Raw genomic sequence first — 70,744 nt, 5'->3', positions numbered from 1 at the left:
CTCGGTCCCCCTCCCTCTCGCCGGCTCCGGGCTCGGCGGCCGTGCGCGGGGGCGGGGGCGGAGGCGGAGCGCGCGGGCGGGATCCCCCCGCCTCCCCTTCCTGGTCCCCGGGAAATCCAGCCTCCGTGGCTTGGCCGCCTCCCGCTCCCGCGCCCGCAGCCGCTCGGCGCTCTCTCGGGGCTCCGCAGCCAGCGTGGCCCCTCAGCCCGGGGCTCCGCAGTGCCGGGCCCCGTCCTTGCCCGCCCGCCAGCCGCCGCAGCGCCCCCGGCCCGGGCCGCCGGCACCATGTAACCCGGCCGGAGCCCAAGCCGGGCCAGGTAAGGCGCGGAGAGGGGTGGGGACGGGGCCTCGCGCGCCGCGCCCTCTGCAGCGCCCCCCAGCCTCGGCCTGGCTGCGGCCCCGGCGCCGCCCACGCCCCGGGCTCCGGCGGCCTCGGCTCCCGGCCCCGGGATGGGGGAGGACTGGGCCTCCTCCGCCGCCCCCGCCCCGCCCCGGCCTGGCTGCCCGCGGGCCTGACCGGAGGGACGGGTGGCGGACCACGCGGAGCGCGGACCGGCTCTCGGGGTAGAGCCGCGTGGCCGCCCGCCCCGGCCCAGCCCTGGCCCGGCTGAGGCTTGGGTCTGGGAGGGAGTAGCCAGCTGGGTTGTGGAGGGCAAGTGGCGGTGTCGGGGAGATCCAGAGAGAAGTTTCCTCTGCAGGTGTGTGAGTGCGCGTGCGTGTCGCCGTGGGTCTGTGGGTGATTGTGTGTGCCAGTGAGTGTATACAGCGAGAGTGTGCGTGTGTCATTGTGGGTGAGTGTGTGCGTGTCAGTGCGTGTATGCCGTGTGAGTATGGAGGGTGTTGCTGTGTATGTGTCGGTGGACATGTGTGTGAATGAGTGTGTGTTGTCACTGTGTGTGTGCCTGTGGATGTCTCTGAGTGTGTATGCGAATGGATGTGTGTGTGTGCCGGTGCGACTGTTTCTGTGAGTGGGTCCAGGTATCTGTGGCCTGTGTGAATGTGTGTGTGTGTGTGTGTGTGTGTGTGTGTGTGTGAGAGAGAGAGAGAGAGAGAGAGAGAGAGAGAGAATGTATCCGAGCAGGGTTCACTCTGAATCACCCGCACCTGGGCTTTGTCCCCTCCTCTCCCAGGGGATTCCTGGTGGTATTGGGGATGGGACAGGGAGAGGGGACTTTTCAGAGGTCAGCTCAGACCCCCTCCCCAGGGACTCCTCACCCCTGACTCAGGCAAGAGCTGCACTGCACTTTCCACGTTAGCTCCCCCCTTTACCTACCCCAGGGGGTACCCTCTGTGATGCTACTGGTTGTGTCCTAGCTGCATGCTGAGGCCCTTGGGCCTGTGGGTGGGGGAGCTGGAGTGTATGTGCCTGTGTGTGCTTCTCCTTCTTGGGGCCTGGAACTTGTGTCACCCCAGTACTGTTTCACCAAGGGCCCTTTAGAGCCAGGAGCTCAAGAGGCCAGATGGAGGCTTCTGTCCTGTTCTTAGTCATCAGAGCAGGTGGCTGTTTCCAGACTTCCAATCCCTAAATTTCCAAGTTCTGGGTCATTGGTTCAGCCCACTGACTCTGGTGGGTCTGTGCAAAAGCTCTTTGAAGTAATAATAATTTTTAAAAATGCCCTTATGTCAGTTCAGGGCTTTTAAAAAACGCTCCCTTCTCAACACTTTTCTCATCTTCCTAACAATCCTGGGAAACAGGCAGGGCGGGTTAAGCCATATGAAATTGCCCATATTCAACTGTTTTTGTTTTTTACCTACAAAACAGCAATTTCGTGTGGTTCAACTTAATATAATGCCAATTTACAGATGAGGATGTTGAGGCTTGAGAGGTGAATTGCATTCCCCTCAATCACACACTGCTAGTCAGTGGTTCGGAAAGACTCCAACCCAAGTCTTTTGGTGACTCGAAGAGCTGGGCTGGGCCAGGGTTAGAGAGTGGTACTCCCTGGTGCGCTCTCTCTGACCCTGGTGGCACTGCCCTCCACCTCCACCCAGCATTCCCTGAGTGCTGGGGCTACTTCTACACCCAGCTGCCAAGGCCTAAAAGGGAGAGAGAGGGAGAAGAGAGGAGGGAGAGGCTTCGTGAGTTGGCAGTGAATCAGGGTCTAAAAAGGGAGCCGGGAGGGCTAGGGTGGCAGGTGTTTCTAAAAGGAACATGAACATAGGATGAACAGCCTCAGATGCAACCCCCGCATCCCCCACTCCCCCCGCCCCACTGATCTGGCAGGCAGTGCCCACTGCATTTTATGCCAGGGGGCTCACATCCAAGGAGTGCACTTGTATGTAGCTCTAGAGTGATGGCCAGGGGAGGAACCTTAGAATTGAGTTGGTCCAACCTCTTAATTACAAAGTGAGGAGACTGAAGCCCAGAGAAGGGAGGGGACTTGCCCAAGGTCACACAGCAAACTAGTTTTTGTGGCTAGTTTTAGCCTAGGAACTTTACAACCTTCCATGTTGCTTTCCATTCCTAGAAACCCCCAGTCTCACCCCACGCTCTGCTCATCAAAACTGAGCAGAGGGGATTTGGGGAGAAGAAACAAAGGCTCAGTAATGTTAAGGCTGTAGACCCTTCAACCTGGGACCCCTTTCCAAAGAGAAGGAGTTACAGATGTTCCTGGGAATGGGGATTCCTAGCCATACCCACCACTGAGGTAGGCCATTGAGCATCTCTTAATTCCTGCTGAGGGGTTGAAGCTGCTGCAGGCCAGACTCCCAGACTTTCTTCTGTGGCAGCAGCTGCTTTCAGCTGCTACCTGGCAGCTCACATCATCTCTCTCCAGTTGATGTTGGAACTTGGGCTGGCTGAGCTCCATTTTCCTTCATCCCATCCAGTTTCTGATGCATTTTGCCTCATTGGCCTGATGGTTCCTTACTTCATATGTTCCTGTTAGGTAGAGAAACTTCTGGGGCTTGTCTGATTTTGGAGGGGTCTGTGGTTACCCTTAAACTCTTTCTAATTAAGCCTTCCAGGAGCCTGGGCTAAATGATAAAGATAAGTGTTCCCGTTTTACAGATGGGAAAACCAAAATTCATAGAAGTGCCTCCTATTTGTTTGGTTTTTCTATTAATCTACTGAGATCAGTAGAAGAGGTTCTTTTGAGTGAGGGGACAAAAGAGCAAATGACAACAGGAGCTTTTGTCTAGAGGGGCTTCTACAGACCCCTTCCAGTGTCTTCCATCCCCATGGTCAGGAAAGCGTTCCAGAATCTGATTTCATTCCACTTGGTAGATTCAAAGCTTTGTCTCTCAGTGGGGGTTGGAAGAACAGCTGCGTACCCTCCACGCTACAAGCGCTACGTCTTGATTCCCTCTTTACCCACCCCCTCCCTCAGGTCTGAAGGCTGCTGGCTCAGCGGGCCTCCTGCCGTCTGGGGAGTCTGGGTTTGAGCTGGGGTGAGGTGGTGGCACCATCGTTATGGCAACGCACTGCCAGCTCATCGTTGCTAATAACTTGTCAAGTCCCTGGGCTCAAATGCAGCATGCCTTCCCATCAGTCCTTCTCCCCATGTTACAGAAAGAAAAAGTGAGGCTGTGAGGGAGGGGCCTGTGAAAAGGGAGTCTGGGGAGGTGGGTGGCCTTGTCCTTGGGGTTTTAGCTGGAGAGCTGTGAGGAGGTCGCTTGGGGACTGGTTGACACATACGATTATATAAGTTTGCATGTGATTGCATGGGCTGTTACATGTGGATGCACTCAGAACATACTTGTATAAACCTGTACATCCTAGCTGACATGTTCATGTGCTTTTACACAGCAGTCCACATGCAAACACGCCTCCAAGCATCCGAACGTGCTTGCGCATGAATACTGCCTCTACCCTGTGAACATAAGGCACCCGAGAAATCTGGGTTTGTGGGGGTGTCCAGGTATGTGGGTGGGGATCTGATCTTTTTCTGATGCTGCTTCAAAGTGTCTTGTTAACAAAGGGACAGAATGGTCCCAGGGTTCCTTTTTCCTTCCAGTCAAGAGCTCAGAATGGGAGTGGGCTGGGGATGGTGTGAGCTCCTAGCTCCCCAAGGCCCCTGCGTTTATGCCCTTTGAGCTCAGGTATCTCCTGCCCCCCTCACTCTGTTCTTTCTCATCCTCTCCTCTTCCTGTGTGTAAATATTAAAGAGCTGAGCCTGCAGGGCTGATGTAGACATGGGGAGAGAATGAAATTGAAGGATTCCCTCGCCCCCATCCCGACACCCCCCCCCCCCGCAGTCCTCTGCTCCTGCCTCCTCCCCTCTCCCTTCTCCCCTCCCCTCACTCAGTGCTTCCACATGTCTCTCCTCCCCCCAGTCCAGATGGGAGCTGGCTCCTTCGGAAAGGGGGCTCAGAACGGGGTGTGGGGAGCTACCTCTCTCTGCCTCCCCCCGCCATATCTGCTTACAGGGCTGGGGTCCCCCACGTGAGTATTTATTTTATTTTATTTGGGAGGGTTGGTTGAGGAGGGAAGTGGTTTTAGAACCAGCTGTGAGTGGCGTTGAGAGGCTCAGGGCTGAAAGGAGGTGGGTGGGGTCCTCTCTCTAGGCTCACTCGGGGAAGCCTAGAGTCTGGGTTTCTTTTCTTTCTTTGGACATAGAGGGAAGAGAGGAGTACCAGGTGCCTCCCGTGGATGGGAGCGAGTGTGGGAGGGGCAGGGGAGAGGGGCTTCTGTACTAAACCGGGGGTGTAGTGGGGTAAGCCTTTCGTTTCTGGCATCCTGGGTTTCTGTCAACAGGACCTCAGAGTGGCTGGGAGCTGTCCCAAGTGCTGAATTGGACTCGGTGGGATTTGCTCCTTTGGAACTGTCCCGGGTATTGAATGGGGCTGCGTTGGGGACCCAATGATGGAAAGGCTGCTGGGCAGTGCTGAGGGCTCACTAGAAAAATTTTCCCTGATGACCTACTTTCCAAGGACAGGGTCGCTGGACGGAAAGATAGATGTGGGGGTCCTTCCTCTGACCTTAGGCCTCACGGTTCCTAACGGTATTTGGGAAGGGGACTCTTCTTTTCCTGTTTCAGTTCCCCCTCCCCTTTTCAAAACCACCCGACTGTTGGTGTGGGGGTAGGGATGGAGGGTGATGTTGCGGTTGTGAGCTCTCTTCTCTTGGATAGTTTTTAGTGCAATGAGCTTAGGGGTACTGGCACCAGCCTTTCTCCTACTGGGTCCCAGAACTTCAGGCTCAAGGCAGATCTGGATTAAGAGACTTTAGGTTTTGCTGGTTAGGCCTGGGGTGCGTAGAGCTCAGGAGCTTAGGATAATTTGATTGACCACGTAGCATCCCCCTGCCCACCATACTTTCAAACTCAGGACAGGAGACAGTGAAATTTTCTGCAAGCCTGTCTCATGCTTTGCCCACCCCAACCAGAGCTCAGAGCAGCATTTGGGAGAGACTTTGTTGGGGAGGAAGATTTCCAAGCAAAGGACTCAAGGAGTGGGTGGGATTGTTCAGTGCCATGCAGCAGAGAAGGAGGAGGCTACTAGAGATGGGGCAGTGGGAAAAGAGAAAAATCTGGGGGAGAAAAAAATGATTCAAATCGGGGGATGGGGGTCTGGATTTCAGTTCTTAGCTCCCTTGTAAATCTTTTCCGCACTAATCTAGGGTCAGGATCATCTTAATTTTCTGGGTTCTTATGCTCCATCTTTGTAAATCTGAAGGGAATAGAGCAAGGACTTATTCTTCCAGGTCCCTTCCCTTGTCATCCCAGGGGGATGAGAGCCAAATGTCAGGACATGCAGATGAGACTGTGGGGGAACAACAGGCAGGAGTGGATGATGGCAGCTTCACCTCCCATCCCCAAGGAACAATCAAATATTCAAATGGGATCCTTCTTGAGGGGAGAGGAAGGAGAAAGTTTCTGGATGCTGGGCAAAAACTGGGTGTGGCAGGGAGTTCCAAAAAAAGGGGGAGGTATTTAGGACCCCAAACTGAACCAGTTCATCCCTTTCCAGATGTGACTTCTACTTAATAAGGAGCCCCTCACCCATCATGTTTTTGATGTAACTCATCAAGATGATTCCTCCCTTCTCTAGCTGCTTGGGAGGAGCTGAGTTTTCCTATGCTGTGGATGCTGGGAGGTGGTGGGTGTGGGTGTGGGTGCCTGTTTGGGGAGGGGAGGTGTTTGTGCTCCACTCAGCTCCCTTGGTTACATAACAGCTTTGATAAGACTTTACTTTGGAGCTGCTGCTACTGCCTGAAGCAGTCACCCCTCCACCCCCACATGGAACGTTGGATGTCCGCCCCCTTCTCCCTGGCCCATTGGAGGGTCGTGCTATTCACCATCCCGGGCTCCAGCAGCTGCCTTCCTGCTGGGCGGTGTCTTGAGCTCGCTCCCCTGCTCCCTACCCAGCTCCTCTTTTCTAAATACTTGCTTCTTTTGTTATCGTGAGCCCAGATCCCCCCCTGCCCTTTTACATTTTTAAGCCTCCAGGTCTGCCCTGTCTTTGCTGGGGTCCTTGGCTGGGGTGGGAGGGGTTCACTGAACATCATGAAGCCTCCCTCTAGGGAAGAGGAGAAGCATCCCCAAGAAGTTTTAAGGCCCAGAGATAATTTTCTTACTGTTCCTTCCTCTGCCCCAATAGCTGTTTTGGAGTCTGGGAGCCGTGGACCATACCCAGAGGTGCTGGGAGGAAGAACTCTGGCCTTGATATTTTCTCTTCATTTCCCCTTTCAGAATTAAAAAGTTGTATATATATGGGAGGTGGGGGCTGCCTGTTGGGTGGAAAAAGGTGCACCTGTTCTGAGGTGTACCTACTCCATTGTTCCCTGCCTCCCAGGTTGTCTGTGGAAATATTGGTTATTCCAGGCATGAGACAAGGGGACGACAGAGCCCTTTTTTGGAATGACTTTTATTTTCTTTGAGTGGGTAGGAATGGAGTATATCCAGGAGTGGGGCATATCCTATTGATAATAGGAATAACTTTCCAAAATGAAGTGGGAGACTGGCAAGAGGGGAGAGCAAAGGCAAACTTGCGATGTCACTTGGAGAAAATATGGACTCCAGGCTTTGTGCACATCTCTGCTCTTCCAGTGCATGTGCATGTGTATTCCTGCCTGTGAGTGTGTATGTGACTGTGTATATGTCCACATATATGTGTGAGTATGCTGTATGAATGGGTACAAACACATTTATGAGTTTGTGTATTTGTGGACATGTGTATACACGTGTAAATGTATGTATGACTCTATGTATATGTCTATGTATATATGTGACTATAAAGGCAATTACTTAAACCCGTGTGTGGGAGGGTGCTCACCCAACCATACATATATGTGAGTGTAAGTATGCATGTGAGCACGTATGTGGGGGCACGTGAGTTAACAGCATGTGAATATGTATACATAAGTTGAGTCATTCATGTGAATGAATGTGACGGAAAGAATGAGACGGAGAGATTCTGACTAAACATTGGGGCTGTCCAAAAGTTGTTTTCACACAAGCTTGAACTTGATCCACTCTCATGCCTGTGGCTCTTTTCCAAAAACCAGGCTCCTCGAGGTGTCTCAAGTTATTTTCTCATGGGGACCCAACTCTTCCCTGCCACCATCCATATGAAAGGAGCTTGCAGAGGAGAAAACTGTACAGGCCTTGGGGACAGCTGAGAAAGGGAGCTGAGCTCAAGGCTGATCAGATGCTATGGTGCTCAGGGGTGTATGTAGGGGAAAGAGTTTGGGAGCTTGAACGTTACTGCTGAAGTTTCAAGAATCAAGCAGAACAAGCTGGGCTTAGTGAATGAAAGGGGTAGAGATTTTTAGGGAGGCCCAAGTGTGTGCATCAGCTTCACACATGTGCGTGTGTACATGTGTGTGTGCATTACTTGTCTATGCCTTAATATGCATATCTGAACATAAATGCACTTTCTAAAATGTATACATACACGTGAAAAATCTACAGGAATGTACATACCAACAGAGGGATTTGTCGACACGTACATACATGCTAACACACATATGCATATAGACAGAGTAGAAGAAATATGTGGGCATGTGTTAATACTGGCCTGATTGCCACCCATGATGACATACACGTGCACCTCACTCACCCAGGTTAACAACAGCCTACAAATAGTCCCTCTTCCATCACATGTGCCTCCCCCAATTCATCCATTCATTCAGCCAGTGTTTTCCTTATGTCTGTGATGTGCCACATACCGTGCTGGACACTGGTGATGGTCCTTGACCTCAGGTAACTTACAGTCTAGAGAAGGTAAAAGACCTGGATCCAAGTAAGGAGAGTGTTCAGGAAAGTAGGAGGACTTAAGTGTTCATGGGGGAAAGTGGAGGCCTATGGAGGGCTTGGTCAGTTCTGGAGCAGGGAAGGGAGGGGTTTGGTAAAGGATCCATAGAAGAGGAGGCCTTTGAGCCAAGGCTTGAACAGGTGTTCACCAGGTGGGCAGAGGTAGGAAAAGGTGGTTTAGTGACAGGAAATGTCCCAACTGGTCTCCCTACCTCCACCCTTGCCAGCCCCTCCTCTGGAGAGTCTCCCCACAACAGCAGCCAGCTTAAGATGAGATCATGCCTTTCCAATGGCTTTCCATCTCACTCAGAGTGAAATCCTAAGTGCTTACTGGGGTCTGAGTGACATAAGTGCTGTGTGTAAAATAGCCTCAAGTGAGCTCCCTGATCTCAGATGCCACCCCTACAAGTGCCTCCCTTTGGTTCCACAAAGATGCTGAGCACAGCCTCACCTTGGGGGCCTCTGCTTTTCCCTCAGCCTGAAACGCTCTCCCCTCCAGATACCCACATGACTTGCTCCCTCGCTTGATTCAAGTCTTTGCTCAGAAGTCACTTTTTTGGAGAGGCCTCCCCCACAGTCTATCTTAAATAGCCCCTTGTCATGCTGTCCTCTCACCTCCCCTTTTTAAAAAAAATTCAGCACTTACCACTTCCATTATTTCATATATTTGTTCATCATCTCTTTGTCCATTAGGAAAGAGAATGGAGCAAGAGAATGTTTTGTTCACTACTGTACCTACTGTGTCCAGAGGAGTGCCTGGCTTGGAGGCACTCAGTATGTACCTGTTGAATAAACAGATTTTAGGAAGATCGCACTGGCAGCCAGTGAGGAGAGTGGATCGGGCTGGGCCAGGATACAGGCAGGGAGATCAGTTAGGAACCCGTTGTAAGAGCTTTAGTGAGAACTTAGGATGAGGCCAGCCTGATGGAGAACATTGGGAGTGGAGGTGGAGAAAGCGCATGTATGCACACACAGGCACACGTGTGCACATGTCATATTTTAGCCAGTGACATCTACTATCTTAGTCGCGGAAGGCTAAGAAAGTGAAAGTGTCTTTATATGTAAATCGGTACGTATGTCATGAACACCCAGTGACAAGCGGGACAGCCTCCAGCTAACCCTGGATGATGTTCTTTCCTTTGGGATCTTCTCACCACCACCCCACATACGTCTGCCCCTGTCAGCCAGGCTGCGAAGGGCTGCCAGGCAGGTTCCATTTGGTCAGTGATGCAGGGCTCCTGCCTGAGGGAATAGGGATAGGGCACAGGGTGCTGAACGGTGGAAAAGGTCTTTGGAAGTCAGAGTCACAGAGCCTTCGAGGCACACGGGGAGAGGCACGTGGACCCTGAGAGGGGTGCTCAGAGCCGGTGAGGAGCTCAGGCCTGGCCCAGACTTCCTGAGGCCGGATGTGGTGGGAGGCAGGACAGCATCCTCAGGCAGCATCCACTTTCTAGCCCTCACCTTCCCCTGCGCCCCGCCTCCTCTCCCTGTTCCACTCTGGTCCCGTTTCCTAGCCGGGTGGGTGCCTTGACCAAGTATGGGCTTAGGAGTGAGTGGTTCCCCACTAGGGTGTGTGAGTTCCGGGATGTGGGGACACCCAGGGAACTGGGACCCTATTTCTAGCGGGCAGGCTGGGGCTTCGGCGGTAGGGGAGGAATCTCTCTGAGAGGCTCAGCTTTGTCTGATTTCCTCTCTAAGGAAAGAGCATAGAGACTTGAGCTTGTGTTGCAGAATGAGGAACTGCGGTTAGACCTCAGGCAGGACCATTCAGCTTCTAGGGTGAAGTGACTGAAACTTAGTACCTGGGGAACGCTTGGAGGCGGGCTGGTGAGAAAAGGAGGAAGAGGTGGGACCTGTGGGTCAGCCCTGCTCGTGCCGCTGCCTGACCTGCGTAGGGGGCGGGCCCTGAGGCCTAAAATCCGCGTTGAGAGATCCTCCGCAACCCCTCCAAGAGCTGGGTTGCCTCATTTCCAAGAGCTAGAGCCCCTTCCAGGTTCCGGGGTGTATGATGGGGACCTTCTGCCAATCTCTCCTCTCATCTGGACCAGGGGCGGGGGCGCTGCCGCCGCTCCCCTCCCACCTGGGCTCTGAGCGTGGGGGTTGGGCCGAAAGAGCCGCCAGAGCCGCCCACCTGCCCGCGGTGTCATGGCAACGACTCTGCCCACGTGGACGACGAGGAAAGGGAGGAGAAGAGAGGAGAGGAGGCACCACAACAGACAGGAGGATGGGAGGGGGCTCCTCAGGGTCTTGCACGCGGGAGCCCCCATCCCTCCAGCTTGGCCCAGGGCCCCCAGGGCAGGGTGGGGCTTGTGCCCCCGGCCTGGCCTCAGAGAGTGCGTGTCCTTGGGTGTCCTGGGTGATGACGACCTTGGCCTCCTGGGCTGCGGGCTCCCCCAGTGGAGTCTTGGGGGAGATGGGGCTTTGGCATGTGCAGACGTCTCCTTCTCGCCCCACCCCACAAGTCCGGGACGGTGCCTGGGGTTGAGGGGATGAGAGCCCGACCTACTTCTCCATTTTCTCACTATTTTTCAAAAGGAAAATGACCCACTTTTCAGCCAATCGGACTGGGGCCTGTTCCCAGGCTCATTCCCTGAGCCCCCCTGCCCAGGCCTCTGCTCCATCCTCAGCCTGTTAGTCACGTGCTGGACCCACTTCCTGAGGGAAGCAGGTGCACCTGTGTGTGGGGTCCTTCCCTGCCATCTGCGACAGGCAGGGAAGGGGCCTATTCCAGGGGTGGCCAGGGCCTGACTGATTTTACATCAGCTCCCCTTTGGGCTGACAGTCCCCATTGACGGCCATGGTCCTGGGCACTTTGAGTGTCCTGTCCGCCATCCCCTTACACTCCTAGGACGCACACCGTGGAGGGGCAGGAAGGACTCTGGGGAGGGTGGGAGGCGGACTGTACCCCTCCCCTCACTCTGTATTAGTGGGGGGTGGTGGGCTGTCTTCCCAAGCTGCTCCATTTCCATGTGGAAAGGGAGAGCCGGTAGCACTGGAGAACCATGTCTGTCTGTCTGCCTTGCAGAGGACCCTCCTAGAGGGTTCTGTCTATGCCTCTCTTCCCAAGCCCTTCCTCCTCTCTAGGGTATTGGTCTGGGCCTCAGAGCCCCCTCCCTCCCTCAGCTATATTGGCTTGGGCTGGCTTGGGGGGGTGATTAGGGATTTAATTATTTAGTTTCTCCAGCTCAGTAGATTAATCCCATCCATCACAGGCAGGCTGAACCATCTCCCGATCTTTGGGTTGCCTGGCCAACCCCAGAGGGAGGCAGCATCATTGCTCACCTGGGCCTAGTATTGGATCTGGGAACAATGGATAAAGTTCTTGTTGGGGGAGGATTTGGTGTATGACATTGAGCAGATGTGGGTGCTTAAGTGATGTGAAATGAACATGTATGTCGGTTGTGTGGGGATAAACATGTGAACGTGTATGTGAGGTTTTGTATCTGTGCAGCTTCTGTGTGCACAGGCATCAGTGTCCATTGGATGAAAATGCACGTGCGTGTGAACCCTTGTGGGAACAAGTTTGTATATATCTGTGCACATTATGTGATGATGACTAGCTATTTGAGGACAAATGCCATGTGAGTTGCGTTGGATGAGTCTGCATGGCTGTGTAATCTGCTTCTGGAGAACACGTGTGTTGAATTGTGAATAAGCAGTCTTGGGACCGGATGCCCATGCGCAAGGGAGGGATGGCAAGGGTGGAGGTTTCCTGAGGCTGAGTGATGAATCAGGGCACACTGAGGGTCCACCTGGGGACCTCAATGGACCAGTTTGGTCAGAGAGAGATGCTCCTTTAGACCCGCCAGGGCTTGGTCTCCTAGTGGTTGAGAGTGTCAGGCCAGGACTAGATCCAGATTCAAATCCTCCACCACCTGTGTGACTTTGGGCAATTTTCTTTGCATTTCTTAGCCTCAATTTCCTCATCTGTAAACTGGGAATAATAATGGCACCTACTGCAAAGGATGGTTGCGAGGCCTACACAAAGAAGTACATCTAAAGCACTTAACACAATGCCTGTTCAGTTGTAGGCATTCAAAGAGCTGAGCCTTACACTTCAGAGTTGAAAGGTACCAGAGGGTGTATGATCTGAAATGCGTTCTGTGCTTGAATGCATCCTATACCATCCTCCAAAGTGGTCCTCCAACCTCAGCTTATATGCCTCCCTGGACAGGACACTCCCAGCTCTTGAGGAAACCCACATCACACTTTACCAGCTCTGCCTGCTGGAGAGTTCTGGTCCAGCTGCAGGGAGTCATTTCCCTCGTGCCTTCTCCCATTTCTCTCCCTGTTTCTTCTATGCACCAGCCGAAGGGGTGCTGCTTCTTGATGGCTCAGTTACTGATCTTGAACTTATTGAGCATGTACTGTAAGCCAGGTTTTGTTTATACAGAGATAGATCAGATGGATCCTGGTTTTCAAGGAGCTCACAGCCTGCAAACAACTATTTATCCTACTGTGTTGAAGTATGGGACCTTAGAGAAGGTAGCAACTGCTTTGCTCTGGGATTGATGAGGAGGGCACGCTTAGGTGAGGTTTCTCGGAAGAGAGGATACTTGAACTGCATCAGCGGCAAAGTTGGGAGGACAGGCTTTCCATACGGAAGAATCTCATAGTCTGTGCTGACTCCTCTCCCCATACTCTCTCCCGTTGTGGTCCTAGCTCCTGCTAAGCCCAGAAGTCCAGCGAGGAGAGCAGGGGTTAAGAGACCCTGGCTGCTGGGGGAGGACCAGGCAGAGCAGAGGGGAGGGAGGTGCCACCACGTCAACCTGGCAGTTAGCCAACCAACTAGCCCTCATTGGGTCCCCTGGGGGCTGGCTCTGTGCTTGACTTCCCTGTAGGAGAGGCCCAGAGAGGACAGGCCCTGGTGCAGGCAATCCTGGTCCCACCTCTCACAGAGAGCTTACAGGACAGTGTGCCAACCCACGAGGCAGGCTTCATGGGGCAGAAAGACACCTGGGCCAGAGAGTAGCACAGGCCACAGGCCTGGCCTGGCTGAGAAGCTGCTGCCCAGGGGACCCTTGCCATGGACTTGGGATTCTACCTGTTGTTTTCTAATGGCCCTAGAAGGCTCAGGTCTGGCAGCATCCTGGAGGCCACGGCAGCCTCAGCCCAAATCTCATCAAACACATACAAATAAAAGAAGGCACTAGGGTGCTTAAGTCAGGAGAAGCCAACATGTGGAAACATATGAGCCGGTTGCCTTGAACAGATCAGCTTATTTACTCATTGCCACAACCTTAGAAGGTAGGTATTGTTATCCCTATTTTACAGATGACAAAATTGAGACTCATGGTCATGCAGGTAGGCTGGGATGAAATGGTTGGAAGCAGATGATTGTCTTTTCAATACTGAGCAATAAGTTCACCGGGCTTTCCCTCCCAGATCCTTGGAGTTGGAAGAGAGACCACCAGCCCTGGCTGCGGGGATCAGTGGGGTCTACAAATCAAGGGCATCTAGTTCTCTCAGATGCCATCATCTTTGGCCACCAGAGCTGCTCTGCTGTCTTCAGCATGCTCAAGGGGTGGGAGGTCTTCAAAAGGAACCTAGGCAAACAGAAAGTCCTGGGTGAAACATGAAACAAATGAGTATTCAGAGTTTTGGGTCTCTGATCCATACCTGAGTCAGGTATGGCTACAGCCTCTGACTGAGGCTGTCTGAGAAACCCTCTCAAAGGCGCTGCTCCCAGATCGCACATGTTTTAGTGGTTTCTCCCTGGTACTCAGGAGCTAACCCTCAGCACTGTGCTATTTTACCTGCAGTACCTTAATCCTCATGACATCATGGTGAGAAAAGAGCTAGGCTTGCCCCCATTTGAAAGGTGAGGAAACTGAACTAGAGAGAGATGCAGGGACTTCCTTAAGGCCACATGTCTGGTAACTGGTGGACCTGGGACATGAACCCAAACAGTTGTCACTCGGGACCCATAACCCACGGTCTCTCTCATTAGCCGTCCCTGACCAGGGTCCTATAGGAGTCTAGTCCTGGGATCCTGCCTCTCAGCGGTTGGCTGGGATGACTTCTCCAAAGAAGACTCCTGGAGACCTTCAGGAGGGGGAGCATGGACAGGCTGAGCAACCTGAGGATTGATCAGTTGACAGAAAGGGAAGCACGGGCCAAAAGCAGTTGGCTGTGGCTGCAGCTAGCGGGTAGGAGGGATGAGGCTGATCAGGTGGAACTGTATCTCGTAGGGCATTTGGTAGCCCTGGAGAAGCCTGAACTTTGCTTCTGGCACCTCTGGGCTATATGGCCCCAGCTGGGAGAGAAGCTGGGACCCAGAGAGTCTGGAGGAAGAGACCTACTTGGGGCTGGGAGATTCCCTCCTCACGGTCTCCTCCTTCTGCTCTGCAGTGTGGGGAGTGTAAATTTCCCCGCTTCATTCCTCTTTCCCCTTGCTGCCTTCCTTGAACTCTGCAAAGGGGCACACCTAGAGAGCCCCAGACGTGGCTGGAAAAGAACCATCTTTACCTGCCAGTTGAGAGGGGCTAGATAAACAGTGACGAACACGGCTGGGTTTGGTGGCGGGATTTTGAATACCAAATCCTCTAGGGGCTCTCTAGAGCCCTTAGAGGGAAAGGGGCGGAGGTCCTTTCTGTGGGCTGCTGGGCACAGGAGTAGAGTGGAAAGTGACGACATTCATTCATGGATAGATACTTTTTGAGCACCTGTTTGTGCTAGGCATTGTTCTAGACACTCAGAATACTGCAGCACATAAGACAGGCTTAGTCCCTGCCCTCCTGGGGCTTATATTCTGCTATGGGGAAACATACTATAAACATGTAATAGATAAAGAAAATAATTTCAAAGAGCAATAGTGCTATGAAGGCAATGAAACCGGGTGATGTAGAGCGTTCCTGGGGGATGGAGTCCGACTTTAGTTAGAGAGTGGTCAGGGAAGGCCTCTCTGAGCTGAGACCTGAGAGATGAGACAGAGGAAGCCATGGGAATATCTGGGGCAGAGTGTTCCAGCAGAGAGAACATCAAGTACAAAGCCCCCTGAGGTGGGATTTTCAAAGAGATTATAGGTAGTGTGGGTTATTCACAGGCTGAGCACTGTGCAATGGGTCAGGAGATGGATTTAGACTTGGATCTTCCTGTCTCAAGTGTTTTGGAGCAGTAAGCCCATTTTCTGTAAAATTCCTACCCTAAACCCCTAGGAAGAGTTGATTAAATGAAGTAATAAAGGTGAATGAAAAAGATCCCTAACCTCCCTCCTGTTCTGTTCCCCCTCCCTTCTTTCCGCTTTCTGGGGCAGTGAGAGGAAGAGAAGGCTTTTCTAGGGTCCTAAGGGTGGGGGCTGGGCACGAGGCCTGCTGAGTCTTCAGTGACAGAGCTCGGTAGCGAGGTTGCAAGAGGCCAGGGGTGAGGAAACCAGCCCAGCTGTGGAGATCCTGCCGAAGGCAGCTGAGAAAAGCCAGTGCTGAAATGGTCAAGGGGGCTCGGACAGCCCTGGATGCAGGAAAAGGCCAGGGCTGAGGAGGAATTCCTATCAGTGGGCATGGGAGTGTGGGCTACAGGTCAGAGGCTCTGTGTTAGGGCCCGCCACTAGCTGACCCCTTCACCGTGGACAGAGCCGCAGCCTCTGAGCTGCTGTCAGGATAGGGGGTGGAGGAGGACTGGAAAGGGAAACTGAGGCAGAATCCTGGCCACTCTGGTTAGGTTGACACAGGGAAAGGGGATGGGAAGGCAATGCCTGAAACTTTGAGGTCCCAAGGGCACACGTAGCTCACCCACAGGTGTGGAGGAGCCTGGGCCTACAGCAGCAAAATGAATTCCAGGCCTCACTTGCTGTAGGTTCTGCTATGTTGGAACTGGTGAGGGGATGACCTCAGAGGCTCCAGTGTGAGGGAACTAGAGAAGGCTGATCCACAGCAAGAGAGCAACTGTACCCTTTTGCTGCCATCTGGACCATCATGTTCAGCTTGTAGCTCTTCCAGACAGCTTCTTGGGGAAAGGCATGAAGCAGTTAATATTTGATTTCTGAAATCTTTATCTTTGCCCAAAGCATCACTTTGTGTCAGCCTCTGAGACCCTGGCTTTTGTCGAAGGCACCTTGATCCTTGGCTGCCCAGGTGTGGACAATCTTGAGTAAGAACTGCTTTTTTCCGGTAGAATACCTTCGGCCTTATATAGTTGTCCCAGAGATACTAAGTGACCTACTCAAGGTCACACTGTAAACCAATGGAGGAAGTCATAAAAATGAAAATGCAAATACTGATAGCTACCTTTATTGAGTATTCACCATGTGCCAGGTGCAGTATTATATGCTTTACCTGGTTAACCATCACATCCTTCATACTTTTCTGATGGTGCTAATATTATCCCCACTGTACAGAAGAGAAAATAGGCTGAGAGAGGTGAATCACCTGCCCAAGTACACACAGCTAGTCAGTGAATGGAAAGGGACTTGAACCCTGAGAGTCTGACAACAGAGGCTATACCAATAACTGCTTTGATCCAGGGAGTTTGGGAGTCACCTAGGTCTCAAGAAAGGAAAATCAGTTGGTTTGGCTGCACAGGGTCCTGGGGGAGAGGACAAGAAACCACTGTGACTCTTTCCTCTGCAGCCCTTTTCCTTCCTCCATTTTCCATCGTTTTTCTGGAAGGCAATTGCTTGGGGGCAGTGACAACCTCCTGGCAAATTACACAGCTGGTTTCCCAGTGAGATTTGTAACAACAACTCTGCCAGCCTGGCAGCCCCCAGCAAGTTCCGGTTTAAGAAACTAATTGCTGGATTGTGTAGTTGGTGCTAAATTGGGTAATTTCTCGGTGACGGCATGTGTGCCACTTCTTCCAATCCCAGATAGATGCGAGCTGCATCAGAGACTGTGTCACACACAACACCCTCCTAGCCTCCTTCACTCCCCACTTCCTAGCCAGCTACAGGCAACTGCAAAAGCAGCTGCTTCCCTGGGCTCAGAGGTTCACCATCTGGGCAGTTCTCTGTGTGCTGGTGGCCTGGGATAGTAGATAGATGACTTGGTGCAATAAAATGGGGGAAAGTAGCACCAGCGCCCAGAGTTGTCAGAGGGTTTCAGGGAGCTTCCTTTATTCTGTACTTATCTGACCTTGGCCTTGGAACAAATTCAGTACTCACCACTCAGGGGAAAAGGCTAAACCGCACTTTGGTTACCTCTGGAGTGTGTGGTATGTGTGTGGTTCTTAGTCGTTTGTTTCCTTTTTAAAAAACAAAAAACAACTTCATTACTATGTTCCTTCAGAAGGGTGTTTAATCCGTTTGGCTTCCCTGAGCAACAGCACAGGTATGAGGAAAGCTCAGGCGTTGGAGTGAGACTACACTGGGTTTGACTTCTGGGTTTGTCACCAACTGCATGACCTTGGGACCGTCAGCCCCTCCAAGCCTCAGTTTCTTCTTCTGTAAATTGGGAGGTGGGGATAATATCTATCCCTTGGCATAGTCGTGGGAATTAAAACGTCATAAGTGAAAGAATCTTGTTCTTTGTAGGCTCACATTCACTCAACAAACACCTGCCATCTACCAAACATTGTTCTAGGAGTGGGGGGGGATAATGCCGTGAATAAGATGGATGGAATTCCTGCACTTACATGGAGCTTACGTGCTCCATGTAAGAGAGACAGACAATTTCTGAATCACACAAATTGAAAATGGTAATGATAGAAGAGCTATAGAGGTACACAGTGCCTTGAGAGCAAACAGCAGGGGGATCTGACCTAGTCAGGGAGGCCAGAGAAAGCTTCCCTGAGGAAGCAACAACGGGGCTGAGATCTGAAGGGTGTGTAGGAGTTAGCAAGGCAGAGGTGGACGGGAAAAGCTTTCTGGATGGGTCGGGGGTGGGGAATAGGCCCCGTGATGGGAGAGATCATGGGACTGCAGAAAGACTGGCCTGGCTGGAGCAGAGGAAGCAAGGGGGAGCGTGTTGTGAGCAGAGTTTGGAAGCCCAGGAAGGGCCAGAGCCTGCAGGCCTTGTTGGATGGGTTAAGGCATTTTATCCTAAGAACATCAATAAGCCAGTGAAGAGTTTTAACCACAGAAGTGACATGATCAGATTTGTGTTTCCAAATGACCATTTGGATTGGAGCCGGGTAAGAACGGAAGCAGGGAGACCATTTAGGAGGCTTTTGCAGACGTCCAGGCAGGAGATGATGTTCTGAGGTAGTTGGGTTAGTTAGCAGTGTTTTCTGCTGCAAATACAGAAAATCTAGCCAACAGTGGTTTACATAAAGAGGAGTTTATTCCTTCCTGCATTTAGGCCTGGAGGAAGGCAACTGCTTTACGTTGGTGCCATGGCTCAGTGACTCCAGGGCCAGCATTTCTGTGATTCTCTAGGCCTTTCTTTCGTGGTGGCAAGACAGCTGCCCTAGCTCCAGGCATCATGATTGTATTCAAGTTGAAAAGAAAGGGAGGAAGGATGGTACTTGCAAGCCACATCCCTTTTATTATAAAGGCAAAAATCTTTCCCAGAATCCCTCATCAAATTTTTATGTATATATCATTAGCTACAAGTGAATCATGTGGCTTCTAGGTACAAGGGAGGCTGGGAAAGGGGAAAGGAGGTTGAGAATGAGTTTTGGCTAGTCAGCCGACAGTGATTTGGTGGATATGGAAATAAGTGGGCAGATCTATTTTTAGGAAGCAGAATCCATAGGACTTGGCGATGGATTGAATTATTAGTCCCCTCCTCGCTTGTTTTTCCTGCCTGTGGATTATGTTTAGTAATGGGGTGGCAGCAGAAGGTATGTGATCATAAGTGTGATATATAGGAGGAAGTTTATGTAATTAAATCTATATCAACTAAATCTCTTTAGGAAATCCATAAATTGGATATCTTCTTCCAGTAATTTGGATTTGATTGTGTTGTTTAATATTTGGACACTGGGGATTTGGGAAGTCCAAAATGAAGGCTTCACATGTGGGATTATACTGTATAATCTTTTAGAGTTTACAGAGTGGTTTTGTATCACTTGATACTAAAATCCTTGGAGGTAGGTGAGCAGGTATCATTAGGCTTAGAGAGGGTAAGTCACTTGTCTAGTGTCACATACTTTCTGGTCTCAGGGCTTGAGCTTTTTCCACTAGCGAGTACTGCCCTGTAGGACATAGGTAAGGGAGTTGGGGATGGCTTGTCTGGAGAGGAGCAAACACAGGGACCCATCTCCTTTGAGACTAGAGCTGGGAGGACATGGATTGATGCTAAAGAGACTGATAAGATCTTGATGAAGGTTTAGGGCTGGCAGCAGCACCTGTGTGGTGGTGGAGGAAGAGGGGAAACCTGGGAATACCCACCATTGGTGTGGACATTCCCAGGTTTGATGTGGCCACAAAGAAAGCAAATGGGATGGTCTGGGTTTCTGTCAAAGTGGCCTTTTGTGCTGTGAGTCTCAGACATGGGTCCTGCCTGGGCAGGAAGAGGAGGACCATGCCATGGATGAAAGACCAAGCTATCAAAGCTTCTTTCCAAGGTGGGGAGATGCTTCTAGGTGCTTTTCCAAAGGCTGCTTGAGAGGCCATTTTGGTCTGAAGTCCCCTCTGCTTCCCCAGAGCGGGGCAAAGGAGGAGAATTGTCATCTAGAGCCAGGCAGTTAATATCTGTGAGGTCTCCCCCCAGTTCCCCTCCAGGCAAGATAACGAACATCTTCTCCAGCCCAGGCCATAGGGTGGGCCAGGGGCTGGGCATGTCCTACCTTCCCCTCTGTGGAAGATTCCCAGGAGACTTCACAATCTTCCTCATTGTCTCACATCCCTCAGGGTCAGGAAGTTCTTCTTGTTGTCTGACTGTGTCTCTTCCACTACCATTAATCATGCCCGCAAAGCTAGCTCTTCTTCCTGACATCCCTGTGTCTAATAATGGCATCATTAGTCTTCCAGTCACGGCTGCTGCAAACTTCAGAGTCGTCTTCCTTTCTGACTCTCTCCCATCTCTTCCCAGTGTTTTCCAAACCCCAGTATCTGCTGGAACTCTCTCAATCCACGCCTCAGAATTCCTTATTTGCCCACCTCTTCTGCCTTTGTGCCTGCTGTTCTCTCCACTGGGAATTCTCTCTCCCTTACACACAGCCATCTTGTTCTCCATCTTAAACACACTTTTCTCTGGGAAGTCTTCCTCAATTTCCCTCTGTTGGATCTGCTCTTGCCCTCATCTTCACTGGCCTGACATTTTGGTACCTCTTTCCAGCACAGTCATTTATTCATCTACTTAACGAACATTTATTAAGTACCACCTCTGGGCAAAGCCCCAAGTTAGTCGCTGGAGATCCAGTGATAAATAGAGTTTGGTTCCTACCCTGCAGAAGACCAGATTCTAGTTGGGGAGACAGAAACTGAAACAGACAATTTCAGTGCAGTGTGATAGCTGCTTTCATGGGAGGAACGCAGGGTGTTATAAAAACCCAACAGAGAGGCATAACCCAGAATAAGAGCACAAAAAGTATTCGAGGGAAGGTGGGCTTAATATGAATAAGTGTTAGCCAGGGGAGTTGGTTGGAAGGTGGATGAAAGGAGATTCTAGGAGGAAGGAGCAGCTTATGCAAAAATTCAGGGACCTAAAATAACCCTATCACGTGAGGGATTGTTCCCCTGTTAGACTACAAGCCTCTCGATGACAGGGGCCACACTTAAATCACCTCTATACACTTCTCATTCCAAATCTTATTATGGTAGCTGCTCAACAAATATTTGTGGAATGGAATCATATTTGAGGGCAATGAAAAAAAAATGCAGTGGCTCAGCACCATGGACAGATCACACAGACACCTGCAGTTGGAGGTAGTCCAAACTGTAAGCTCATTTGCATGCATTTGCATAATGAAGCCAACTTCATTTCCCTGGGGGTCCAAAGGCTCTGCATCATGGGGGATCCAATCAGTCCTGGTTTGGGGGGTTGGGCAGGGAAACTCTCAAGGCCTGAGACTGGTCCTCTGAGGACTCCAGGAGAATCTCTTTTCCTCTTTGCTTACCACCCTTTTCTTTTTGGTCAGGAGCCAGTGGTCCTGAGCCTTCTGAAGTTAGGATTCTGCCTGGCGGTGGGAATCCTGACATCAAGGATGGGACAACCCGGATGGTGAGTAGTAGGAGACTCTGGGAGATGGGGTTCTTTTTTTTTTTTTGGAGATGGGCTTCTTAAATCAGAATAACCTGAGTTTGAATCTTGATTCAAAGTGACTCACCCATTTACCGGCTTTGTGACCTTACCATTTTGAGCTCAATTTTCTCATGGGTAAGTGTGGATAATGTCTACACATAGGATTTCAGTGGGATTAGAGAATATTAGGTATGCACAGTACCTGGTACATAGCAAGTGCTCAGAGATGAGCTGTGAGCAGGATTTGGAAGAAGCCATACCCATGGTGGGTATGGGGAGGCAGTGGAGGGGAGGAAGGGAGGAAGAGCCTTGGAGGTGCTGCTGTCTGGAGTCTCTGAGGCTGTCATCACCTCATAGTCAGCAGATGGCCCAGGAGCCTGGTCTGGGATGAGAGAGGGTGCCGTCTGCCAGCTCCTCAGTCCGTGCCCCTCCTGCTGGCACCCCCTCCTGCCATAGCTCCTGTCCTGGCAGCTCTGGAGTCCTGATTGGAGGCAGTACTTGCTGAGAGCTGACCTCTCTGTCCTGTAGTCTTGGCAAGTCTGGGATGGGGGCCAGGAGCACTGGTTCCAATGCTTTCTCTCCATCACCCCCCTGCGCTGCCAGCCCACTGTTCCTGGGAGGAGGAACTCCTGGGTTCTAACCCCAGTTTAGGATTCAGATGCTGCTCGAAGAGCCAGCATTCCTCCTCTTTATGTTTCTCCTCCCTTCATGACTCCCCTCCACTGGAATGGGGGTGGTGGTAAAAGGCAAAAGGGGAAATTCCATCAGGGGATATTTGGAACCCGGAAGAGGAAGGCATAGTCATCTCAGGTTATCCCTTCCTATCTCAGTCCTGGGTCGGGGGGAAGGAGAATAAGCCTACAGCCAGATAGAAGGAGCTGGGTGTGGAAGGAAGCGGAGGGGTTTTCCTGCAGAATCGTGATAGATATGTAGATTTGGGTCCAGTGTTCTCTTTGGTTATTGCTTCTGGGAGCTGTGACGCAGAGGCCTGACTCTTCATAGCAGTGGAATTGGGTAGGGATGGGACACAGGTGTGGTGCTGGATCAATTTGCCTCATGTCAGCGCTTGCTAAAAGCTAGTTCACCTAATGGCTAGTATGTTTGACTATTGTTTTTATGTCTGTATTGGTATCTTTTTATTTTTGGTTACCTAAGGATTTTTAAAAACCCGTTTGGTTGAGGGCATTTCCTCTTGTGAATAAGTATTTATCATATTTGCAGCATTCGATGGATGATGATGTTATTTTGTGCATCTTTGTCTAGTATGACTGTTTTAAGGCTTTTAAGCCCATTTGTGGAAAGATAGTAGAATTAATCACACTAAATTGGTATGCACTACCTAAAGGGATATAAGAATACCTAATAAAACAGAGTTTCAGGTGAAGTGGTCTGTTGTTCAATCCTAATCCCACTGCTCCCTGTTTTCCCAGGAGGTTCCTGGGGCCTGGCCCCCAGCACTATGAAGAGCCCTTGCTGAGGCCATGAGGGGTTATCATGGCGACCGAGGCAGCCATCCCCGCCCAGCCCGCTTTGCCGACCAGCAGCATATGGACGTGGGCCCCGCTGCCAGGGCTCCATACCTGCTGGGCTCCGGGGAGGCCTTCTCCACCGAGCCCCGCTTCTGTGCCCCAAGAGCTGGCCTGGGACACCTTTCTCCTGAAGGGCCCCTGAGCCTGAGTGAGGGGCCATCAACAGGCCCCGAGGGAGGGCCAGGAGGGGCCGGGGTTGGGGGGGGCAGCAGCACCTTCCCCAGGATGTACCCTGGCCAGGGCCCCTTCGACACCTGCGAAGACTGTGTGGGCCACCCACAGGGCAAGGGTGCCCCCCGCCTGCCTCCCACACTTCTGGACCAGTTTGAAAAGCAGTTGCCCGTTCAACAAGATGGCTTCCACACGCTGCCGTACCAGCGAGGTCCGGCAGGGGGTGGGCCCGGGTCCGGACCCGGGCCCGGGCCAGGGTCTGGCACTACCCCGGAGGCCCGCAGCGAGAGCCCCAGCCGCATCCGGCACCTGGTTCACTCCGTGCAGAAGCTGTTCGCCAAGTCCCACTCTCTGGAGGCGCCAGGGAAGCGGGACTATAATGGGCCCAAGGCTGAGGGCAGAAGTGGCTCCGGCGGAGACAGCTACCCTGGCCCGGGCTCTGGAGGCCTCCACACCTCCCACCACCACCATCACCACCACCACCACCACCACCAGTCCCGGCATAGCAAGAGGAGCAAGAGCAAGGACCGCAAGGGGGATGGACGGCAGCAGGCCAAGGCCGCGGGCTGGTGGAGCTCCGATGACAACTTGGACAGTGACAGCGGCTTCCTGGCTGGTGGGCGGCCCCCTGGGGAGCCTGGTGGTCCCTTCTGCCTGGAGGCTCCAGATGGGTCCTACCGGGACTTGAGCTTCAAGGGTCGCTCGGGCGGGTCGGAAGGCCGCTGTCTTGCCTGCACTGGCATGTCCATGTCACTGGATGGACAATCGGTCAAGCGAAGTGCCTGGCATACCATGATGGTCAGCCAGGGCCGGGATGGATACCCAGGGGCCGGGCCAGGCAAGGGGCTCCTGGGTCCGGAGACCAAGGCCAAAGCCAGGACTTATCACTATCTGCAGGTGAGGCTTTGGTGGGGGTGGGGAACAGGGTCCTCAGCCCTCATCAATGTTGTCACCCAGGGAGCTGTGGAAAGGGTTGGGTGGGAGCCAGCTATTCCCAGGATGGAGGGGCTGGAGTCAGGGAGGCTCTTCCCTGCCTCACTGTATTGCTTTGAGCCCCTTTTGGGACCTCAGTTTCCCTGTTTGTGCAGTGAAGGGGCCCTTCTATTTTGATATTGTATGTCAGTGCCAGGAAGACTTTTCCTTTACCTGATGTTTTGGACAAGCTGTGCTGGCCTCTGCCCTGTGAGGCTGGAGGCAGAATGAGGCTGAGAGTAGGCAGTGAACAGGACAGTGTGGGGCTCCCTGCCTGTAGCTTCCCCAGGACTGGAGGTCAGCAGCTGGAAAGCAGTCCTCTTGCCCCTAGGCCTTCTCCAGACCTCTTTTCTGCCCAAACCTGGGTGGTCCAGATATTGTTTGAATGTGAAGGTCAGTTATTTCCAGAATGTGTCTCTGCTGGTATTTGTCGTTCTGGGGAACCTGCAGTAGGACACGCGTGAGGCTGTGGAAGAGCCTGGGAGCCTGTCTTACGGGTTTCCCCAGGCTGGGCTTCACACTGAAGTCTGAGCTCCAGACACAGCAGCAGGCCAGGGCTTCCTGAGAGTGGATGGTACAGGTGATAACCAGCACACTGTCCCTGTCCTCTTTTACCAGCTCTATGGTGTCTGCAGGCGAGGCTAAGAGCTCCGACCCCTTCTTCTTATGGAGCCTTCATCCATCTCTCACTGTCCCCTCTCCGTCTTCCTACTGAGATGGGGTCGGGGGCTCTTCTTGCCATCAGCCTCCCTCTTCTCTGCCTTACGCTCCCCTCTCATATCCCCTGACAGGCTTTCTTGAGCCCTGCTGTAGTTTTAGGAGGAAAAGTCTAGACAAGTTCTAGAAGTCCAGTAGACGTAGGGTTATCCCCCAAACCCATGTTCGGCATAGTTAATCTGCATCCATTCATTCAGTGAGCATTTCCTGGGTGCTGTGGATACAAAGATGAAGACACAGACGCTGCTTGGGAGGAGCTCACCACTTAAAGGTGGGATAGACAAGGCATCAGGTAGAATACACTGTGATGAGGCTGTGTGTGAGAGGAGAGAGCCTTGGGAGCCTTGGGAGCCCAGAGGAGGCACCTCACCCCCTGGGTGTCAGTGGCCAGAACAACTTCTAGGAAGAATGTCCCCTGGGCAGAATCTCAGTGGAGAATTTGGAGTTAGTTGAGTGCAGAAGTTCCAGGATTAAGGGTGTTCCAGGAAGAGACTACAGCACGTTCAAAGGTGTGGAGAGTTGAACTTGCATGTGTCTTTGGGTGTCACTGGCCTTTTTGGTAAGTTGTTCACACGTTAGGGCTCTCCTGGGTGGGGAACTCACAAAAGCTCAAGGGAACAGATAGGGCCACAGTGGAAGCAGGGAGGGGTGGGAGACAGAAGGGGAGGCTGGAGACTTCTAGGATTCAGGACTTCTGGGTTGGCCTTGGATTGCGCCCTCCCTGGGAGAGAGGTTCTCTAAACTGGGGGTTGAAGGGTCCAGCAGAAAGGGCCGAGGAGAGAACACCAACCCTTCTTCTCCCATCCCTGGAACCTTGCCACCACTCCGCTGCTCCCTGCTGCTTCTCCAGGGCTGCCCTCACCTCCCTGGGGGCTTCCTTTTTAACATGCAACTCACAGTGTCCTGCAGAGGAGCCAGCAGCTCCGCAGTGGCTATGGAGTGGGAGCCCTGCAGTGAGCAGAGCGTGCCTGGCTGTCCCATCTGCCTCCCTCTGCCTCCCTCTGCCTCTGTGGCTCCTCTCTGTAGAGTATTGGGAAGGGGGAAGGATCGACCAGGGGCGGGGCTTCCAGGGAATCTTAGGACTGGAAAGTCTGAGCCTGTCTGGGGGAGAACAAGGGGCTGCAGGGACTCTCTAGACAGACTGGTGCCCTCTTGGCACAAAAGCAGGGGAAGCTGGCCACATCAGACCAGGTGTCTTTGTTGGATCCCCAGTCCTTTTGTTGAGACTTTGTTCCCCTACTGGATGCCAGCTCTCTTTCAGACTTCTTCCAGAATCCCTCTTTTCACTCAGAGCCCTTGTTCCTTTATGGAGCCTCGTCTCGTCCCTGCGTTCCCATCTTCTGATTGAGCCCAGACCCCCACCAAGCCCTGTCGGCCTCACCCCCTAAGGGCTCCTTCATGGGGCCCCATCCCATCCCTGTTCTCACACTGATCTCTGACCCCTCATTTAGTCCCACCCCAGAATCTCTATTCCTCTCCTGAACCCTACGCTCTCCCTGATCCCTGACCCCCACCCCATTTAACCTGTTCTTTTCAACAGGTGTTTTAAATCTTCGCTACCTGCCCTGGGCCCCTCCCGCATGCCTTCATTACACCTCATTCTTCACAGTATAGGCCGACCATCCCAGACTCCCTCACCTTCCTGTCGGTGCACCTGTGGACTCATCAAGATTCCCCAGCCACCCTCATACCCTTCCTTCTTGGCTCAGAGGAGAAGCCAGGAGCACCCATCCCAGGATGACACCTCCACAGGGCTTGAGCCCATCTCTCTGGGATCCCCTCTGTCCATGAGCTGTCCCCCCTTCCTCCCTACATTTAAAGACTGTCTCTTTACTCTTTTCCTCATCCTGCAAACATGCCCAAATTTCTCTCATCCTAAAAAAAAAAAAATGTTTCTTCAACCCCATACCCCTTTCCATCTCCCTCCTGTCTTCCCTTCATTTCCAAGTTTTAGAGTGTAGACTCCACTACTTCACTTCCTTTCACTCTCCCCTTTACTACAGTCTGACTTCCACACCCCTGTCCTCTAAAATGTCCTGGGAGTGGTCACCAATGGTCTCTTGAGAGCTCTCCTTGAAAGGTACCTTTCAATGCTTATAATAACAATGGTCAACATTGGGCACTTACTCTGTGCTGGGCACTCTCTATTGGCTCATGTATCTTTCCCACCAATGCTGTGAAGTGGGCATAATTATCATCACCGGTTCACAGACGAGGAAACTGAGGCTTAGAGATTAATCAGTTTTGCTCAAGTTTACCCAGCTAGCAAGTGACGGGGCCAGAATTTGAACATGGTTCTAACTCCCTAGCCTGAATCACTAACCTCTGCATGCACTGTGGCATTTGACATTATCAACTCCTTCTATTCTGGAAATGTCTCCTGTTTCCATGACATGGCATTCTCCTGGCTTCCCTCCCACCCTTCTGCCCACTCTTTCTCAGGTGACTTCATAGGCTCCTCTCCCTTTCTTCGCAGTCCCCTTTTAAATGTCAGTGGATCCCTTCCCACCTCTCTTTCTTCTTTCCCCTGGGCTCTTTCATTCACTCCTGTGGACTCAGCTGCCACCCATGACTCCCCCGTGTCTGCGTCCAGCCCAGATCTCTCCACTGAACTCCAGAACCAAACGCCCAGCCACCTGCTCCACAGTTCTCTGCCAACTCAAGATGCTCAACGCTGAACCGATCACCTTTTCCCCAAACCTGTTTCTCTGGGATTCTGTGGCTCAGTGAGCAACAGCCCCATCCCCCCAGGTCCTCAGCCAGCAGCATCTCAGTCGTCATTGACTCCTCCTCACCCCCTCACCCCCCACGTCTAATCAGGCTCGCTGATGCTCCTTAACACCTCTCATTTGCATCTCCTCTTCCCCCTCGTTGTCATTGTCTTAATTTAAGCCTCATCATCTCTTGCCTGGATAACAGCATCAGCCTCTTAATTGGTCTCCGTCTCGCCACTTGAGCCCCTGCCCTGCTCCTGGCCCTCCACAATCCATCCTCTGTTTGGACTGTTGAAGTGCTCTTTCTGAAACACAAATTGATGTCACTCCCTCTGTGGCTCTTCACAGAAGGGAGGCGGAAAGTTAGAGGATTTGGGTTATAAGCAGTTAAGAGGATGAAGGAGAAGGAGGGGTGAAAGGTCACTGAGGTCAGGTGACGCTTTGCTGCTAGGGGTGAGATTGACATAGGTCACTTTGGCCTCTGAGCTTCAACCTCTTGGTACCTGGCATGTCAGCTCCTAGACTCTCTAGGTGGTCCTCAGTTAAGGAGCAAAAGGCACATGGAGGGTGATGAGGCGTCTCCTGTAGCGGAGACCTCACCTGCTCAGCCTCTGCACGTTCCTGAACGTGGCCTGCTTGAGCCAGGGCTGAGTGTCTCCCACTGGCAGTGGAGAATGTGGGTCCCGGCTTCCAGATTCAGTAGGGACTTGTCTGAAAGATAGAGGCCCCTTGTCCCTGCAGGTGCCGCAAGATGACTGGGGGGGTTACCCCACTGGGGGCAAGGACGGGGAGATCCCCTGCCGCAGGATGCGGAGCGGCAGCTACATCAAAGCCATGGGGGATGAGGAGAGTGGAGACTCAGATGGCAGCCCCAAGACATCTCCCAAAGCGGTCGCCCGGCGCTTCACCACCCGCCGCTCCTCCAGCGTGGACCAGGCCCGGATCAAGTAAGGACAGGGAGAGCTGGGGTGGGGGTGGGGTGTAGGATGCTGATCCTGGGTGCCTGTAGATGTGCATAGAGTGGGTACCAGTCAGGTTCCCTGCTTAGGGTTCAACTGGGCAGTCTTGCTCTGCCCCATATAAAGAGGGGGTGCCTGTGATAACCCCTATCTGAATGTCTCTTTGGCAGAATCCCTTTAACCAGGAGTCTCCTGGGGATCTCTGGGATTTCTGAGGGTTAGAACCCGCTCAGGGGCCTCAGTGCTCTCATTCCCCTCCCCCACCTCCTAGCAGACCCCCATTCTGAATCTGCAATTTTGACCTTTCCCAGCTGCTGTGTCCCGCCCCGGATCCACCCCCGGAGCTCCATCCCTGGCTATAGCCGTTCCCTCACCACCGGACAGGTAGGGAGAGGCCCAGCATGCTGGAAGGAAAGGGTGGGAAGGGGGATTCAGTCCCATGCTCAGCGTAGGCCTTAAAATCAGGAATCTGCCCGTGGAGAGAGCACAGCTCTGGTTCTGGGGAGCTGGGAAGCCTGCCTTGGGAGTCCTGGAGCTGACTCAGACTGAGGATCTCAGAGAGTCACATCCTTAAAAACCACCAAGCATCCTCAAAATGATGAACTTGTAAGGGCAGTGTCAGTTCTCTGAGGTTCCCCAGCCCTTTCGTGGCCTGATTGCTCCCAACCCACCCCATGTAAAAGGCAAGATTGAGCGTACAGACTGGAGATAGGCAGAATTGCAGTCTCAGAGATGATCAGGGCTTGAGTTCTTTCCCCTCCACTCCACCCTGTGGAACACTGGCAAGATACCTCCCTCTCAACGCCTCTGTTGGCTCATCTTTTTTTTTTTTTAATTTAATTTAATTTAATTTATTTATTTTTGGCTGTGCTGGGTCTTCGTTGAGGTGCGCGGGCTTCTCATCGCAGTGGCTTCTCTTGTTGCGGAGCACGGGCTCTAGATGCGCGGGCTTCAGTAGTTGCGGCACGCAGGCTCAGTTGTTGTGGCGCACGGGCTTAGTTGCTCCGCGGCATGTGGGATCATCCCGGACCGGGGCTCGACCCCGTGTCCCTTGCATTGGCAGGCGGATTCTTAACCACTACGCCACCAGGGAAGCCTAGCCCCTGTTGGCTTCTCTTTGAAAGGACAATTGTAATGATGATTATCTCACAGGGGTTTTGTGAGTTCAGTGAGAAAATATATGCAAACACAAGGTACCTGGCCCCACACTGGTATTTTACAAGTGTGAGTTCTATACCTAAGTGTAGACTTTACCCCTAACTAAAGGAGGCAGTGCAGTTTAGTAATTAAATGCATGAGGTGGGTTTGAATTCCAGCTCAGCTACTTACCAGCTGAGTGACCTGGGGCAAGTTACTTGACTTTTTTGAGCCCCACTCTCCCTATTTAAAAATAGGCATCATAATAGTGTTCTTGGCACACAGCCAGCACTCAATAAAGGTTAGCTATTTTTACTGTTTGCTGGGGAAAAAAAGCAATGCAAAGACTGTCCTGGTTGGCTCCCATGGTTTTGCTGCTGCAGTCTCTCAGCATTTCGTTGTTACATTTCCTGAATCAGGGAATCTGATTGGCACAGCCATCTTTTCACAGAAGACCAGTCTATGTTGCTAAACCCACTAGTTAATGCTCAGCCCTTGTTTTACGCGATCCATCAGCAACATCTAACGCAGCTGATGACTCTCTCGTTCCTGAAACACTTTTCTCAGTTGGCTTTGAGGACAGCACACCTTTTAGGTTCTTCTGCCTTCTCTCTCTGGTTGCCTCTTCTTAGTCTGTGTCACTGGTGCCCGCAAACTCTTCAGGATCTGAACACTGGAGTTTTCCAGGGCTTAGTTCCTGGACTTCTTCCTACACTCACTTTTTGGGTGAGCTCATCCAGGCTCATGGCTTTGAATATTATTGAGAGCCTGATGACTCCCAAATGTCTATCACCAGCCCACATTCTCCCATAAATGCATATATATCTGTGTGTTGAAATCTCACTTGGATGTTGAGTAGACATCTCAGACTTAAGATGTTCAGAACCAAACTGCTGGTACCCTTTTCTCCCTCCTCAAATTTCCTACTCCATCCAATGTCTTCTCCATTTCAGATAATGGCAATTTTATTCTTCCAGGAGCTCTGATCTAAAACACGGAAGTCAGTCTGGACTCCTTTCTCTCTCACACATCCCATGTCCAACCCTTCAGCAAGTCCTGTTGGTCCCACCTTCAAAGTATTTCCAGGATCCAATCACTCCTCACCGTCTCCACTGTCAGCACGTCAGTGCAAGTCACCATGTTCTTTTGTCTAGACTGTTGCACTGTTTTCTAGTTGATCTCTTGCACTTGTCCTTGCTCCACTTCATTCTCTCATAATATGGCCAGAGTGATCATTTAAGAATAAAATTGCATTCAATCAAGACCTTGCTCCGGGGAATAGTCAAACACTGTACTATGATGTATAAGGCCCTGCATGATCTGGCCCTTGTTACCTCTGAGTTCCTGTCCTAACACTGTTCCCATCCCACACCCGCTCCAGCCACACTGGTCTCCTTGCTGCACCTCCAACACCACACGTGTGCTTCAGCCTTAGGTCCTTTGCTGCTACCTCTGCCTGGATCTCTCCTTCCCAGATACTCCCATGGATTTCTCCCTCGCTTCTTTCAGGTCTTTACCCGAACATTCTAAATTTTAATTTTAACCCCCCTCAACATTTCCTGTTGCCCTTCTCTGTTCTTCTCCTTTTCCTCTTCCTCCCCACCCCGCCACTTCTTTTCATCACTTTACAATATCTAACATCATGTATACTTTACATATTTTTCCAGGGGGGCATGGTTTATAACCCCTGATTTACAGAAGAGGAAACAGGTTTAATGAACTAGCGATGTCACTCTATTATCTTTATCGCTTTTTGCCCTTCTAGTATTTTCCTAGAACATCTTTTCCTATATTTTACTTTAAAGCTTTTTGTCTCTTTATGTTTTAGGTGTGTCTTTTGTAAGTAGTTTATAGCTATATTTTATTTTATATCCATTCTGACAATTGTTTGAGAGTTTAGTACATTTATATTTATTGTGGTTTCTGATATGCTTGGATTCATTTCTGTCATCTTATTTTGTGCCATCTATTTATCCTGCCTTTTGGGTGTTGCTTTTCTACTCCTTTGCTGCCCTCTTTTGGATCAATTGGATTTTCTTCATTTTTCTCTTCACCAAATCCCACACTGATTTGGCAGTTATATATACTAATTTCATTATTTTTGTGGTTATTCTTATAATTTCATGTGCATATTTGACTTAGCAAAGTCTCAGATTGTCTCAGATTGACAATTACTTCTACCCTTCTTCTGAACAATGTAAAGACCTTAGGACACTTTACTTTTGATCACCTCTTCCCTTCTTACATGTACCAGTTACCCAGTATTTTAGTCCCACCTTTTTTTTTTACCTCTCTCAATTAGTCTTTATTATTATTAAATTTTATACTACTAATACATGATTAGTAGTATTACTAATACCAAGTATTACTAATACTTCACATTTTTACCTTTTCCCCCCTCACTATACCTTCTTACATTTCATTTCTTCCTTTTAAAGTAAATTCTTTAGTAACTTTTTTCAGTGAGTGTCTGTTAGTGGCAAATTCTGCCTTTAACCAAAAATGTCATTTACTCTCACTATTTTATATAATTTGGCTTATTACAGAATTTTAGGTCAACATTTATTTTCTCTCAGTGTTTTGATGATATTCCTCTGTCATCTGTTCTGTTGTTGCTGTGGAGAAGTCTACTATCAATCTAATAGTCTTTGTTGGTTATTTTCATTTCTCTCTGATTGTTGTCAATTTTTGGTGTCCTACAGTTTCACTATGGGGTGTGTGTGTGTGTGTGTGTGTGTGTGTGTGTGTGTGTGTGTGTGTGTGGTGTGTTCCCTGAATCTGAGGATTCATGTCTTTCATCAAATCTGGAAAATTCTCTCATGGTTACTGTTTGCTGGTACATCTTTTTCCTTCTTTTTACTTTCTATCTACTTGCTTTTTTATCCAGTCTGAAAATCTCTGCCTTTTGAATGACAGTGTTTTGTCTACTCACATTTAATGTGGTTATTGATATGGTTGGATTGTCTCATGTCATTTTTGTTCCTCTGTTCTTCCTTTACTACCCTCTTTTGTATTAAATACTTTGTGTACCATTTTAATTTCTTTTCGTTAATTCCTTTTTACTATATTATTCAAGTTATTAGTGGTTGCACTAGAAATTAGAATGTGTATCTTAACTTATTAAAATCTAATTGATTCTGGTAACATACTGAAGCATTGCTCTAATACATCTCCTTTCTCTCTCCCTTTTCTGTGCTATTATTGTCATATGTATTACCTATACCTGTGTTATAAACCTTAAAATTATTATAAACCAATAATAGTGTTATAATAATTGCTTTGCTATGTCTTTTAAAGAAGTTGAGAGAAAAAAATGTGAAAAATATATTTATAGAGCTATTTATATTTACTCACATATTTACCATTTCTGGTGCTCCTCATTTCTTCCTGTGGATTTGAGTTACTACTGGTTGTTACTTCCTTTTAACCTGAAGAACTTTCATTAGTATTTCTTGTAAGATAGTTCTGCTGGCAATAATTTCTTCAGCCTGTATTTATTTGGAAATGTCTTTATTTTTACTTCATTTTTTGAAGGATAGTTTTGCTGGATATAGAATTCCTGGTTGACAGTTTTTTTCTTTTAGCACTTTCACTATACCATTCCACTGCCTTTGGTGTTCATTGTTTCTGATGAAAAGCCAGTTTTTAATCATATTGGGTTTTTTTTTGTATGCGATGAGTTGTTTTTCTCTTGTTGCTGTTAAGATTTTCTCTTTGTCTTTCAGCATTTTGACTGTAATGTGTCTGGGTGTGGATCTCTGTGTTTAACCTACTTTGGATTCATTGAGTTTCTTTGATCTGTAGATTAATGTTTTTCATCAAATTTGGAAAGTTTGGGGCCATTATTTTTTCAAATATTTTTTCTTCCTCTTTCTCTCTCTCTTCTTCTGGGACTCCCATTACATGCATACTGTTATACTTGATGTTGTTCCATAGGTCTCTGAGGCACTGTTCATTTCTATTCAGTCATTTTCCCTATTCAGTTCTTTATATTGGATAATCTATACTCATCTATCTTCAAGTTTACTGATCACTTTTTATGCTGAGCCCTTCTGGTGAATTTTTAATTTCAGTTATTGTACTTTTCAGCTCTAGAATTTCTATTTGATTCTTTTCTTGTGCTTTTTAAAAAATAATTAATTAATTAATTTTTGGCTGCAACTTTTGGCTGGCTGGGTCTCCGTTGCTGGGTGAGGGCTTTCTCTAGTTGCAGCAAGCGGGGGCTACGCGGGGCTACTCTTCATTGAGGTGTGCGGGCTTTTCATTGTGGTGGCTTTTCTTTGTTGCGGAGCAGGGGCTCTAGGCTCATGGGCTTCAATAGTTGTGGCACGCGGGCTCTAGAGTGCAGGCTTAGTAGTTGTGGTGCATGGGCTTAGTTGCTCTGCGGCATGTGGAATCTTCCCGGACCAGGGCTTGAACCCATGTCCCCTGCATTGTCAGGCGGATTCTTAACCACAGAGCCACCAGGGAAGTCCTTTTCTTGTTCCTTTAAAAAAAAAATTCTCTTTGTTGTGATTTTCTATTAATGCTGTCACTGTTGTCATACTTTCCTTTAAATATTTAAACATGCTTTCCTTTAGTTCTTTGAACATTCTTATAATAGTTGCTTTGTAGTCTTTGTCTGATAAATCAAATGTTTGGGGGCATTCACATTTTCTTGTTTATTTACATGTGTCACAAATTTTTTGATTGAATACTGAACATTTAAGATAATGTATTGTAGCAACTCTGGATTCTTATTTTACCTCTTGAAGATTGTTATTGCTTTGTTTGTTTGTTTGTTAATCCCTGGGTTAAATCTGTGAAATTTATCTACGATTCCAGATGCAGCCTCTGATTTCTCCACTAATTTTTTTTCTTTCTTGTTTTTATTTTAAAGCCTGGTTTCCTAGGGGTTGACCCTGTCTCTGCATAGCTTAATGTCCAGCCAGAGATTGATCAGAGTGTGCTCAAAAACTTCAAGCCCGTAAGATTTCTTCTCTCTCCTTTTATGGTTCTACGTGTGATCTGGGGAGTACAAACACTGTGCTGTTTTCAAGCCATCTCTGGCTTTTACTTTTCACCAGGCTCTCTTGCATTTCTTCTGCACGTATGCACAGGCTCCATTGGCAAAGGTTATGTGGGTGAGCTCAAGGCCTCTCTGATCTCTGTTGTACCTGCACCCAGCCTCTAGTTAACCCAGACTATGTGAAGAGCTTATCAAACTCTCTATGGCTATCTTAGCCCCTGGAACTCCCCATCAAATCCCTGTCTAGTCTGACAGTCCCATTGCTTGCCCCCAAACAGTGCTGAAACCTCAGCCTGGCAGTACTGCTGGTTATTCCTATTCTTGACACTATAACAGACAATGCTCAAAATTAAGTGAGCTCCCTTTGTTAGTTGCAGTGAAGCAGCTGGTTTTCATAGCCTGGCCCACCCTTTTTGAACTATTGCAACAGATAGAGCTGGGAGCTTGGGTAATGGGAGCAGCCTCAGGCAAGGACACCACAGACTCATGCTGTTCTTACCCAAAGTTCAGTAATTTTCATGAATGTGTTTCTTTGCTGTATACCTTTGATTGATTTTCAGAGTGATAAAATGGTTGTTTTTGACAGTTTTGTGCAGCTTTATAGTTGTCTTGGGGGATAGGATTTGGTATCCTCACTCTGTTGTGTCTGAAGTCAGAAGTCTGGAAAATTCTCAGTGACTATAATTATCCCTTTGAATATTGCCTCTTCCACATTTTATTGAGTCCCCCCTCTAGAACTCTTATTTGTTGTATTTGGGGCCTTTTTATTCTCTCCTTCATATTTTCCATCTCTTTACCTCTCTATGTTGCCTTCTAGGTAAGTTCCTCAGATATTATTCACTATTCACTGGTTCACTATTTTTCTCTTCAATTGTGTTTCATTTACTCATTAGTTGTGTTTTAAATTTCCCCTTTTGTCCCCTAGAAATCTGATTTAGTCCCTTTTTCAAATCTTTCTGGTTTTTTCAAAGCTTTTTTTTTTTGGCCGCACCATGCAGCACGGGGGATCTTAGCTCCCCGACCAGGGATCAAATCTGTGCCCCCTGCAGTGGAAGCATGGGGTCTTAACCACTGGACTGCTAGGGAAGTCCCTCAAAGCTTTTATTCTGTCCTTATGTTTTCAGTTTTATCTTTTAAGTTTTAGAAAATTTAAACATTGTTTAAAAGCTATTCTGCTTTAGCAGAAGAACACCAGCTGCTGTAACCGATAAACCTTGAATTCTCAACGGCTTCACTCAGTAGAAGTTTAGTTCTTGTTTATGTCACTGTTTGCATTAGTGATCTATTGCTGCATAATAAATTACCCCAAAACACAGAGTCTTAAAACAAAAAATATTTATTATCTCACAATTTCTGTGGGTCAGGAATCCAAGCACAGCTTAGGTGGGTGCCACATGGATCAGATGTCTCACCGGCTTCATTAAGGTGTTGGCCAAGGCTGCAATCATCTCAAGGCTTGCCTAGAGGAAGATCCCCTTCCACACTCACATGGCTGTCAGCAGGCTTCAGATCCTTGATGTGTGGGACTCACCATATGGCTCACAACATAACACGATTCACAACATAACAACTTGCTTCCCCCAGAGCAAAGACTCCTAAGGAGAGATGGTGAGAGAAAGTGTCCAAGATGGAAGCCACAGTGTTTTTGTAATCTAATCTCAGAAGTGACATGCCATTATATCTGCAAAATTCTGTTCATTAGAAGTGGACCGATAGGTCTAATCTGCACTCAAGAGGAGGGCACTATGCAAGGATGTGAATGCCAGGAGGCGAAGATGATTAGGAGCTGTGTCAGAGGTTGTCTACCACACAGTTTAATATGAGCTCATCTTCAATGGAGCTTTATCTTTGAGAACCCTCATCAGCCTGGGTTAGGAGTGGGTCCCCCAGAAAATATTTTTAATTAATTAATTAATTAATTAATATATTTTAACATCTTTATTGGAGTATAACTTCTTTACAATGATGTGTTAATTTCTGCTTTATAACACAGTGAATCAGCTATACATATACATGTATCGCCATATCTCCTCCCTCTTGCGTCTCCCTCTCACCCTCCCAATCCCACCCCTTTAGGTGGTCACAAAGCACTGAGCTGATCTCCCTGTGCTATGCGGCTGCTTCCCACTAGCTATCTATTTTACATTTGGTAGTGTATATATAAGTCCATGCCATTCTCTCACTTCGTCCCAGCTTACCCGTCCCCCTCCCCGTGTCTTCAAGTCCATTCTCTACGTCTGCGTCTTTATTCCTGTCCTGCCCCTGGGTTCTTCAGAACCATTCAGAAAATATTTTTAAATTGCTTCTGTTCAACTATTCTCGGTCTAGGACCTTTTTATGTTAATTTTTAATTTGGGGGGCGTCCGGCCCATGCAGACACTGAAGGCTGGGTCTGTGTGAAGACTAGCTTGTGGGTATACATTCTTAGGAGATTTATCGTCTTTCCCCTCTCCCCAGTGCCTAGACTACAGACTAGCTCCCTTGTCATCAGTCTGTGTTGATAATTGATTTTTCTAGTTTGTCTTTTCATCAAAGCTTTCCCCTTTCCTACTTTTATGCAGGTTCCCATTTCCAATTCCACGCTTCGTGTGGGTCCAAGTGGGTGTTAAAATCTAAGCTCTTTGGTTACTGAGACCAGCAACCCCTGCCTCCGCCTCCCACCCTCCATTGGGCTGTTTGCAGCATTGGCTCACACAGTTAATATTCTGATTTTCCAGTCTCCTCTTTGCTTTTGTCCCCTGGGGACTTACCTCGCTTTCTTGTGAGCTCAGTTAATGCATATAAAACGTTTGTTATATTTTATTAAGTGTTTTAGAATGTTTTAAAATGGGAGGGTTTTCCAAGGTTATCTAAACCAAATGACATATGTAAAGTATACAGGATGTTGCCTTGTCCCCAGTTGGATCCACTAACTCTAGTACAGACAATTTTCATTGAGACCCAAACAAAGTATTTTCTTTTAAATATCCCACATCCTTGGAAATATTTACTGATTCTGAGTCTGGTTTGCAGAAAGGTTAAGGTTCTCATTTCCGAAGAATATTCTTTGGCTTTGACTATCCTGAAAGTGAGAGTTGGGGGGAGCAAGGTGGAAGGCCATGTAGGGAAAATAGGAGAATTCACAGCACAATGTCACAATTTCATACTTGTAATACAGTAAAGATCAGCTCAGATGCAGTATTCCTCTGAGAGTCTATAAAAGTCTGCATTTCCCTTAGGTCCTGGTCCCTTATTGGAACGCCAGAAGCTCCTCTTGGCTAGTAGAGATGGAATATGTGTAGCCCCAGAGAGTTTCTCACCCTCCTTCTGTCTGCCTTGGATAAAATCGGTCATGGGACTAGCATATGGTGGGGATTTCAAGAGCTTGAGAACCCTTGGGAAAGATGGGCCTTTGAGAGGTATTGTCACTGTGATTTAAGAACCTCTTGCTACTAATAATAGTAGTTAATGTTTATTGACCACCTGCTATATGCCAGATATTATACCTAGTGCTTTACACAGAGAAAAGGGCTGGAGATACAGATATAAGCCACAGAGTGAGATTCCTTCCATCCTTGGTGTCCAGACTTGAGACCGAAATGCTCTCTGCTAGGGTTATATAAACTTTCTTGTGCTTCAGAGGGACCCTCTGGGCTGGATTGGTTCTAGTTGGGGAGTATCTTGAACCCAGCCTAGAAATAGCAAGAGTTAGATCAGCTCCTGAGCTTCAGGTACCACTGGTGCTTGGTACCCGAGAGGTCAAGAGATAGGAAAATGAGAGGTAGACTCACAAGGAGTCGTGAAAGTCACAGGTGCCACAGGAGTGTGGCTTGTGCCGGACAAACATGGGAGAACTTCACGTCTACAGGATCTTGGATTGATTTGTCCATGGCCTGTGATTTCTGTACACTTGTAATGAAGTTCCTTTAGAAAAAGCTGCAGACAATCTTTCTTTTTAGTTACTGGACCCATGTTGGAATCACCGAATCTCCAGCAAATTTGGCTCTGACCTTCAAAGCAGCCAAGGTGAAGAGAGGCTTATAGTTAGAGAACCCTGGGTTCAGATCCTTAGGGCGGGGACTGAGTTAATATAGGTTTAACAAGCTCTCCAGGACATTCTGATGCTCAGTTAGCCTGGCAGGAGAGACAGGAAACTGGACACTTTAGTTTTCTCACTTACATGCTGGGCATCTTTGGATAATTCATCTGCCGTCTCTGAGCCTTAGTTTGCCTATCTGTAGAATAGGATGGAAATTCCTGCTCAATTTGAGATAGACTCTAGTGATATAATGTCATATACGCTTTGGGGGCCGGGTTTGGAAACACTGAGCTGCAATTTACACATGAGTCAAGCTACTCCTTTCTCTGTTGACTGTACATAAATATGATGCCATGAATCTTTCCTGGGAGGTCACAAGATGCAGCCATGGGATACTTGCTGTCGCATTCACCATGTGGATGCTACTGAGGACCTTGTCCATGACTTCATCCAGTGGCCTCTACATAATCACCCATGGGGGAATTTCTCTTGGACTCAGTGACAAGAATAGTGTGATTGTCATGAGTGGTGGCCTGTGTCTACCAGGTAGGCCCTGAGACCATCCTGTGGCACTGATTGAGGGCTTACCTGCACCAAGTGCCTCCCATGTTTTTCTTTGAGTCTCCTAAATAGCCCTATGAAGATGGTACCATTATCATTCCCATTTGACAGGTGATTAAACAGAGGCCCCAAACTTTAAATAACGTTCCCAGGCCACACTGCTAGGAAGTAGCAGAGCCAGCACTTGAGTCCAGCTGAGTCTCACAACATAGCCCATGTGGGCAACCCAGAAGCTATACTCCTTGAAGCTATGGGTGCTCTGAAGCTCAGGGTCAAATGTGCAACCATCCTGTGCTCTGGGTGTTGAGCTTACCACTGAACCACCTTCTTCCCTACCTTTATATTTTCTTTGTGTCAGTTTTCTCATATAAAGCAAATGAAGCTACAGCTGCTGGTATACTTAGTCTTAGTGCAGTGTTATGTGACATGGTTCCATGAACAAAATTTTTGTTTTGCTTTTTCTTAGTTGCTTCAATTTTTTTTAACACCATGGATTCTGCATCACAAAATATCAAAACCAAAACCAAGAACCTCAATCAGCAGTGGCTGAACTTTCCTCAGAGGATGAGGGCAAGGAAGGAACTGGCAGGCTGAACCAGAACCCTAGTTAGTGGGCAGAAGGTGGGGGAGGGCTTGGAACACTTGAAGGATGATAATTTTTGCTCCGTTATGTACCCATTACCTTCCTTCCTGCCACATGATGTTATCTCTGTAGGTTGCTTTCCATCATTTTTGTAATGCAGTTGGTCATAAATAATACAATAAAAGTTGTCCTTCCCTACAGTACCCCACCCCCATACTTGGCAGGAGGGTGGCTGTCAGCTCTCTGGTCCTCTCCCCCCAGGGTCAGGTGAGAGAAACGTGAAGGGCTGGGACAGGTGGAGAGGAAGATGGGGTGGTCTGGAGGCACCCGAGATAGGCGTCTGGGAGAGGCATGGGGGGGTGTCGAGGGAGGAGTATTTAGAGGAAAGATTAGACCCCAAGGCTGGTCCCAAAGCAGGCCTGGCGAGCAGCACAGGGCAGAGGTGCCTCCATCTTTCTTTGCAGGGGGTGAGGGTTTCTTTTAGTCCAAAGGCATTAAGAGTCACACAGAGACACAGCTTCTGCAGAACTAGATATAATCCTAAGGCAAAGTGCCTCAGAGACGCTCCCATCCCATCTCAGCACCACGGTAACTGTCCTTCTGGCCCCTGTACCCAGCTCAGCGAGGAGCTGAACCAGCAGTTGGAGGCCGTGTGCGGGTCCGTGTTTGGGGAGCTGGAGTCCCAGGCCGTGGACGCCCTGGACCTGCCCGGCTGTTTCCGCATGCGGAGCCACAGCTACCTCCGGGCCATCCAGGCCGGCTGCTCTCAAGACGATGACTGCCTGCCCCTCCTTGCTACCCCTGCCTCTGTCTCAGGGAGGCCCGGCTCCTGTGAGTACGCCCCCTCTGTCCCTGGCCCCGCCCTAGGTTGGAGAGCGATCTGGGTCCGCTTCTGGCCCCGGTCACGGCTCTGCTGTGTGACCCTGGACAGATCGCTTGCCTCTCTGGGTCGGATGATGGGGAGAAGGATCCGTGGTTCTGTACGTAGCAGCACGTGGAGTACACGTGGCTGCTGGGTCCTGTGGTACCGCGTGGGTGTGGGGAGCGGCAGACACCTGCCAGGACGTGTTTCTCACCCTGTGTGTCTTTGCGTTCCCTGGCCACAGCCTTCAACTTCAGAAAGGCCCCGCCCCCCATCCCACCGGGAAGCCAGGCCCCGCCCCGCATCTCCATCACCGCCCAGAGCAGCACCGACTCCGCCCATGAGAGCTTCACCGCGGCAGAGGGCCCAGCCCGGCGCTGCAGCTCCGCCGACGGGCTGGACGGCCCGGCCATGGGCGCGCGCACCCTGGAGTTGGCGCCGGTGTCACCCCGGGCCAGCCCCAAGCCCCCCACACTCATCATCAAGACCATTCCAGGCAGGGAGGAGCTGCGGAGCCTGGCGCGGCAGCGCAAGTGGCGGCCGTCCATCGGGGTGCAGGTATGGAAGGAGGAGGCGCCGAGGAAAGTTCAGGCCCCGTCCGGTTGAGGATGGATTGAGGGGGTCAGTGGGGCCTTCTGGATACATAGACCTTTTCCTCGCTTGCTCTTAGCTTGGTCATCGACGGGGCTGCTCCAAACAGCCCCAGCCCACATCCTTGACCCTCATCCTGGCACCATCACCCCTGGCGAGCGGAGAGCGGTGCCCAGAGGTTGGCACCTTGATGGATCTAACCTCCTGGGCCTCTCATCTTGTTCAGGCAGATTGTCTTTTCAGGATCTGCCAGCTGGCTTGGGGCTCAGGCATCGCTTGCCCTTCCCCCTGGGAAGGGCTTGCGTCCCTCCGTCTAGCCCTGGCCGCTGACTTCCCAATCCTGCCACCAGGTGGAGACTATCTCAGACTCGGACACGGAGAACAGGAGTCGAAGAGAGTTCCACTCCATCGGTGTACAGGTGGAAGAAGACAAGAGGTGGGTCCGAGTGGGGGTATTTCAGGCTTTGCTGGGGGTGGGGTGGAGAAGAGGAGAGAGGGATGCATAACGACCTCACTGGCCTGGGCTCCCTGCACACCCTCTCTTCCTGGTCCTGAGAACAAGCCCTTTGAATGGGGAGGTGTCAGAGCAGCCACAGAGGCTCTCCACGGAGATGTCGCCAGGGCAGTCTAAAGTGAATTCTCCTTGTACCCATACCTGTCCCAGGTGCTGTGAGGTGGACAGGAGAATACAGTGGTCCCGGGAACGGGGTAGTAGGGAGAAGTAGCAGGTAGGTGCAAAGCAGGCCTCTGGCAATTGTCCTTTATAGGGGATAACAGGATCTTTCCAATCCCTCGTTACTTCCCGTGGTGTACAAGTATGTGAACCCAAAAAGAAAGAAACAAGCGTGAAGATTGCCTCCCAGGGGCCCCTGGCAGATATAATACTCCTCCCCACTCAGCTCATACAAGCATTTAACCAGTTGGGGGTACCTATTATATGCCTGAGTCTGTGGTGTATGAGAGAAATCAACAGCCACTATTCTGGCATTAGGTGGCCTCAGAAACATTGTTTCCTTAATTTCGAACTGAAAAGTTAACACTGAGAGCTTTGGAGGGAATACTGGGAGGAATCCCTCTGTTGTTGGCTTCCTGTGGGAAGATGCTTTCTCTAATGGCCATGTGGCAGTGTCATAGTGGCCCATCTGCCCTCTGGGCTGCAGTGTTCCCAGGCCAGTGGCCCTAAGTGTGGTGTCTGGGAACCTGCCTGGGGCTGGCTGTAAGAGTTTCATGGTAATCTGTGTTGCCCAGGCCATACCCCTTGAAGGAATAAAACTAGAGTGCCAGTAGCAGTCCCTCACAGCTCTGTTCCCGGTTGCCATTGTTGGGTTTTAGACCTTCCCTAAATTCCCCCAACTATTTATGGGAACCCTTTGGAGCATCGTGTGTGTGTGTGTGTGTGTGTGTGTGTGTGTGTGTGCGTGTGCGTGTGCGCCTGATCAAGACTTCTTGGGGTTCCTGCGGGGATTCATCACTTTTCTCTACTCTCACACTAGCTCCCTGCAGCTCCGTATGCTCCTGAAGCTGTAAATGCCTCCATCGAGTGTGGCAAAAAGGCGCCCTTGTTGCCCCCATTATTACTGAAAGCTACCGTCCTCCAAATTCTTAATATTCCGCAAAGATCACAGAAAAGTAGCACTTTATGGTAAAGCCAATTCTGCAAGTCTATGACTTGAGTTCTTGAGAGGCGGGGTAGGAGTCATGGCTGGGTGCAGCTCTGCGTTCAGAACACTGCCCCCAAATCTAATGCTGCCCCGTCGACCAGAAACCAAGCCCATGTGCCCCCATTTGCTCCCTCATGGGGCTTCTTGGTCCCTCATCCATATAGACCCCTGGGGGTCCCCCCATTCCTCCTAACAAGCCTGAATTCTGGGAAGAGTGCAGCAGGCATTCTACTGAGACTCAGACTATATCAGCAACCTCTGTCATTCATTTGTGGATTGATTCATTCAGAAAATACTTATTAAGCATCTGTTAATAAGTATTATTAACACTTATTATGTCATAAGCATATGACAGCGCCTGTTAAATGCTCAGGGAAATGTGGAAGACATGACTCTTACCCTCGTAGAAGTTATGGCCTAGAAGGGAATCAAGGCAATGAATAAACAACCCATGAGTAAAAATATGATTACACACTGTGGTATAATAGGTAATGTGATATTATTACAATTATGGTGGGAATATGAAAGAAAAAAGCAGGTGCTAAGAGAGAAGGGACTTTATTTAGGTTAAGCAGGTGACATTTAAGCTGAGACTTGAGGGTTGACTAGGAACACTCAGGTGATGGTCACGGGAGGAAGCATTCCAGGAAGAGGGAATAGCATATGTGAAGGCACTGGGGCAGGAAAGAGTTTGACATGCATTGGGAACTGAAAGAAAATTCATGTGGCTGGTGTGGAACAGGACAGGACAGTGGGGAGGGAGTAGATTGGAGAATAGATGGGGGCCAGGTCATGTACAGCATGGGCATGATAAAGAGCTGGAATTTAATTCTAACTAATGAGTAGCCCTTAAAAGGTTAAAGAAGGAGTGTGGTATGATCTAATTTATGTTTACAAAAGATCACCAGCTGCTGAGTGGAGAATGAATTTCAGGGAAGTAATGGTGGGTATGGAGAGGCTAGGAAGCAGGATTTTTTCATGATCCAGAAGAAAGGCATTATGAACAATCTTATGTTGGGGATTTTTTTTTTCCAGTTGGGCAGTACCAGTGTCTGGGAACACTATTAAGTTTTATACGTTGATTTTGTATTCAACAGCCTTGCTGCTTTCTCTTACTAGGACCCAAAGTTTGTCTGAAAATCACGATGCGTTTTCTATATAGTCAGTTATATTTTCTGCAGATGAGGATATTTCTTTTAAATCTGTATTTTTAAAATTTCTTTCCCTTGTAATAGTGCATTGAAGAGGACTTCTAGTTTACTGTTGAGTGCAGCACTCTTATGTCCTTCCTGATATTAGTGAATATCTTCTAAGGCCCACTTATAAGTATGATGATGTTTGCAACAGATTTTGATGGATACTATTGATCAGGTTAAGGAAATTCCCTTCTAGTCCTAGTTGGCTAAGAGCTTTTAATTTTTATTTTTTAATAAAAAATGAGAGTGGAATTTTATTGAGTGCTTTTCCAGAATCTACCTAGATGATCATAGATTGAATACTTTCATCTGTAATGTAGTGAATTATATTAATAGATTTTCCATGTTGACCGATTCTTTCATTCCTGGGATAAACCCCACTTGATCCCATTATCAGTTTGGATTAAGTTTGGCTGTAACAGGGTCTCAATAGTGTCTTCAGTATATTTCTCTCTCACCAAGAAAAAAGAAAAAGGCTGGATGTAGAAGTTCAGTGTCAGGACCCCAGGCTCCTCCTATCTTGCTGATCTTCTACCTTTTGTATATCACTCATAACCAAGGAGCTGGTGCTCAAGCCCCAGCCATCCTGTCTGCATTCTGAGCAGCACCAAGGAGAAAGGGAGGAGAAGGATGCAGTCCTTCCTTTAAAAAAGACTTCCTGCGGGAATTCCCTGGCAGTCCAGTAGTCTAGGACTCGGCACTTTCCCTGCCGTGGCCCAGGTTCAATCCCTGGTCGGGGAACTAAGATCCCGCAAGCTACACAGTGAGGCCAGAAAAAAAAAAAAAAAAAGATTTCCTGAAAGTTACACACAACACTTTCCCACATCATGCTGGCTAAAAACTCATCCCATGGTGGCATCTAGCTGCAAGGGAGGTGCTGTGGAATAGTCTTGTATTGGGAAGCAGTGTGCAATGAGCAGAGCTGAAAATCAGGGTTCTTATGGCTAAACACAAAGAGAAGAATGGGAAATGGAACTCTAACAGTTTTTGGCACAGTCTTGCTGTATTATTTTCATATAGGTTGCTGGATTTTTGAATAGCTATTGTTATTTAAGATTTTTATATTTATGTTCATAAGTGATATCGGCTTACAATTTTGTTTTTACTGTTGTTATTCAGTTCAGGCATTAAGGTTATGCTAAACTCCTAAAATGAGTTTGGTAGCATTCTCTCTGTTCTGTTCTTTGAAACGATTTGTGTAAAGTAGGAATTATCTATTTCTTAAAGGTTTGGTAAAGGTTGCAAAAAACTATCTGGGCCTTTTTGGGATAAGAGAAACTTTTTGAACTACAGCTTCAGTTTCTTTCATGGTTATTGATCTATTATGGTTTTATTTTTCTTCTTCAGTCAATTTTGATGATTTATATTTTTCTAAAAAATGGACCATTTAACAAAAATTGACAGTTTTCAAAATTTTTGGTACAAATATTCTTTCTCATGGTATTATAATTTTACACATTTTTATTATATTTATAGGTTATGCCCCCCTTTTTATTCCTAATACCATATGCTTATACCCTACCTCTCTTTTTTGATTCATTTTGCTCAAGGTTTGTATATTTTATCATTTTAATATATTTTTAAAATTACATTTTATTAGTCTTAGAAAACTAGCTTTTGATTTGGGTGAGCATCTCTCGTTTCTTTTCTTTTTTTTTTTTTTTTTGCGGTACGCGGGCCTCTCGCTGTTGTGGCCTCTCCCGCTGCAGAGCACATGCTCCAGACGCGCAGGCTCAGGGGTCATGGCTCACGGGCCCAGCAGCTCCGTGGCATGTGGGATCTTCCCGGACCAGGGCACGAACCCGTGTCCCCTGCATCGGCAGGCGGACTCTCAACCACTGCGCCACCAAGGAAGCCCTTGTTTCTCTTTTATCTTTAATATTTCCTTTCTTCTACTACTTCTCTGTTATTTTCTTTCTTCTACCATGTTTGATTTTTTTCAGCCTCTTGAACACTATTTCTTATTTTCTAACGTGTTTTTAAGGCTGTAAATTCCCTTCTAACTACACTGCTGTACCTGCATCTCATAAGTTTTGGGATGCAGTGTTTTCATTGTTCAGTTATAAATAGTTTGTAACTAACTTCCTTTAGGAAGTTCATCATAACTTCCTTTTTAACTTGTAAATTATTTAGAAGAATTTTTTATTTTTTAATTTTTTTTAGCTTTGAAATGTATTTTTTTGTTTGAGGGCCTCCTTTTCATTTTTGATTTCTAGATTTGCTATATTGTGGTCATAGAATGTATTCTATATGATATTTATTCCTTAGAATTTGTCAAGGCTTCCTTCATTACATACACATATAGCATATATATGGTCAGACTTATAAATTGCATTTTTCAAATGTTTATCTTTGATTTTTTTTGGATGCCTGATCTAAGAGTTCTGAGTGAGGTGTTTTAAAAATGTCTCACTATGATTGTGAATGTGTCATTTTCCCTGGGAATTTTATTAATTTTTTCTTAATTTGAGAGAATGCTATTTAGTATTCAGGCTTATGATTGTTGTAACTTCTTGGTGGGTTGGCCCTTTTATCATTAAATAGGATGCCTTTCATCCTTACTGTTGGTTTTTGCCTTGAAGTTGATTTTTGCCTGATTTTATTGCTACATCTGCATTCTTTTGATTAATTTTCCATTATATCTTCTTCCATCCTTTGTCTTTCAACCTTCCATAGCCTTATGTTTTAGATATGTTGCTTATAAGCAGTATGGGGCTAGAGTTAAGTAGACCTATTTAATCCATTTATATATTTTTTGATTACTGATTTATTTGGCCTTATTTCTATCATCTCTTTAAAAATTTTCTACTGGACATGCTTTTTTATTGTTTTATTGTTTTCAGTTCAGGCATTAAGGTTATGCTAAACTCCTAAAATTAAGTAGAGTTAAGTAGACCTATTTAATCCATTTGTATATTTTAATCCTATTAAATCCATTAAGTAGACCTATTTAATAGAGTTAAGTAGACCTATTTAATCCATTTATATATTTTTTGATTACTGATTTATTTGGCCTTATTTCTATCATCTCTTTAAAAATTTTTACTGGACATGCTTTTTCTTAGCTTTCCTCCTCCCCTACTTTTCTGCCCTCTATTGAACTGATCAAGGTGACTTTATTTCTCTTGTTCCCTCCATCCCTCCACTGCTTTGGAAGTTTACGTTTTAGTAGTGATTTCCCTCAAATTTTAAACAAATATACTTAATTTCATATGTCTCTGATAAAGTCTAAAATTAGTATTTCTATCCTGAAATAGGCACAAAACAAGAACCTTGGAACACTTTAATTTCCTTCTTAACTCCCTCCTCCCATTTTCCATGTTATATATATATATATATATATATATATATGTTTTAAATTCTTCCTTTATTGGTAAAAAAAAAGAGTGATTCTACAAAGCAATCTCAAGGGCCATCAAAGTGTGAAAGCCATCAGGTGTGTTTGGCAACAGGCAGCTTCCTCCTCCTTCAGGGCAGAACCAGTGGTTCCCATGCCTTCCAGCCCTGAGTCGGCCCTTTTTTTTTTTTTTTTTTTAACATCTTTATTGGAGTATAATTGCTTTACAGTGTTGTGTTAGTTTCTGCTGTATAACAAAGTGAATCAGCTATATGTACACATACATCCCCATATCCCCTCCCTCTTGCGTCTCCCTCCCACCCTCCTTATCCCACCCCTCTACGTGGTCACAAAGCACCGAGCTGATCTCCCTGTGCTATGTGGCTGCTTCCCCCTAGCTATCAGTTTTACATTTGGTAGTGTATATATGTCCATGCCACTCTCTCACTTCATCCCAGCTTACCCTTCCCACTCCCCGTTCTCTATGTCCATTCTCTATGTCTGCGTTTTTATTCCTGTCCTGCCCCTAGGTTCTTCAGAACCATTGTGTTTTTTTTCAGATTCCATATATATGTGTTAGCGTACGGTATTTGTTTTTCTCTTTCTGACTTACTTCACTCTGTATGACAGACTCTAGGTCCATCCACCTCACTACAAATAACTCAGTTTCGTTTCTTTTTATGGCTGAGTAATATTCCATTGTATATATGTGCCACATCTTTATCCATTCATCTGTCAATGGACACAGGTTGCTTCCATGTCCTGGCTATTGTAAATAGAGCTGCAATGGACATTGTGGTACATGACTCTTTTTAAATTATGATCTTCTCAGAGTATATGCCCAGTAGTGGGATTGCTGGGTTATACGGTAGTTCTATTTTTAGTTTCTTAAGGAACATCCATACTGTTCTCCATAGTGGCTGTATCAATTTACATTCCCACCAGCAGTGCCAGAGGGTTCCCTTTTCTCCACACCCTCTCCAGCATTTATCGTTTGTAGATTTTTTGATGATGGCCATTCTGACCAGTGTGAGGTGATACCTCATTGTAGTTTTGATTTGATTTCTCTAATGATTAGTGATGTTGAGCATCCTTTCATGTATTTGTTGGCAATCTGTATATCTTCTTTGGAGAAATGTCTTTTAGGTCTTCTGCCCATTTTTGGATTGCGTTGTTTGTTTTTTTTGCTACTGAGCTGCATGAGCTGCTTGTATATTTTGGAGATTAATCCTTTGTCAGTTGCTTCTTTTGCAAATATTTTCTCCCATTGCATGTTATATTTATCTAGTATTTTGATTATACCTCTTTAAAAATCCCTGCCTTTAAAACCCTTTAAAAAATCTGTTGTTGTTATCTTTTATGGTTTAATAGTTTGGATTTACAAACATGTTTTAACAGTTTATGTGTTCACTATTGCTTGTTACTGCCCACTGCTTCCTCCTGGGTTCAATTTCCTTTATGCTCAAGTATTGCTTGAGCTTGGGACCAGTTTTAGAGTTAATATCTCAGCTTGAGGTTTCTGTATTTCACTGGTACTACTCATTCAAACCCCATACCCACAACCAGAGCAGCTTTAATATTCTGATTTCTCAGCATCCTACTTCCAGGCCACATACCTGAATCATGACATGAATTTTCTAGTCCACGTTTGTAAATGAAACAACCTTTTTTTTTGGCTGCTGGCTTTATGCACGGGGTCTCCTTCCAGGTCCCCAGGATGCACAGGCTTGGGGTCTCTCCTTTAATCCTCCCTGGGCGTTACCATCTAGCCTCTAGGATATATCTGGCCTATATTCCTGTGGCTCACTTGGCTTAGGTTCCCTTTCACCACTAAGGTTTTGAATTTCCTTTTTGTTTCTGATACCTGAAGATGTCTCTTTCCTGCTTTCAAGCTTGGCATTGTAGCAAAACCATCTTTTGGGCTTTATTTGATCCAGCATTTCTGTATGTATGGGGGTGGGGTGGGTGGGAACTTCCTAAGTTAGTTCAGTCCACTACATTGATCAGTCGTCAGCAGCAGTTACAGAGAGAAGTGGGACCAATTTTGGAAGCCTTTGGAGTGAAGTCAAGGAAGGGTGGGGACAGGCAGAGAATGAGGTCTTCCTTGCTCTTGTGTAGGTGCTTGGGGAGGTTTGGAGGGGTGGGCAGGGGAGAGGAGAAGGTTTATGGATAAATGTCTAAAGAACTGAATTGCTTGGGACAGGTGATCACACTGGGAATCCAGAGGGGGTGACAGGTGGGGAGAGAAGAAATCTGGCCCATCTTCCTGGCCAGGCTCCCTTGCTTGTCTGCTGAAGGCATCCTTAGTTATACACCTGCACTGTCCTTTCTCTCCCTTATGTCCCTGGCACTTTAAGTCTGACTTACTGCACACCATGCCCCAGCTGGTACATAAAAGTGAGCCATGAATACCAGCAGCCCTTCTAGGCACACATCCAGGCCTAGACCCCCACCCACTGCCACCCCATTTTCTTGGACTCTCTTGTCCTTGCTTCTGTCTCACTGGTCCCAGTATTTCTCTCTCTCTTTCTGTACTTTGGTTTAAAAAATATGCTGGGGGCCTTCCCTGGTGGCGCAGTGGTTGAGAGTCCGCCTGCCGATGCAGGGAACACGGGTTCGTGCCCCGGTCCAGGAAGATCCCACATGCCACGGAGCAGCTGGGCCCGTGAGCCATGGCCGCTGAGCCTGCGCGTCCGGAGCCTGTGCTCCGCAACGGGAGAGGCCGCAACAGTGAGAGGCCCGCGTACCGCAAAAAAAAAAAAAAAAAAAAAAAAAAAAAAAAAAAAAAAAATTGCTGGGGAGGAAAAGTTTCTTCTTCTCTGCCTTTCAGGTATTCCGTGCTAACCTATTGGGGGAGGAGTGCAGATTTATAGCCCCTTATACCTGGGAGTTGTCTGTGGGTCCGTTCTGTTGCTCATCATCAGTGGTGACTTGGCTTAGAAATAGACAGGGGTTGGGATTGGTGCCCCTTCAGTTCCATCTCCACTGCACCTCCACCTAAGATTCATCTGTCCACAGACATTTATTATAACCCTATTATCTGTCAAGTACTGTACTGGGCACCAAAGATACAAAGGTGAGCAGAACCAGACACAGCCCCTGCCCTGTGAAGCTCGCTGCCATGTTAATCTAAGAACCTCCTAAGTGATGCAGAAGTACAGCTGAGCAGGAGCCAAAAAGGAGAGGTATGTACACTATGAGAGTGTGTAATAGGGGCCTTTGACCCAGTCAGAGGGGTCAGGCATGGATTTCCTGAGAATGTGACGTTTGAGTGGAGATCTGAAGGATGAACAAAAATTAACAAAGTGCAAGTGGGAGCTGAGTTTTCCAGGCAGAAGGCCCAGCAGGTGCTAAGACCCTGTGGTGGGAGGGAGCATAATTAAGAAACAGTTACCACCCCCATCTCAGGGCATCCTACAGCACCTGTCTTCCCAGACCCAGCACACTCTGGGCCATGATAAAGGAATGCATCAGATGTCATTGCTGGATATTAGAAGTCTGTTCCTAGGGCTTTTTGAGAACATCAAAACTATGTGATTTTTGCCTTTCTCTCTAATCATGGGATCCCCTTGTGGCTTCCACTTCTAGATCCCTGCCACTAAGATCTTATCTTAAATTCCAGATTCAGCAAAAACAAAACAAAGTAAACAAGTAAAAACACCACACCACCCAATTAAATTTGATTATCAGATAAGCAATGAATTTTTTTTAGTATAAGTACTTCCCAAACAGTACTTGAGACATACTTATACTAAAAGAATTATCCGTTATTTATTTGAAATTAAAATTTAACTGGGAGTCCTGTATTTTATCTGACAACCCTACTTAGATCCCCTTGTGCCCAACCAGGGCTCCCTGGAGAACTCTGTGTTGGAAGTCCACCCCTTCCTCAGCTTCATGATCCTTTCTGGCTTTGGGACCTTGGGAAGGGAATGTGCAGAAAGAACAGGAAGCTTCCATCCTTATGAAGTTATATTCCAAGAGCAGTCCTGCAAAAGCAATGAGTCGCTGACTGACCACAAGCCTGGGGTGTGGACACTGCCTCTATTCCTCAGCATCAACTCCAGGATGGTCACGACTCTTCCTCAGTCTCCCACCCTAGCCCCACCTCGGCATCACTGTCCCAGCCCCCAGCCTGCGGTGGTGGACTTGGGGATTCCTGATTGATTATATGTTTAAGCTCTTAGATGCTTTCTCAGAGATGGAGCTGCTACAATGGCTGAGCCTTGCTGAAATGTCCACGCCCATTCTCCCTCCCACCCCCGCCAGCCTGCTGCCAGATACTCCTGGCAAAACTTCTTGACAGCTCCTGGATGTTGAGCATTCCTTGGACAATATGTCTCTTGGGATAAGCCAGTTTCTTCCCAGAGCCTTTTGTGTTATCCCTTAAAGAATCAGAGGAGAAACATCTCCCAGAAGTAACCATGATAACTTCCAGAATCATCAGGAATGTGAGCATTGTCACCCTAAAGGACTTGAGGGGAGGAGGCCTCCTCAACCTTGTTAAAAGGCTTGGGGAGAAAATATTGTGAAAGGCATTGTTATGAATTAGTGATGATTCATAACTGAAGCCAGTTTCTCTCCTGTGTTTGCAGCGATTGGTGAAGACTGCAGCAAATACTGCCAAATCCAAAACTAAATAGGGACATAAGCCTTGGACTTCACTACCCTGAAAATGGATCAGTTAGAGTTAGGATTAGGTTTGGCTGTGAGTTACAGAAAACCCCCAAATGACAGTGACTCAAACATGATAGAAGTTTATTTCTCTCTTGCTTAGAAGTCCAGAGAGTCAGCTGAGGGCTGATAGGTGCTCCGCAGTGTCAGACCCAGGCTCCCTCTATCTTATTGCTCCTCCATCCTCAGCACGTGGCTTCCATCTCATGGTCCAAAATGGCTGCTTGAGGTCCAGCCATCCTGTCTACACTGTGGTCAGCAGGGAGGAGAAGGGAACAAAGAAGGGCATGCCCTCTCCTTTTAAGGACATTTTCTGAAAGTTGCACATACGACTTCTGCTTGTAACCTATGAGCTAGAACTTAGCCACATGGCTACACCTAGCTACAAGGGAGATAGGTAAAAGAATCTTTATTTGAAAGGGCCATGTGTCTACCTTAAAATCGTGGGATTCTATTACTAAGGAAGAAAGGAGAATGAATGTTGGGGGATGATTCGTCATCTCTACCATCCTTCCTTCCAACCAACCAACCAACCAAAAAACCAACGTTTATTTGAGGAACTGCCCAATTTAGTAAGGGAGACAGATATGTAAATAACTAACTACAATACAGTGTGATGTGGAGTATAACAAAGGTTTTATTCAGAGTGCTGTGGGAGAACAGATGGAAGTGATCAACGGCAATCATAATCATCAATAACTACAATGGTCTGGCTGGGTTCTCAGTGCTACGCTCCCATTATTTTATTTGTCCACCTCCCTTTCTTTTCAGTGTGAGCTACAAACCCTCCTGCCTCACCATGTAACAGCTAACACTTGCAGTGGGCAGGCCACGTGCTGTTCTATGTTTCTCAGATACATTATCTCATAACAATCCTGTGAATAGGTACTATTATCATTCTCTTTTATAGATGAAGAAACTGAGGCACGAGCCATAGAGCTGGGTTTTGGACCCAGATATTCTGGCTCCACAGCATACATGCTTAACCACTCTGCTAGCCTACCTTCCCTAAAACTGTTCATTCTCATTCCCTCTCCGAGCCTTCTCACCCGCAAATCTCCAGCAGACGACCTCCCTGCTTACTTCATTGTAATGACTGAGGTCATTGGTGGGACCTCTCTCCACTGCCGGACCAGCCTCCAACTGGCACCTCTTTCCTTGCCTCCTCCAGCAGTCCTGCCTCAGGGGTTGAGGCATCTGCCTTTCTGGTTAAAGCTGCTCCTGTCCCTCAGTCCTAGGAAGGCAGTGGAGTGTAATGGTTTAAGAGCTGGCCTCTGCAGACAGACTGCACTAAGTTAAGTGTCTGGTCTTAGGAAGTCACTTAGGTTCTCTAAGCCTTAGTTTTCTCGTCTGTGAGTAGGGGTGATACTAATGTGAGGAGTGAGCATATTGATTCATGTAAAGTGGTTATTCGTTCTCCTCCTATCTGGTCCTTGGATTACTGCCTCTCTTTTCTCTAGCTTGAATTGACTTCTCTTTACAGGTTGTATTAGTTACCTACGGCTGCTGTATTATTACAGCACAGTATTATAGCCACTAATTTAGTGGCATCCAATAATCCATATTTATTATCTTACATTTCTAGAGGTTGGAAGTCTGAACTGGGTTTCACTAGGCTAAAATCAAGGTGTTGGCAGGACTGACCCCTTTTGGAGTCTCTGGAAAGCATCCATTTTTTTACCTTTCCCAGTTTATAGAGGCTGTCCGCATTCCTTGGCTTGTAGCCCATTTCTGTCTTCAAAGCCAGCAGTGGCGGGTTGAGTCCTCACAGGCAGTCACTCCAACCTTGATCCCATTGTCCCATCTGCTTCTCTGATTCTGACTTTCCTGCCTCCCTCTTTCACTTATAAGGACGCTTTTGATTAAAATGGACACAACTGGAGAGTGCAGGATCTCGTCTCAAGACCCTTGATGGAATCAGTTTTGCAAAGTCCTTTTTGCTGTGGAAGGTAACATATTCATAGTTTCTGGGAATTAGGACATGGACTTTGTTGGGTGGCCGTTATTCTACCTACCCCTTGGGGATATGGCATGTGAGAACCATCCATATGTCCCTCCTTTTTCTCCCCTCCAGCTCTACTGAGATACAATTGACAAATAACCAGATTATCCCTTCCTTGAAGGTACATTGTCCTCTTTCTTCCTTCCTTCTCAACCAAGCCCTTTGGAAGAGTTGTCTTGCCTAGTTTTCTCCACCTCGTGACAACCCCCTCCCATCTGCGTCTGCCCCCATACTCCACCAAACTGACTCTTGCCCTGATCACCAGTGGCTTCCATATTGCCAAGTCAATGGACACCTTTCTTTCTCAACTGGCTGCATTTTCCAGTTGGCTGCTCATTCCTGCTTGAGACCCTTTTTTGAGGATTTCATCCTTTTGTGGTCCCCTGTCTGCCTTTAGGTGACTTCCTCTTGATTTTCCTCCTCTTCCTCTCTGGCTTAGACATGCCTGGGGCTACGTGTCTCCACTGGCCCCTGAAATATCTGTGTTCCACAGGGCTTTGCATCTTTGTTCCATTTCTCTTTTCTTGGGTGATCTTGTCTCACACTGCTGGTTTTAAATGCCACTTGCACAAAGATGACCAATTCCTGCTTGTGCTGTGCGGATCTCTGGCTCCTGGCTGGAAGTGTTGGTGAAGATTTTGTTTCCAGTAATCCCATAAGCTCCTCAATTTCTTTGGTCTTCCTTCAAGTAGACACAGTGAGAGAGCTACTTGAGGTACTGACTCGAGAACCATGAAGGCTGGGGCATTCATGCTTCTGTTCCAGACTGTGTGGTCTACTTCCATCAAGACACAGTGTGGGGCTTCCCTGGTGGCGCAGTGGTTAAGAATCTGCCTGTCAATGCAGGGGACACAGGTTCGAGCCCTGGTCCGGGAAGATCCCACATGCCACGGAGCAACTAAGCCTGTGCGCCACAACTACTGAGCCTGTGCTCTAGAGCCCATGAGCCACAACTACTGAGCCCACATGCCACAACTACTGAAGCCTGAGTGCCTAGAGCCTGTGCTCCGCAACAAGAGAAGCCGCTGCAATGAGAAGCCCACGCACTGCAGCGAAGAGTAGCCCCTGCTCGCTGCAACTAGAGAAAGCCCACACGCAGCAACGAGGACCTAACGCAGCCAAAAAAAAAAAAAAAAAAGCTACAGTGTGATCTTCTCAGGATCCCTCAGAGGACAGTGAAAGGCACAGACCCAGTGATGACAAAGGACAGCTCCATGTTTCATGGGGGTAACAGAAAAGCAAATAGGGAAGGCAGATCTTCACTAATGTATTTATTGGGGCAAGCCCCACCTTTACCTGTGTGGTTTGCAATTGCTGGAGCGCCGAAGGAGCCAGAGGCTAACTGGAGCTCAAAGCACAAAAATATTTAAAGGGAGCCAAAGGGCACCCTGACAGTTCAGTTAGACATACAAAACTCTCACCAGAAACAGAGCAATGTAACCAAACCGTGGGACCGCCTCCAAATGCAAGAGGACGGCTGAGGGAGGGATGGTAGGAGGATGGCCTCTGGGCAGTCAGGGGGCTCACAGAAGAGGAGGGGGCTTGAGCAGGGAACCAACAGGCAGTGAGGGGGGGGAAGGCCATGTCAGGCAGGGGAATAGCACGTGCAGAGGCTGAAGTGAGGGCCAGTATAATCTACTTAGGGAGCAAGGAGGGTTCAAGGGAGATGAGGTCAGAGAGGACTGCATCCAGAGTAAATGCTAGCACGGGAAGCCTGGGCTTTATCTTGTTGGCAATGGGGAGCAATGGGAGGGTTTTGAGCAGGGGAATGGGTTGGGCAGAGGTCAGCTTTAGAAAGACTACTCCAGTGCTGGGTGGATTGGTGAGGGAATGTTGGGCCCCAGATCTTAAAATATGCATAGGTATAATTTTACAAGGTATAATTTTTAAAAGGTATAATTTCATTTTATTTTATTCAAAAAATTATTTTATTATTATTTCTTATTGAAGTGTAATTGACCTAAAACACTATGTAGTGTCAGGTGCGCAAATTCAATATTTCTATACATTATTCAATGACCACCACGATAAGTCTAGTTACCATCTGTCACCGTATAAAGTGACTACGATATTCCTGACTATATTACTCATGCTGTACATTTCATCCCTGTGACTTTTTTGTAGCTGGAAGTTTGTCCCTCTTAATCTCCCTCACCTATTTCACTCATCCCCCACCTGCAAAGTATAATTTTAGAGAGAGGAGGTACCTTGGCATTGGTACTGGTTCATTCCTGTCATTTTATAGCATATATGTGTGTGTGTTTATATATAATATATATTCGTATATATCATATAATGTATTTTATATACACACATACATATATACGTACTAGATGGCCCAAGTGGAGGCCCAGGTGGAGGGTGAGTGACCTCCCAAAGGCACATAGCAACAAGGCCAGCGTTAGAACTCCGGTCTGCCTCGTAGTCTACTGCTCTTCTTCTGTGCTATTCTGAGTGGAGGCAGCAGTGTCCGAAAGGAGGTTGATCCAATAGTCAAGGAAAGAGAGATGCAAGTCCCGACCAGGGCAAGACAGGGCAGGTGCCAAGGTGAAGACCACATGGGAGGCAATGTGGATATGTTCCTGCTTTCTCTTCCTCTGGGTGGGGGTTGGGACATAGGGCTGGCTGGGGACTGCACATGAGTGCCTCTCTCTTTCCTGGGTCCTGCAGCATCCTTCTGGGCCTGGTTTCTATGGCAACAGGCTCCCAGCAGGCAGCCCGCCAGCTGGAGGGAAGCAGGCAGGCAAGGCAGGCAGGGAGAGAAGGCCCAGGCAGCATGAGGAAGGCTAAAGTTGTGGGGGGGTGGAGTCTTCTGGGAAGCAGGAGGAGCCCCTAAATCTGGCCCCCCAAATCCCTCTCTCTTCTGACCATATGAGGGTGGAGGTAGCTTAGGACACATGGGCTTTTCTTTCATGGTCCTTGAATTTCCAGACCTCAAACGTCTGTTCACCTTTCCCTGCCACCCTCACATCTCCTGACTCTCTCTCCTTTAAGTATTATCTATTATCTGACCCCAACCTCATGCGCCTCAGGGAGCATTTACCTCTTCATAGAAAAGAGCCCTCACTCTGATTGAACTCAGTGGGGAGGGGGAGAACAAGGTCAACTGACGTTCTGTTTTGCATAAGATTTGCATATTGTTAACTCAAAGACAAGAAATTTCCAGGCCCTGTGTCATTCCTGCCAACAACTTAATTCAGCTCCACTGGCACCGGCTGACTGTGTCTGGCCAGGCTCCGTGCTGAGCCATGGGGTCCCTAGAGGAGAAGTCCTCCCAGCTGCAGCCCACCCCTTCTCGCCAGCTGCTCTAAGGCAGTTCTTCCTGATGTTCTAGCAGCTGGCGTGGTGGGAAGTTCTTGGGCTGTGGAGCGTGGCAGCCCTGGGTCCAGATCTTGGCTCTGCTGTTTTGCAGCTGGGTGACTGTGGGCCTCTCTGTGCTATAGTTTATTCATCTCTCCATAGGACTGAGGATATACCCGTACAGCTGGTATGAGCTAGCGAAGACACGTTGTTTGTTAAAATGCTGAAACAATGCTGTGTTCATTGGTAAAGAGCCACCACCCTGGACCCTCCCCAGGCCCTTTTGGCCCACAATCCAGCTTCTGTGGGGTGATGCCCTAGCACTTTGGCTTTGTCCGTCTGATTGGTGTCTGCCAGCATCTGTTCTGCCCATGGAGTACAGGTGGTTAAATATTTTGAATATCACCCCTGTCCAGAACCGGTGCAACAGGCAGGTATGTTAGGTACCGACCCGTGGCAAGGACTGATACGTTTAAAGGTCGTGAATGAATGTCCATCACTTTGTAGGTTTCCTTTTGGCCTGGGGTGCGGGTGAGGGCTGGGATGAGACTGGGCAGGGACAGAGATAACCGCCAGGTCTCTTACCAGGCGGGCGAGGTTCAAGCGCTCCAACAGTGTGACAGCCGGCGTGCAGGCCGACCTGGAGCTGGAGGGCCTGGCCGGCCTGGCCACCGTGGCCACAGAAGACAAGGCCCTGCAGTTCGGACGCTCCTTCCAGAGGCACGCCTCTGAGCCCCAGCCCGGGCCCCGGGCCCCCACCTACTCAGTCTTCCGCACGGTCCACACGCAGGGCCAGTGGGCCTACCGCGAGGGCTACCCACTGCCGTACGAGCCGCCGGCCACCGATGGGTCGCCCGGCCCTGCCCCTGCCCCTACCCCCGGCCCCGGGTCCGGGCGCCGTGACTCCTGGATGGAGCGCGGCTCACGTAGCCTCCCCGACTCAGGCCGCACGTCCCCCAGCCCACGGGATGGCGAGTGGTTCATCAAGATGCTGAGGGCGGAGGTGGAGAAGCTGGAGCACTGGTGCCAGCAGATGGAGCGCGAGGCGGAGGACTATGAACTGCCGGAGGAGAGTGAGTGAGGGGACTCTGGGCATGGAGGCATCATGGAGGTGGCGGCCACTACCGCGATGTGATAGGAGAGGCCTTTGGCTGGGCGTGACTGTGCCTTTCTCACAGTTTGGTCGTATGGCCCCAGACCTTGGTGGCTCCCATTGGCAGTAGGGCATGTTGGGAGCTCTTGGAAGGAAGCAGGGAGCAGCTTCAGAGGTCAGAGCTAGGACTGGGAAAGTGACCAGGTGAAAGGGCTGGGCCTTCTAGGAGATGGCTGCCAGCCCAAGTCCATGGGGATTGAGGGGACCCTCTTCCCATCTGGGCTGGTGTGGGAATCCAGGTCTGATCCAGGTGTGAGACCAGGACTTCAGGCAGAGGGGGAGGCAGTGCACAGTGTCAGCTCACGTCGGAGGCCTAGGAGAAGGAGATTCAGCCAGGAAGACAGGGCCCTGCATGAGGGAGGACATGCCCTTCCCTGCAAGTCCAGTCTGAGGGGAGACACAGTCTTAACCGCAGAATCCCCAAGTTGATGGGATAGTGACTAGAAGACAAGAGTCATGCACGTGACATTATTTGGTAATTCTCAATGAGCCAAGGAGTCATATACTGACGAGTGACAAAGTTCTGCCAATGAGTGGTCACAGAGCTAGTGCCTGGCTAAGGCTGTTGCGCTAGGCTGGCACTGCTTTCCATCTGTTCTCTGACATGGGAGGGAAGCGGACACAGGAGGATAAGCACTCAAGTGTAGATCGTATGAAAGAAGAAACATCAGTGTCTGGGGAGACAGTCTTCTTGGTGAAGTGGGATAGGAGCTGCTTGTTAAGACCTTGAGGATGGGATGGGGAGGGGGCCGGAGGAGACAGACGGATAGACGGTGCCAGATAACGGAGGGGTCAGTCATTCAGGGCAGACTTCCTGGAGGCTGGGTAAGGAGAGGCATCTTTCCTCTCCCCGCATCTCCTTTTGCTCTCCAGTCCTGGAGAAGATCCGCAGTGCCGTGGGCAGCACACAACTTCTCCTGTCCCAGAAGGTTCAGCAGTTCTTCCGGCTGTGTCAGCAAAGCATGGTGAGTGCCCATGGCACAGAGCCTATCAGGTGTGTGTACCTGGTAGGGGACTGGAGTGTGTGTGTGCCTGGAAGTGAGACCAGGTGTTTGTCTTGTCTCCCTACCTCCCAGTCCCCTCCGCACTCTCCCAGGTTGAGCTTCCTGACAGTGAGGGTGGGTTGGGCTTTCTCTGGTCCAAGCTGGGGCCCAGACCCTGCCGACTGACTGCCTCCCCTCTGTCTGCCTCCACTGCAGGACCCCACTGCGTTCCCCGTGCCCACCTTCCAGGACCTGGCGGGTTTCTGGGACCTCTTGCAGCTCTCTATCGAGGATGTTACCCTCAAGTTCCTGGAGCTACAGCAACTCAAGGCCAACAGCTGGAAACTCCTGGAGCCTAAGGTGGGGGGAGGTCCCTTCAAACCAAGAGTCCAGACCCTGGAAAATGCCCTTCCCCAGAGAGTGTGGGCGGCGGGGGGGAGAGGAAGGCAGGAGAAGAGACCCTGGGCAGCAAAGGTAGTCCTGGACAGGTGATGGTGACCCTCTTCGACCCTGCTCTTGGTCACTGCCCTCTGCTTGGTCCCACTGCTCATCACTGCCTGAGCTGCAAGAACCCTTTGGTGGCTCCAGCCACCTCGGACCAGCTGTCGTTTGAGGGAGCCAAACTAGAGCTTCCAGAAGGGCAGCTTGGACCTCGGCACAGAGGGGACCTTCAAGGTCCCCTCAGCCCTCATCTCACTAGACCTTGTCAGTGATGGGTCCCAGCAGCCTGGAACGTGAGCCCTCATTGCCTTGCCTGGGTCGGGGGAACTGCACTCCTCTGGACCAGGAGGGAACGGCTCCACTCCCCGGGAGGGAGCGAACGTCTGATGCGAGTTGTGGAAAACGGCTCCACCAGGGGGCGCTCGAGTCCATCTCTTTGAAAAATGAAAAATGTGGGTTTGACCTTGGCAGAACAAGCACCCCTGGGGCTTCGGGGGCCGTCCCACGCTCTCAAGAACCGCTCTCACGAGTCAGAGGCGCGCGCTGTTAACTGTTCGGGCCGCGGGGGCGCCAGTTGGGAAGTCGGGTGGGACCCGCCCCCAAACTAAGTGCCGCTCCCTCTGCCTGCAGGAGGAGAAGAAGGTCCCTCCGCCGATACCAAAGAAGCCCTTGCGGGGCCGGGGCGTGCCGGTGAAGGAGCGCTCCCTGGACTCGGTGGACCGGCAGCGGCAGGAAGCGCGCAAGCGGCTCCTGGCGGCCAAGCGCGCCGCCTCCTTCCGCCACAGCTCGGCCACCGAGAGCGCCGACAGCATCGAGATCTACATCCCCGAGGCCCAGACCAGGCTGTGACCGGCCCGGCCCGCCCAGCCCGGGCCCGGGCCCGCGGTTTTCTACCCGTACTGTACACCCAGCGTCGAGGTCACTGTGAACGCGGGCCGCCCCGTGCGCCCGCCGCGCCGGCACCGCACGCCCCGGCCCCTCCTGCCCGTCACGGTCTCGTGGGTTTTTTACCTTCCCGACCCCACGCGAAGGCGCCCGGGCTGGGCTGGGGGCCGTGCCTCTCCGCCCTGCGCTCCCACCGGGACCCCCCACCTTCCAGGTCCGACGCTTCGTCCCCACCTCCTCCCCACGGGCACCATCTCTGCCATTACTTACCCCACGGGCCAGGCCGGGCCGGGTCCCCCATCTGGGCTCTGCGTCCCTCCCACCCCGCGGGGCTGGGCTTCGTGGGGAATCAAGCTTCGTGGCTTTTTATGAAGAATCCCGAACCCCGCCTAGGAGCCCGCCCCACCCTCCCAGGGGCTCTACCCTCAGCCCTCAGCCCACCGGGCCCAGGGACCACAGTGGCTGGACCAACCCAGGACCAGGGCGCCTGGGCCTCTCTCCTTTCCCAGCTGCTGGGGAGGGGAGATGGGGGCTTCCCCTCACCACACCTGTGGCTGTTCCCACATCCCCTTGAGTATCCCAGGAAAAATAAAACGGCAGAACTGCACTCGAGCCAGCTGCTCTCTCCAGAAGAAGCCACCTCTGCCCGAGCGGGGGACAGGGGGTGGAGGGAGGAGAGGCCGGAGCCCAGGCTTTTGGTCTGGGGAGAGCGGGGTTGTCTGGGCCAGCTGGGGGGAAGGGGATTCGGCCCCCCGGGGTGGCGACAGAGGACCTGAGCCCTCCTGGAGGGGCCCGGGTGGGGGTGAAGAGGCCTGTCTTCCGATTCCTCCTAGTTTAGTCCGGTTCCCTTTCTGCCTTCCAGTTCCCCAGGTTTCGCCCAGAGAGGGAAGCCCAGAGCCCAATGCCTGGCACACAGCGTGTGCTCCATAAACAGGAGGGCTGCTGTTCTTCGATATGGGCAAATATTGGTTTCCTTTTCCCTAAGGGGCCAGTGTTCTTTCCGCTCCAGAAAACTGTTCAATTCTGTGCTGTCATGTTTTCTGATGCCTCCTGTGCATGGGTACATTGATGGGGAACAAGAGAGAGAACAGAACTTTCCTGGGAAGCTCAGTGGCATCCCAAACCTAGTAGTGATGGCTAATATTTATTGGGTGCTTGCTGAAGGTCAGGCAAGATGCGAGTGCTTTACATGAACATAGCTCATCCTTACAATAGATGAGAAAGCTGAAGCCCAGGAGAGGTCAAGTGCCCTGGCCAAAGTCACAGGCCGGCCTAAGAGTGGTGGACCCAAGTCTGTCTAATGTAAATCCTGAGTGTTTAGCTCTACAGCCTTTTGAGCTCAGAAAGAGTTGAATGGCAGCTTCTACCCACAAAGCCCTCTCTCCAGTCTTTGTGCTGATGTGGCCCTCTGAGGCAGGATGAAGAACCTTCCAAAAGGGTTGGCTGCTCTTCTGGGCCACACTGGACTAGCCAGTTCTTCTCATTCATTTATTCAGCAAATATTTATCAAGAACCACTGTTGGCCCTGTCCAGCACCTGAAGATAGCTCTGAACAAGTTACTTTCTGCTCTTATGGTGCTAACAGCCATATGGGAGAAACAGACAAGTGAGTAAGCAGTTACATTATAAGGGTGAGTGCTGGAAAGATGACTAGGGATTAGCCACTGACAGAGGGCGAGGGCTGGGAAGAATGTTCACGATCAGAGAACAGCTGTGCAGAGGCTTGGAGGAGAAAGAGGTATTGGGAGTGCAGAGGCTTGATCCTGCTGGGCTTTTGGGTCAGTTTGAGGAAGGTGGGCCTGGGTCCTGAGGGCCACGGGGAGCCACAGAAGGGTTTTGAACAAGAGAGTGGCATGAACAGATATTTTACAGGCTGGTCTGGAAGACCACCTGAAAAGCAAGAGGTCATATTCCCACACACTCATTTGAGACCACTGGGAGGTGAAGAGGGCTCCCGTGCAACCCGAATTCCCAAAAGTGAATCAGCCTGGAGCTAATCCCAAACAGATTCCTGGGCCCTGTGCAAGAGTTAGTGAATAGAGTCTTTGCTCTCAGATGAGTTTTTTTGGCTTATTTATTTATTTTGGCTGCGTTGAGTTTTCGTTGCTGCGCGTGGGCTTTCTCTAGTTGTGGTGAGCGGGGGCTACTCTTCCCTGTGGTGCACAGGCTTCTCATTGCGGTGGCTTCTTGTTGCAGAGCACAGGCTCTAGGCACACGGGCTCAGTAGTTGTGGCTTGCGGGCTCTAGAGCGCAGGCTTAGTAGTTGTGGCACATGGGCTTAGTTGCTCCGTGGCATGTGGGATCTTACTGGACCAGGGCTCGAACCCGTGTCCCCTGCATTGGCAGGCAGATTCTTAACCACTGCACCATTTTGATGGCAGCCAGGTTTGGGAATACTGAAATGGATGACTCAAAGTTTCAACTAGAAATGTTCATATGTCTGTTTCCCCCAGATTTGCAAAGTGGGGCACTGGCTGAGTGACTTTATCATCCTGAGGTTCAGTTTTCTCACCTCGAAAATGGGGACCTGGGAGAGGTTTGAACTAGACAATACTCAGAGCAATCCTATGAAGCAGGTATTGTTATCACCCCCAATTTACAGATGAGAAAACCGAGCTTGGAGAGGTTCAACAACTTAGCCCAAATCACGAAGCCAGGAAGTAGCTGAGTCCAAGTGTAACCTCTACATTATATAGCTTTTTATGGGTCTCTGTGTTTTCCCAGAAACTGGGCCAGGCTTGCCGGGACCATGAGGTATATGGGAATGGACACGGAGAGATGGGTAGCGTCTGAGACTGTGTGGGCATCCTGCTACAGACGTGATGTCTAAAATCTCCCCGTGTGGGGCTGATGTAGGGGGCGTGTGGGGAGTCTCCTCAGGGTATTGTGGCTCAGGTAGTTGTTCTGGGCTCCATGGACACGTGAAGGATTAGATCCAGTCCCTGTGCCTGAGTTGCTCCCATCTGGCCACAGCAAGGCACATAAACACAAAGTTATGGTACAAAGGGAGGCCTGCTCTCCCAGAGGGGCTGAAGAGACCAGAGGAGGGAGCCTCTAGCAGCCAGCGAGTCTAGGAAACCTTTCTGCGAGAGGAGCCATTTGAACTGGGTCTTGCAGGATGAATTAGAGTTTTGTAGTCAGGGATGAGGAGGGAAGACATTCATTTCAGGCAAAAGGACCAGCTTAGGCAAAGGCATGGAATGCTATGTGTGTGTGGGATGATGGGAAGAGCAGAGACTGGAGAGAGGTGACAGAGGATGGGCAGAGGGGAAATAAAGGAGATGTGGCTGGAAGGGAGCCATGGGTTTAAGCTGGAGAGTCCATGGTTTTATTTTATTTAAGTGTTTGAAAGACTCTTTGGCCAACAGAATAGAAATGGACTGGAGGAGGCAATGGAAGGCAGAGAGACCACTGAAGGAGTTGCCAAGGTGGTCCAGGTAAGAGATGATGATGAATTTGAGAGACATTCAGGAGGCATAGGTGCTATAAACTGGATCTGGGGAATAATGCAGAGGTGAAGAGGCCTTGAAGATGTCACTCAGGTTTTTGGCTTGGTGAGTAAGTAATGCCATAAAGGGACATGGGACATTACAGAAGGAGGAGTAAATTTGAGGAATACTAAACATAGTGGTGATCAATTACCAAGCACTTAGAAGGTGCCATATACGGTAAATGCTAAGCATTTTATACACATTAGGTGATTTAGTACAGAACAACCGAAGGGGGGTGGGTACTATTATTGTCTTTTTTAAAACAATGAGTGTAAACAGCTTTTCTGAGATTAGCAGGCAGCAGGGTCAGAATTTGAACCCACAACTCTCTGATTCCTAAATCTGTGCCCTGCAGCCCCACTCAGTTCTGCTTGACAGAACTGCTAGCCACTACTTGAGATTAGCTCAAGGGCAGGTTCCTCTGGGGAGCCTTCCCTGATTCTTCCTGGGGCTCCTTCTCTGTGCTACTTGTGCATGCTCCCGTCATCACATTTCTCACACTCTCTCGACATTTTGTAGACCCCTCTGCTTCCCCATTAGTCAGACAACTCTTGGGGGAAAACATGGTCCCAGTCATTTTTGCATCCCCAATGCCTAGCACATGTTAATTGGCTGACTGAATGCTCGTTATTCTAGGCAATTCTGTTCCCTTGTCCTCCCTCAGTGAACATGTTCTGCTAATAATGGTTTCGTACACATTTCTTTATTCTTTATCTGTTCCTTTTTCTCCACCTCCATTGTCAGAGCTTAGCATTGAGATCTTTGAGATCATAAAGCAAGGGTATCTACCCTGATAATGCAATCTAGGAGGCTTCCTACCAAGGTGTCCCTTGAGCTTGAAAAACAAGACAGAGCTACTTTGGTAAAGAAAGGTGGGAAGGGCACTCCAGGTAGATGAAAAAGCGTAAGTAAAGGCACAGAGGTGTGAAACAGTTTGGTCTGCATGGGGGAATAGGAGGGGTTTAGTATGTGTTACTAAAGGTAAATAAGTACGCCTGCCTGAGACTAGTGGAATGAAGGTGGAAAGACAGGGCTAGGCGGGCGTGTTATGGAGCTTAAGCTTTGGTGTTTTTTTTTTCTATATGTGATAAAGTAGACATCTGTACAGGGCGCAGTGGGGACACACAGGAGGCAGTGAATACTTGCACCTAAGGGGTCAAGTAAGACAGGTTTTACTATATTTCAATTATTTGTATACTAACAATAGTACCATTTATTTCCCTGCTTGTTATGTGCCAGCACAGCACTTTGCATACATTGTCTCATCAGCTCTCACAACATCCTGTGAAATAGGTGTTATTACCTCTATGCATAAGAAGGAAAGGAGGCTCGGGCAGATTGACAATGTTCCCAAGGTCAGGCTGCTAGAAAGCTAGCCCAGACGGAAGAGTTCTTAAGAGTTCTAGATTTTACTCTGCTGAGACCTTCTTGAGGTCAAGGATCATGTTTTTTATTTTTCTGTGCCCAGACCAAGGTCTTAGAAGAAGCCTAATAAACATCAGTTGAATACATGAATGCGTGACCTTCCACTTTCTCCGCGCGAAAGCCCGTGATGATGTCACTGGGAAACCTCCTGTCCGGGAGGGGGCGCTGTACCCTTATTAGCGCAGCGCGGCCCGCTGCGGAGCCCTAGCTTCCTCAGGCCTTTGGCTCTGGAGCTCAGCCAATCCCTGCGCTCCGAGGGAGCCGGCGTCGGGGGGCGGGGTCCGGGGCGAGGCCCGCGGGCCGCTGGGAGTGGCGGCTTTGGTTCTCCGCGAGCGCGGGCCGATCGCGGGCGGAGGGCTGGGGCCGGACGGCGAGGTGTGAGCTGAGGCACGGGTGAGCACTTGTCCCGGCAGGCAGTTCCTACCCCCGAGCGGCTGCTGGGTCGCCCGTAGCTGTGGCGACGGCTGGTGGCCTTGACCTCTGAGTTAGGGGAAGGGAGATGGCGCGCGTCCGCTGCGGCCCTGGCCAGGCTAGACTGCTCCCTCTCTTCCCTGGGCTCGGCGTGGGATTCTGAGCGCCCTGCAGACATTCTGCAGCCCGGGCTTCTCGGCCTTAGGCACGTGGGTGAGGACACACCAGATGAGGCCGTGAGCGTGGTGGGATAGGGGCAGGGGACCGGGAACCCAGAGGAGGGAGAAGGGCAGACCCTTGGACCCTGACCTCCTTGCGCTCTCATCCCCGGACCGGGCTCAGTAACAGTCGGAATGAATTCTTCCACCCAGTCAGGTCTCCTCTGCCCTTGTTAGCAGTTCGCAAATCTCGGACTGCGGCTTTGCGTCTCCTTGGGCCTCCGAGGCCCCCGGCACAAGGGCAGGTTTCCCGGCAACCTTTACCGTTTGACCTTCACCGGACGCTCAGGCTCCTTCAGTGCGGGGCTGGAAATATTTGCCACCTTTGCCTCTTTCGTTTTGACACCCTGGAGATGACTTGTTAGAGTATCTAGCTTCTTGTAATCAGCAAAGGCACCTGCTGTGTTCCTGCCGCCTTTCGAGGGCGGGTGGTTAGACGACTGCGGTGGTTTTACACAATTGAGTTGCTTGAGCTCATTCATTCACCAGACTTTTTGAGCGCTTAATGCCGGGCGTGGTGGGAGAGGTGGGGAATGAATAGGGCACAGTGGGGACGCACAAACATGGGCCTTGCCCTCTTGGAGGGTAAAGTGCTTTGAGAAATGCAGACAAATGGGGTAGGCCAGCCCAATGTGTGACACAGAGAAAGTGGCTATAAATGTTGAATAAACGAAAGGATTAAGTTATTTGGGAATGATTAGAATGTGAACCCGACCACAGAGGGAAACCTCGGGCTGCATGTGAGAGATAATATTAGTTGTGGACTCGTGCTTCATGTATTTGAAGACAGATTGGAAATCTGAGTGGAGAGTTGCTGTTTAGGAAAATTGTTTACTTATAGAGAACTTGCTTACAGGTAGGAAAGAAAATGAAGTATTAGGTTTGAGATTCTTCAAGGGTGCCTCTTTTAACAACTCCTAAATCTTGTAATTTCACAAATCTCTGAGTGTAATCTTAGAGTTTGCAAAAAGGGAACCTCTTCTAGGTAGTGAAATGCCAAGCTGATGGGAAAAAAGTGCAGTAAGTTCTCCTCAAGTCCAGGATTTGGACAGAAACCATACACCTATTTGCAGTGTGTTCTTTCCAGTAGAAGGAGCATAGGTGTTGAAGTTGGAGAGGCCTGGGTTCAAGTCAATGTCTCTATCACTTCTGGTGATCTTGGGCAAGTTAAGCTTATGTCCCTGAGCCTTTGTGGCCTTCAACAAAAATCTGGGCTAATAATTCCTACCTCAGAGGTGTTGTGAAGATCAGATGATGACTAGTGTGTTAATTGTCCAGCATAGTGCCTGGTGCTAAGACAGGGACTCAGAGGGCAGTCTTGGAGCTGCTGCAGCTTTTTCCTTGGTGATGGTCCATTATAGTCTTGGGTCCACAAAATGCTGGGGCTCTTCCAGAGAGAATTGGAACCAAAGGGAGGGGGAGAGAGTCACCTTATCTTTGGTGAGGTTCAGACCAGAGATGGCTAGATTGGAGAAATACCTGCAGGGGCACAAAAGGAATGATCTTTCAGTTGAGACTTCTGGGCACGTTACTTAACCCTCTGGTCATGCCAGCTACATCAAGAGAGTGGACATGCGGATTAAAGGAGATAGTATATATAAAGAGCTTAGCCCAAGGTCTGGCATGTAATAAGTGCTCAATAAATGGAGCTATCACTATTATGATAATTGTGAATAGTCTTTGATAATTGTTAATAATGATAATAATCATTTGAGACTAAATGGCTGAGAGTGACCCAATTTGTGTGTTTTTACATTATCCTGGTGTTGCCTTACTTAATTTCTGGAAGCCCTGGGGTCATTCCACTTCTTTGTTTTTCTACTTCTTGTACAGTAGGTTTTTAACATAGAATTTTCAAGTTCTAGTGTGTTCAGAGTATGTATAATGGGCTGGTGATATTTTTAGGAGCTTATTATGCAAATACGAGGCTTTGGTTGAAGAGAGTGTATTTTGAAAGGGGTTTGGCAAGCAGATTTGTAAGGAAGAGGTTTGTCTTGTTAGAAAAGTCAAGTTCAGAATAGGAAAAAACCATTATCTTTATCTAAAATCCAGAGTGGTTGGGTAATGGTTTGGGGTTTTGGCTGCCTAAATACGTTGCTTATTCTTTATGTGGGGCAGAGGAACTACTTCTCATTAACCTGGAGACAGGAGACTCACAGGGGTGAGCGTGGTGGGGAAAGGATGGCTGGCTCTGCTGATGGAGGAATTTTGTAGAGCAGAGAAAGGCTCTTACCCGCTCTTAGAATGTTGGCAAGTTGTGCAGGGAGGACCTGGGGTCAACAGTAGGATTGAAGCTTTATTAGGTAAGGCTCAGAGGTCCTCTCTTGGGGAACGCTGCCATACGTGGTTGCGTAATTGTCAAAGAGCGTAGTACGTAAAAGAGATCCTTTCCCCCTTCCCTGACAATTGACCCTTCTGAAATTTCCTAGATTGTTTCAGAGACCCAACTGTTGCATAAAGCAAGGTGCCCTCTTGCATTGCTCTGCATGGGGTGGATGCTCAGTAAATTGTGCCAGGCTGCCTGGTGAGTGGAGAGCCCTGGTGGGTGGTCTGTGTTTGGTGGGAAGGGGTGCTGCTTCTCCCTAATGCGGCCTCCTGCTCTTCTGCAGATGTCATGTGGCCTGTGCTTTGGACCGTGGTGCGTACCTATGCTCCCTATGTCACCTTTCCCGTGGCCTTCGTGGTTGGGGCTGTGGGCTACCACCTGGAATGGTTCATCCGGGGGAAGGATCCCCAGCCTGTGGAGGAGGAGAAGAGCATCTCGGAGCGCCGGGAGGACCGCAAGCTGGATGAGCTGCTAGGCAAGGACCACACCCAGGTCGTGAGCCTTAAGGACAAGCTGGAATTTGCCCCTAAAGCTGTCCTGAACAGGAACCGCCCGGAGAAGAATTAATGGAGGACACAGGGCCCTATGGGTCCTTCTGGGGGCCAGGACTGGTCCTGCCACCATGTCGACCCAGCAACCAGAACCCACATCTGATTTGCTTTATTGCTTCTTCTGGCCCCTTCCGCCCCACACAGCCACACACGTACTGGCTGCTCTGCTGTGGCCAGGCAGACACACTGGTAGCTGAGGGGCCAGTGAAGAGGAAGGCCCGTGAGGGTTCTGGCCTGAAGGCTGCCTCTGCTGGATGGTGGCCACAGCTGCTCAGGCTTCTGCGCTGCTAGGTGCACCACTGGGAGGAGAGTGATGAAGTGAACATTGGCCGTCAGTCCCTGTGGGGAGGCAGTTTGGCCTCAGGTGGGAGTGGCTGGGATTGGGGTGATGCCTTTAGGAGGGGTACCTACATGCCTAGTTCTAGTTTGCACTGGGAAGAGTTCAGAAATCTCCCTCGCTCCCTTAACTAGCTTGCTCTGTCCTTTGTACGCATTCTCCCTGAAATCCTGTCCTGTCAGCTCAGGAAGGGGATTCCCCTGGGAAGGAAAGCAGTTTTCTGTTCTTGGGAGCCCAGGCTGTTCACCTTGGGGCAGGTGAATTTGCTTGAAAACAGTCACCGTCTTTCACCCCCCACCCCGTCACTGTGTAGTGCAAAACTTGATTAAAGTGGCGTCTGAGAACCATTTTGATCTAATCCTGTCTTCCAGGTGGTGCTGGGGTCTCCTAGGAGCTATGCAAAGCAGGCATCTCCGGGTAGGATAAAATTGGCCTTTAACTAAGGACTTTGGGGCCCCGGAAGCTTTGTTTTACTAGCGTGGCTGCATTGGATCCTGGAGGCGGTGAGTCCTGGAGGCGCAGGTTCCCAAGGGCCTTTTTATCATGATGACATGAGGCTTATATACTTTCAAAGTCTACATTAAGAGTAGACCAGGGAGCTTAACAATTGCTATCAAATTTTCCAACTTCACTCACACATGCACACATACTTTTCCCTATAAAAGTATATATGTACATTAAACTTGGTAGGAGTTTAAAAAAGTTTACCCACACTCTGAGGGCTCTAGTACAGATAAAATATTAACATTTTGGTATCTTTCACTAATTCTTGGACTAGTTTTTTTAGATACTACTGTACATTTAATTTTATATTCTTTTTTTACATAGTGTTTTCATATCGTAATCACTTTCCTATCTTATCACATGGTCTTCATAATCCTAATTGTTTTCATTAGCTGTATAATTGCCCATCAAGTGGGAATATAGCATAGTTTGTTTTTAACAGTTTCCCTATTGCTGGACATTTGGGTTGTTTCTGGTCGTTCACTAGAAGAAATACTGCAAAGAGTATCTTATATAAGGATTTTCCTGCATTTTTGGACTAAATGGTAGGAACAGTAAATGGCATTTTGGAGATTAATGCTTTGTCAGTTGCTTCATTTGCAAATATTTTCTCCCATTCTGAGGGTTGTCTTTTGGTCTTGTTTATGGTTTCCTTTGCTGTGCAAAAGCTTTTAAGTTTCATTAGGTCCCATTTGTTTGTTTTTGTTTTTATTTCCATTTCTCTAGGAGGTGGGTCAAAAAGGATCTTGCTGTGATTTATGTCATTGAGTG

General features: G+C 49.1%; 2 protein-coding genes across 3 annotated transcripts; both read left to right on the top strand.

The window, feature by feature from the left end:
• Positions 1-22,737: 22,737 nt before the first annotated feature.
• DLGAP3 (DLG associated protein 3) lies at positions 22,738-60,674 on the top strand (the record flags this gene model as incomplete). Of its 2 annotated transcripts, none has more annotated exons than XM_079697070.1 (10): positions 22,738-23,853; positions 28,101-28,306; positions 28,630-28,702; positions 40,243-40,456; positions 40,732-41,045; positions 41,429-41,514; positions 57,837-58,321; positions 59,275-59,366; positions 59,634-59,744; positions 60,456-60,674. In XM_079697070.1, the coding sequence occupies 10 exons, from the start codon at positions 22,738-22,740 to the stop codon at positions 60,672-60,674; spliced, it is 2,916 nt and encodes a 971-aa protein (XP_079553196.1). The 2 variants fall into 2 exon arrangements, with proteins under 2 accessions (XP_079553196.1, XP_079553195.1); XM_079697069.1 differs by having other exon boundaries at positions 59,601-59,744.
• Positions 60,675-68,869: 8,195 nt separating this feature from the next.
• Positions 68,870-69,822, top strand: SMIM12 (small integral membrane protein 12; the record flags this gene model as incomplete). Its single annotated transcript, XM_079728214.1, has 1 exon — positions 68,870-69,822. The coding sequence occupies one exon, from the start codon at positions 68,870-68,872 to the stop codon at positions 69,146-69,148; it is 279 nt and encodes a 92-aa protein (XP_079584340.1). The 3' UTR covers positions 69,149-69,822.
• Positions 69,823-70,744: the final 922 nt, after the last annotated feature.

Source organism: Hyperoodon ampullatus (genome assembly GCF_949752795.1).
Source record: "Hyperoodon ampullatus genome assembly, chromosome: 2".
NCBI lineage: Eukaryota > Metazoa > Chordata > Mammalia > Artiodactyla > Ziphiidae > Hyperoodon > Hyperoodon ampullatus.
Note: the sequence above shows the minus strand (reverse complement) of the source record. Positions and strands in the feature narration are given on the sequence as shown.